The sequence below is a fragment of the Salvelinus namaycush genome, chromosome 37, assembly GCF_016432855.1.
Source record: "Salvelinus namaycush isolate Seneca chromosome 37, SaNama_1.0, whole genome shotgun sequence".
Classification (NCBI taxonomy): domain Eukaryota; kingdom Metazoa; phylum Chordata; class Actinopteri; order Salmoniformes; family Salmonidae; genus Salvelinus; species Salvelinus namaycush.
The window spans coordinates 10552987-10625075 of NC_052343.1; the positions used below are offsets into that span (position 1 = coordinate 10552987).

The window sequence follows — 72089 nt, forward strand, 5'->3', positions numbered from 1 at the left end:
TTGGACGATTTCCAAACGAGCCTCCATAACATCACCTATACTCTCTAAGCCAGTCGTTCTCACACCTCTGCTCGGGGACCCCCTGACGTATCACAATTTTGTCGCAGTTCTGAACTAGCTCACCTGAATCACCTAACCAAAGGGATTGATGTTTGTTGACAAGTTGAATCAGGTGTGCTAGCTCTAGAATAGATGAAATACATGGAACGACTGGTGGTCCCCGAGGAGAGGTTTGAGCACCACTGCTCTAAGCCCTCGCTATCAGCGTTAGGGGCGATTTCATTTCAGACACCCTTACAGTATGTCTCAATATCCTCCTATTGTCCCAGACGGCTGGTCATGCGTCATCTCCAAACCGTGTGGACTCCGTAAACGGGTGAAGCCAGCTACTAGATACTCCTGATTGGGAAGACATGGGATTGTTCTGGAGGAAAGAAGGGAAATGCTTGGGAACTCCACTTCCCAGCTTGAGAGGAGACAGAGAGGATAATGGCTCCCCGGGGACCAGCCAATGACCTCACTGAGTGCAAAATATGCGAAGGTCACAGAGTTCCTATTGGGCCGCTGCTAAATCTGACTGACACCGGGCAGCAATAACCCTTGACTTCAGATCTGCTCTGCACACACTAATAATAGATTAATAAATGTCAAGAAAATATGTCTGAACTTTAAAAATGTTTCACTTGGCAACATGGTCTCATCAGATTATGTGAGAATATGGATATTTAACCATTGAAATTATGTCACTTTCAGCTTCACAGGTGACATACTACAGTATGGTTAATACAGTATGTCAACATTCTAAAATAATTCTAATGACAATCTGTAGTTGTAGCCATTCTTTTCAAATGTTTTGGAGTCATCAATCTAATGATTGCTGATAAGGGATGGGTAAAAAAAAACGTTGATACTTTCCCATCTGGTACGTTGTACAGTATATGATAATTACCATAAATAAAACTATAATGATGATTGTGATTACCATTTCTGATTGCTATTAGTATCGTATTCCTCTCCAGATGCTTGTGTAATGGAAGTGAGATCAGCATAACCCCATCGGCACCAGAGGTCAAGTATGCGTTAGCTTTACTCATAGCTATAGGTCAGTTGGGATCACTTGAAGCATGACTGTATCTATATCCCCCCCCCCCCCCTCAACACTTACCAGTAGAGGTCAGCGTTCACATAGCATAGCATAGCATACCTCCCCACCATGAGCGAGTTGAGAGTCCTAGGCCATGCTGTTGTTTAAACCACTTGGAAACACCTTCACCGATCACTAACAATTCAATGGATTTTGATAGTTGCATTGGACCTGCCACTGACAGGGTGGTATGGTATGGCAACGCCCTGAGAGCAGATCAATGGTGGAGACTGGAGAGCTAGAATAATGTGCTAGGTCTTGCTAATGAAGTTCTACAAACACTTTGACACGTTGAGTGTTAGTCAGAGCTTTGAGTCAGTGACTAGTGGGAGAATCTAGCGCTCTGGGAATATGCCAGAAACCCCAGGAACCTAAAGAGAGAAGGAAGCCGTTAAATCATAAAACGTTGACTTCACTCTTCTGAATGATTTGTTTTATTGGAACAGCATGTTGTACTGGACGATCAGACGGATGCTGAAGTGATGGAATTGGCCCAATGCTGTTTCCAAGCTGCTGGAGTGAATGAGATTTGTGGGGGTCAGTAACAAATTGTGAAACAAGCCAAGGGTGAGGCAATCGCAAAAACACTAAGGCCTAATGGCACTGAAGGCATCATTCACAGATTGGAGTCTGAACCAACTCAATGCCTTCTTGCACCCATTCACATCTGAAGTATGAAGCCTTCCAGGGCTCACTAAGTGTGGGGGGCAACATGGTGGAGGGCATTTACAAATGTAGCTAGGAGGAAAGAGGCTTAGCGCTGTAGTAATGTGTATGGAACCCGCCAACCTGGGACTTTGGGTGTTAGTGTTTTATTTTTTAAATATTTTTTTTCACCTTTATTTAACCAGGTAGGCTAGTTGAGAACAAGTTCTCATTTACAACTGTGACCTGGCCAAGATAAAGCAAAGCAGTTCGACACACAACAACACAGAGTTACACAAGGAATAAACAAACATACAGTCAATAATATAGTAGAAAAAGTGTGTGCAGTGTGTGCAAATGAGGTAGGATACTAGGTTGTACTTGGTCCAGATCTAAATGGAGTTTTAGTGGGTGACCCTGAGCTGTTTGAGGTGTGGTCTGCCTGGTGCTAGGCCCTGCTCAGTACCACACGAGTCTGCAGCCGTGCAGCCAGCCTGGCTCTGTCGCCCTGTTCTGAGAACCTAGCAGGACCCTCACACTATCCACAGCTCCAAGCAGCACCATAGATGGTGATGTCACCCCTGCTGTCTATAATTGTTCAATCGATAGACAATGGCCACCTCACTATTACCGCCTTCATTTCTCTGTAGTACAGGGATATAAGCATGAATCAGAATTTGTGAGCTGAATTTTGATTTTCCATGCATTTTAGATGTTAATTATAGCTTCTGAAAAACGATATGAATTAAACTAAAACCAGGATCTCTAGCAGATAGGTAAGCTACAATGAATTTGAATAAAATAAAACATTAGAAGATTTCTTGGATTTATTAAGCGATCATTATCTTGGTGGCAGGTTTACAAAATCATAGTCATCATAGTCATCATAGTTATCATAGTTATCATAGTCATCATAGTTATCATAGTTATCATAGTTATCATAGTCATCATAGTTATCATAGTCATCATAGTCATCATAGTCATCATAGTTATCATAGTCATCATAGTTATCATAGTCATCATAGTCATAATAGTTGTCATAGTTATCATAGTCATCATAGTTATCATAGTTATCATAGTCATCATAGTTATCATAGTCATCATAGTCATAATAGTTGTCATAGTTATCATAGTCATCATAGTTATCATAGTTATCATAGTCATCATAGTCATCATAGTTATCATAGTTATCATAGTCATCATAGTCATAATAGTTGTCATAGTCATCATAGTTATCATAGTTATCATAGTTATCATAGTCATCATAGTCATCATAGTTATCATAGTCATCATAGTTATCATAGTCATCATAGTTATCATAGTTATCATAGTCATCATAGTCATCATAGTTATCATAGTTATCATAGTCATCATAGTTATCATAGTTATCATAGTCATCATATCCTAACAAGATATGAGATCAAATGTATTTACACAATGCAATCAAAAGTAATAAAACAAAGCTATGTTACATTTCATTACATTTTATCCAGAGCGACATTCATTCAGTATATTTGGCAGTTCATATTTACAGTATGATAGATATTACCTTAACTATGCAAGGTCATTCAGTAATAAACATTAGCTTTATTGTACAGTACTTACTCAAAAGAGAAAATATACAGCATATTCAACTGCAACCAACATCCCACAAAATGAAACAAGACCATTGCAATCCTACTCAACATAACAATGTACACTGAGTGTACAAAACATTAGGAACACTTGCTCTTTCCATGACATACCAGCTGAATCCAGGTGAAAGCTATGATTCCTTATTGACGTCACTTGTTAAATCCAATTCAATCAGTGTAGATGAAGGGGAGGAAACAGGTTAAAGAAGGATTTTTAAGCCTTGAGACAACTGAGACATGGATTGTGTATGTGTGCCATACAGAGGGTGAATGGGCAAGACAAAAGATTTAAGTGCCTTTGAACGGGGTATGGTAGTCGGTGCCAGGCGCACCTGATTTGAGTGTGTCGAGAACTGCAACACTGCTGGGTTTTTAACTCTCAACAGTTTCCCGTGTTTGTCAAGAATGGTCCACCACCCAAAGGACATCAAGACAACTTTACACAACTGTGGGAAGCATTGGAGTCAACATGGGCCAGAATCCCTATGGAACACTTTCGACACCTTGTAGAGTCCATGCCCCGACGAATTGAGGCTGTTCTGAGGGCAAAAGGAAAGTGTTCCTAATGTTTTGTACACTCAGTGTATGCTTAAAAATAACAGAAGCTTAAAAATACTGCATAAATAAGTTCATAAATAAGATAATAATGTAAAAAAGTCTAACTCTATATTTATAAGGCATAGATGACAAGATAGGTTTTGGATAAGTACTTGGTTTGAATTAACTGAGACCTCTTTTTACTTTAAAGATCTACCACTCAAATGCTGAGTGTGAAGAGACAACAGTTAGTGCCTCACAGCACCATATATCAAGTACATAGTTTTCACGTCCACATGTATTTTACTGACAACGGTCATAAATCTAAAGCTGAAATTCAAAGTAAAACAAGCAGCGACGAACATTTCCCTGCCACAGTCACCGGGACTGTCCCCACACAATGATTTCAACATGACAAGCCTTTAAATGCCAAACTTTATTGTGAGGAATATATAGGATTTTTTTTACAGTCAAGAAATTAATGCATTTAATTTGTATCTTAAATTATCTTGTCTTTAGGGTTTAGAAAAATTCTATATAAAGCATATGTATAGTGTAGCTAAATTATGTTCAAGTAAATATTTTACTACCAGTTGTTTTGTGAAGTAGGATTTGAAAAAGCTTGGTGTATAAACACTACAGTAGAGACCATGTGAAAAACAAGATGTATCATTTAGATAAAAATTATATTAAGTTGGATTCATTCAATTTTACACACTAAATATTGTATTTTATTGCTGTCGAATAATTAATTAAATTAAGTAATTAACAACCTCATTAATATTCAATTCACCTATGGACATTAAAGAAACATCATAATTATATCCATATAATAATTATGGTTGTGTATAAATTGTAGTCCCTCATAATCAGTTCTTAAATATGGATGACATGACAAATCAGGTTTGAAAAATCATAATAAATGTTTTTCACATTAAAACGTATCCAACTTGCCACGAATGAGAAAACAACTATCAGTAGACGCCCTTTATATTTCTCTCCCTATATTTATATTAATGTATTCATTTGGGATGTATTGGATTACTGTTTGTTGTATTAACAAACATACAAGTGTGAGCCTGCTTGTGCTTAATGCTTCATATTCCAAGGTTTAAAACAGATTACATATGTGTATATTTATGCATCCTGATTGAAAGTCTTTATGCTGTATTGTCAAAAACTTGTTGTCTTTCAGAAAAACTCAGGCCCTTTTGACAACGATCATGGACACTTCTTAAAGGGCATTATATATGATATTTTTGTGGAGATATACCTCAATGCTTTCTGACTAAAGCACAACATTAAAACTCAGCTAAGTAAGAGGCAGGTAATCAAGTAAAAAGAAAGAGCTCATGATGATAGCCAGGCCTCCGTTACACATAAGATTTTTAATCTAATGTTAAGCACAAACACATAATTCTTCTTCAGTCAAATACATTTAACTTGAAATATTCAGTTAGTATGGTCAGTTATACCCAAACACTAAATTGCCACGTCAATTTGTATGTAAGACAAAACTGACACCAAAAAAAACTGCAAAAGGATTTGACAAAAGCTTTTTTTTTTTGTACACTTCTTCTACGGATTAGACTTTGGGAACCCATCAGATCTACAGTCAGACCAAGGTCTTCATTTAATTTACCCGACCGTTAATCCCCAACGGGGGAAATTTGATTGCACCAGCCAATACATACAACACCAATAACTACACAATAAATACACACAGACTGAATTATTATTAATTTCATAGTGTTTTTTGTTTTGTTACACATCATCCTCTATGTCTATAACCACATTGTTCGGACGTATTGGGCCTCTCTAACTGACTGACAGGGATGAGTAGCAGCAGGTCTCTACCTAATGTCTCCAGCACTGTGCTATCCTGGCCTTGCGCTATCTGCCCTGTCACGGCTAAAGCCTCATTAAACACGCTCCAAATTGGTGCCATTTCCCCGGCTTAATCTGTAACATCTCTGACCCGGGGCTCCTAGTCACAGCAGAAAATCTGTGGATTACCCATCACCCCTCCACCATCCCCACCTGTGGGGGGGTTTTGACTCATATCACGGCGGCTCGAGCAACACACGAGGGGCAACAAGAGTAGTATTCACTGAGACACTCTCGCCACAGGGTACTAATGCCGCGAACAGAATGTCCAGAGAGTGAAACCACGTGTATTAACACCAGAAGAAGAGCTGAATAAACATCTAGCTTTCATACGCTGCTATTAGCCTTAATTTGAAAGGTAAACAGTAGAAGGTTCAAGCTCACCTAAGGAGTTTGTAGACACGGTGCTGCTCCCTTCGAAAGGCACGGTAGGAATGGGGAGAGCGATAGCGCCCAAGTTACAGCCTGCCTCCTCTCTATCTGCTAAAGTCATTTTCTCTCAAAGTGTAATTAATTTCCTTGCTCAGGCAGGCCTGCATACATGTGGCACAGCCAGCTGTAGTAGCGTAGTCTCTGAAGCTCTGGTGTGTGTACTACTGACCATGATACCGAAGCAATAAGCATTAGCCGTACATCAGGTGAACACATGCAGCTATTGGAATATCTTGATTGATCGAAAAAGGTTGGATTGTTTAATTTAGCTAATTCAATAGTCTAATGCTATTTGGTCTGTTAATTTGTAATTTGTAAATTCATGAGCCGCTTATAATTTCTGATTCTTGCGGTGAGATTTGAATTTATTGATCTGAATTTGGAATATAACGGTATAATGTTTTGTGTGTAGGCAAATCATTATTTGTTTAAAAAAATTGCACACAAAAATTCAAAAGTTGTACAGCAATTTGTTTTACAATATCAAAATTAGACTTAAGTCTGATTGTAGGCTTATCTGTGTTTTATCACCCCTTCCTGCTACTACATTTAAATAATCAATGATTGGATTCAGCTTTCATCCTATGTAATTGAATCTGTTAGATATATGTTAGATACAACCAACTATTGTAGAGCGAAACAAGTTACGTATATATCTGATTATGACAAGCTTAATACTTTTAATACTTCTGTCTCACTGAAATAGGACATAAGATAAGAGAAATACCTTCTCCTCTAGGTATTTTCATGCTTTATAAACTCCTACTGGTCATATTATACTCTATAGTATATAGTAGTATCATCATCGCCTCTGTAAAGATAATATAGGATCTTTATATTTAGCTATTATAGAAAAGCTAATGTTTATATATATATACATACAGTACCAGTCAAAAGTTTGGACACACAACACCAATAACACCTACTCATTCAAGGGTTTTTCTTTTATTTTTACCATTTTCAACATTGTAGAGCAATAGTGAAGACATCAAAACTAGGAAATAACACATAACACCAAAAAAGTGTTAAACAAATCAAAATATATTTTATATTTGAGATTGTTCCAAGTAGTCACCCTTTGCCTTGATGACAGCTTTGCATTCTCTCAACCAGCTTCATGAGATAGTTACCTGGAATACTTTTCCAACAGTCTTGAAAGAGTTCGCACATATGCTGAGCACTTGTTGACTGCTTTTACTCTGCGGTCCAACTCATCCCAAACCATCTCAATTGGGTTGAGGTCGGGTGATTGTGGAGGCCAGGTCATCTGATGCAGCACTCCGTCACTCTCCTTCTTGGTCAAATAGCTTGTACACAGCATGGAGGTGTGGTTTGGGTCATTGTCCTGTTGAAAAACAAATTAGACTCCCACTAAGTGCAAACCAGATGGGATGGCGTAACACTGCAGAATGTTGTGGTAGCCATGCTGGTTAAGTGTGCCTTGAATTCTAAATAAATCACCGACAGTGTCCCCAGAAAAGCACCTCCACACATCACACCTCCTCCTCCATGCTTCACAGTCCGAAACACACATGCGGAGATCATCCGTTCATCTACTCATCAGACCAAAGGACAGATTTCCACCGGTCTAATGTCCATTGCTCGTGTTTCTTCGCCCAAGCAATTCTCTTCTTATTATTGGTGTCCTTTAGTAGTGATTTCTTCAGAGCAATTAGACCATGAAGGCCTGAATCATGCAGTATCCTCTGAACAGTTGATGTTGAGATGTGTCTGTTACTTGAACTCTGTGAAGCATTTATTTGGTCTGCAATTTCTGTGGCTGGTAACTCTAATGAACTTATCCTTTGCCTCAGAGGTAACTCTGGGTCTTCCTTTCCTGTGGCGGTCCTCATGAGAGCCAGTTTCATCATAGCGCTTGATGATTTTTGAGACTGCACTTGAAAAAACTTTCAAAGTTCTTGAAATGTTCTAGATTGACTGACCTTGTCTTAAAGTAATGATGGACTGTGGTTTCTCTTTGCTTATTTGAGCTGTTCTTGCCATAATATGGACTTGGTCTTTTACCAAATAGGGCTATATTCTGTATACCACCCCTACCTTGTCACAACACAACTGATTGGCTCAAAAATGTACTTTCAACAAGACACACCTGTTAATTGAAATGCTTTCCAGGGGACTTCCTCATGAAGCTGGCATCAAGGCAAAGGTTGGCTACTTTGAAGAACCTCAAATATAAAGTATATTTTGATTTGTTTAACAGTTTTTTGGTTACTACTTGATTCCATGTGTTATTTCATTGTTTTTTTTTCTCTCAAATCTAAAATATATTTAGATTTGTTTAACAGTTTTTTGGTTAATACTTGATTCCATATGTGTTATTTCATTGTTTTTTTTCTCAAAAATAAAATATATTTAGATTTGTTTAACACTTTTTTGGTTACTACATGATTCCATATGTGTTATTTCATAGTTTTGATGTCTTAAGTATTATTCTACAATGTAGAAAATAGTAAAAATAAAGAAAAACCCTTGGATGAGTAGGTGTGTCCAAACTTCTGACTGGTACTGTATACCATATATATGTATATTCTGTGGTAAAACGTTTTTAAGGTGTATACCAACTACGCATACAGAGGTATACTAGAATGAGATGGCTTTGCAAAGGAAACAAAGCAACACGTGCTTCAACATAACTAACCTCACAACGATATCAACAAAGGTAAGACAATACATAACGAGCTATCCCTTGACACCAACACCCTATCTCATGTCTGTTCACATTTTTACATCCCATCTCGTATGAAATGGTACAACCCTATCACATAACACCATCATCATCTTAAACATTATGGACTATATTCTAAGAAGAAAGGGGCCACCAGGAGTCAGATAGCGAAAGTCGAAAAATAAATGGCCTTCTTTCCCGAGACACCAGTCATTTTAATAGTGCTGATTTATTGTGCCGTGCTTTTTGGAGGGCGATCATATGCATGTGGTCAGTGTACGCAGTCTGTGACCCAGCCTCCCTCTCACGTTACAGCCTATTTATAACGTTCCCTCTGCCGGCTCCCCTCGTACTGCAGTTCTTTGGAACCACCTTTCCCTCCACTCCACAGGTCTCCAGTCTCCTCTCTCTCCTGTCATCTGAGAATCTCTCCGGCAGCTTATCTAGGGTTCACTGTTTATCCTGCGCAGCCTGGCAACTGTCTGCATGCCCAGGATTATTACTGGAGCCCCCTTTCAACACACACACGGACATACACACAACTTTTTTATCGAACTCTTATCAAGGAGACAAATTTGGGGTGAGCTAAGAAAAGAGCACAAGTTGTGGATTTTGGATATTCTGTGTTTTGTTTGACCCCTTTTTTAGTTGGCTTACTTTTTTGTTACCTTTCATTTTTTGTCCCCCTCCTTATCTTTCTGGAGGGCTGTGTGTTTGCATGCGATGGATCACACGCTCTTTGGCTGCCTCCGCAGCCCCCATGCCACTGTGCAGGCCCTGCACCCTGCCTTCACCCAGTCTCCGCTGACTCTCCACGGACGCACGGATCACGTCTCCTACCCTGACCTGGCCTCTTCCACCGCCACCTCCTCCCCTTCGGCCTGCATCATCTCTGGCTATCCCGGTGATGAGGGCCTGTTCGGCGGGCATCACCACCATCACCGTGGGCATCACCCGGCACAGCAACAGCAGCATCACCCGCCTCAGCACCAGGCCGGCTGGCACATTCCACAGATGCCCTCTCCTGGCAATGCGAGCTCCCGGCACAATCTCTGCCACCCCCACCCCCACTCTCACTCGGCCCAGGACAGTGCCCTCGCACCCCCAGACCTAGGCACCCCTGGCAGGAACAGTCTCTGTGCCAGCACCCCCAACCTGGGCAGCAGCACCCCCACGGGGGCCAACTGTGTGCCTGCAGACTTTGGAAGACAGACACTGTCACCTGCTGAGGCAGAGAAGAGAAATGGCAAGAGGAAAAGTGACAGCTCAGGTAAGACGAGAGGAAAGATCGACTTTTGGGTTGACATTTATTTTTATTTGTCTTTTTTCTTCCTTATTTTGTGAGCTGCATGTAAAAATGGGTTGAGTATAATGTTGCACAACTTAAGTGGGAAACTAAAGCTACATATCTTTATCTTATTCATAAATTGTCATACAGTTGAAATACTAAACATTATTTAATACACTTGTAGAGCATTTATTCAAGATGGGTATAACTTAACTGTACCTTAATGGTGTGGTTTCAAGAACGCCATAATCACTCAGACTTCTAAGGCTTTCCATGGAGATTGATTGAGGGAAGTTCATGTTTCACTGATAGAAAATGTGGTATAATATTGTCTGAAGAGAGGTTTGTAGATGTTGGCTGACATGAACAGGGGCAATTACAGTATGTTGACTAAAGAGGAGAGCAGGCCAGACGATAACTCTGTGTTGGGCATTAGACTTCTGGCATGTTTTGGTCTAAATCCCATCTGTTTCATTTCAACACATTTTAGGGGGCAGAAAATGAGGCTCACTGTAAAATATTAATGTAATGGATTGTAAAAGACTACACCAGTGCTTCGAATGACACTAAACACCCAAGAAGATTTAGGCTTTTCTTACTGTGGAGTGCGCTTAGTTCCAGGATTATTGTTGATGCAGTAATTTTTATAAATTGCACTGACTAAAAGAGACTGGGAAGTTGAATCAATAAATATATTCAATTGAACAATTTGAGTTACAGTAGCATTATGTAAACCATTTGATATACAGTTTAATAGATTTGTTGCAATGTTAATAGTCTTTAAATAAAATATTTTATAAAAAAAACTTAACCTTCAAACCTCCAGAGAAACATACTCTCTATTTTCTACCAGTTTATTCAATGGTCCTAAAAAATGTATGAACTATCAACCAACCTTACACATTTTTACTGCTAATGTTTTCGTGCTCCGCTACTAAACATTTAAAATGAAGATGACTTTGTCAGTCACTATTGAGCAGTTATTAATATGCAACGTAAAAAAAGGTTTTGCCAGCATTACAAGAACACGTGCAATTATGGTCTAATTGCATTGATAAGGTTTGGAATAATGAGTTACTTACCTCAAGTACCTTTTATACACAGCAAGTGTAGAAATATCGACAAAATATAAGCAATACAAATATGGTAATTTATTACATTAAGTTAACTGGAACATGCATTTCTACATTATTTCATAGCCTAACAGTGCCTTTATAACTCTGAATATACCAGTATCTCTTTAATATATCAACTTTTTACTATTCAACCTTTCTAATCGATATTAAGCACTTTGTAAGTGTTAAAGTGTTTTTTAAAGGAAAGATTTTGTTGTCAACATATTAGTAGGGACTGATCAGTTTTCCATGGAAAGTGTATCCGTCGTTGTACCGGGTCACTGGAATGTCATCCTGCAGCACTGGGCCTAGACCTCTGTCTGTTTAAACACCCTCAGTGTGGGTCACCTGGCTGTGGTTCTGTACACACCACTTGAACACTTGGTTGATATTTTCCCTATGTGGTTAGTGCCCTGTTTCGCTTAACTCACACAGGATTACTGTTGGCCACTTCAGTCATGGATCCCTTCTTCGGACACATGACTCATTCTAACAGATGATGAAACATTTTCACAAAATCACAGGGACTTTAACTGCTTAAGTGTGCAATTAAATGTGTATTCTTTCTGTTTGAAATGAATGGGCAGCATAGAGACCAACGGCATATAAAATAGGTTTCTTTATAATTGTACAGAGGCTTATAACAATCCTATTTAAAAAAAGTAGTTACCAAAATAAGGACTCATGGTATTTGGATGTAGAGGAATATCAAAAAGATGCATAGAAATGATTAACACAACTGACTTATAGAATTGTTCAGACGTTGGGAATGTTATTTTGTATTATTATGCAAATCATTGTACGAGTAGCAGCACCACGCTGAAATTGCCAGAGAAACGACAGAAAGTTACTAAGCTAAGAGAGCGCAACTTCGAAGGCAGTCAATACTATTTATAATACTGCTCTTGTTTTGACCATACTAACCTCTCATATATTCACACATTTAGAACTACATCCTCTATTTCCTGTTCTCCTTGGTCAAATCATTTGGAAACTAACACTTGGCCACCAAGCTCCATTTCAATTCCCTAGTTCCAATGGTTATTGCAGCCTCATTACGTGGGCCTTGCATTCTCTTCACGCTAATACCAATCATGCTGATTATTGAGCGTAGTTAGCTTATCCAATCAGCTGTCCAAATAGCACCGTGTTGCCAATTCGATGAGATAGCCCTGATTTGGTTTCACCATCTGGATTGAAACCTGAGTAAAATCCGCCTGTGAAACTTTACATTGGATACGAAAACAATAATAAAACACTTGAAACCAGATTTCCATGCAAAACATTCTCCTGGTCAAGAAATACAAATCATTTAGTGTGATTTTTTTCCTGAAGGTGGCCTGCAGGGTATACACTGTCACATGACGAGTGGTCCGGCTGGTATTTGGGTGTCTGGTTTCTGTGAAACCTGCTAATTTTAAGGGTCCCACCTGGAGGGAATATGGCCGTGCCGTTTAGTGTAACCTGGGCTGGCCTCTTGGGGTATACTGGAGCTCTGAGTGAGCTAGGGGTCAACCTGGCAGATTTGAAAGTTTGGGAACACTTTAGCCTGCAGGTATAGTGCTTTATGCATTATGTTATGCACATGTACATAATGTCTTACAAAAAGGATTATAATGTTCTATATCACTATGGCTTTTACTATATCACTATGGTTTTTACTGACTCAAAAATTGCTGTTTTTTAGTCAGGATCATTATATAATTATGCGACATTGGTAGGGGGTCATCATACATGCTCATGTCAAGTCTCCTACTGTTTATTATAGCTGAATTATAATGCAGTATACATGTAGGCTTTAAGTAAAGTGTAACCAAAACTTATTTGGAAAGTGTTAATAGATTTTAAACATGAAGTAATAGTAATTGCTTGAATCCTATTTTGTTATAGTGGAGTGTATTTTTGAGTGCTGCTGTAGCAAGTGATGCTCAGGGACTAACTCAGGCATGGCTTTGCCATTTTCGTTATTGACGCTGAGGTTATTTTGGTAGAACTAGCATTACAATATTCTACGTCACAATGAAATTGTGTTTGCCCTAGATAAGAATCCTCAACAAAATCTACAAAATGATTGGCCAATGAACTGAAAATGTCACACCGAAAGGAGTGAAAAGTGTAATCATTTCATTTTTGCAGTCCCTCTGTCAGAAACGTCGGCATGGACACCAACACTATTTTTGAAAGGGTTCCCTGATCTGGCTTCAGACCATTTGGGAGCCCTAAAACTACCCAGTGTCTGGGCTCTGTATTTTCCTCCCATTATTCCCTTTTGTGTGGAGAGATGAAAGTTCCAGCAAGGACCTAATTGCTGTGGTGTAGTGGCTGTGTCGTAAAACCTTGGGACTCTTTTTAAATCGGCTTTGCGCTGGTCTCCAGCAGCTGGCCATGTTATTCTTTATTCTTACACAATGTCTGTGTTTACCAGAGAGTAAATACATCTAAGAGGTATGTTTGAATGAGGCCTGCTCTCTGGCACACCGACAGTTGGCCAACCTTGGTGAAATTACAGACATGTTGAGACATTTTCTATTCACCATACAATGATGCACAGAATTTCAGCTACTTTAGCACACAAGGAAAGTCTTATAATTTATGTGGGAATAACTGGATTATATATTTGCAGTGTATTCCTGTCATGGATGCCAGTTACGCACTATGACATATCACCATGTGCTTGGAATTTTCCTTTCCCTTTTCCCACAATATCAATGATGAATGGCTTTTTGCAAACAAAAGTTGTATAATTTCCCATTCTTCTATTTTTTCTATGAGGCAAAAAGAAGAGTAAGAAGAGTAAGAGAAAGAAAGCTTTTTTCTGTGAGAAAATATTTTGAAAGAGACACTTTTTCAGTAAGAACTTCTCGGAGTGTCTCCTGTGACGTGGCGAAGTGGTGTGCCTGGCCTGGCCCTGGCCTGTAAACTCCCAGCCTATTTACAGTTTGGATTTGGGACCGCCTGTTGGGATTAACACAGACTGCAGAACAGAACCGCAGATGAATTAGCATGCAATCGCTGTTGCCTTGAAGTGCAATGTGCAGCTGAAGCATATCCAAACGGACCAACCACAAAGTCTGGTCACAATAGGAACGTTTGGGAACCGAATTAGCAAAACATGTTCCTTCTGAGAAACAGTGAAAAATAAAAATTTAACAATATCTTCTCCTGAGGTTTAAACAAAATGGGAATGACAAGTAGATTTTTAATCCACATTGGTTGAACAAATAAATCCTTTAAGTCTCAATAAAACAATTTTCTCCCATCACTCCAGTTAATCACCAGGTGGTAGATTTGCATATCGTTGCAAAAAAAGGTACCTGCATTGCTTCATGTTTATCTGGGGAATCGTAACAGTTTGTCCTTATGTGTATGATGTCATAATCATAATCATAGGTCAAAACCAGACTGACATACGTTCTACTCTCCCTATAGTCCATCTCATAGTCTAGCCATTCCCAGTAAATTAAAAAGTTTGACAATATTGTTCAAAATTAAACAACACCAAATCTAAACGAGAGATTTGAAAAATACTCCTTTGCAAATTGTTGTGAGTTGGCAGCTTGTTAGTCATAAAGAGGAGACGCTTATAAAATGGAGGTAAATAAACTGAGGAAATATATTTTCACACATCCTGCAGAGCTGTTTCGTTCCATATTAAAACTACGAGGGTAGCAGCCGATTCCATTAACAGTAAGACAAATGAACTCCACATTCGAAAGAGTAGGAGCCAGCCCACTGTGTGTGAGAGCACAGCTGCCAGAAACAGGCACATGTGTAGACGCTTCTGGGTCCTCCCAGCCACTTACAGTGTGCATAAACAATGCCGCAACAATAAAAGGTGATTGGCAGCTCCCATTGTTTCTCACACCTGACTCCTTCCCTCCTCTGCCTGTATTTGTGTCTCTGGCTTGCACCTGCCATATAGTACTCATTTTATCATTATTTTCTTTGAGTATAAATCTCCCTGACTGGATAGAAAAAAATGAGTGCCGTGTTTGATTTCAGAGTCCCAAGACGGGAATTACAAGTCAGATGTGAGCAGCAAACCCAGGAAGGAGCGGACGGCGTTCACCAAGGAGCAAATCCGTGAGCTGGAGGCCGAGTTCGCCCATCACAACTATCTGACGAGACTGAGGCGCTATGAGATAGCAGTCAACCTCGATCTCACAGAGAGACAAGTATGTAATGTCACCACTCTAACCTCATTCTCCCACTTATCCTTTTGGGTTCAAACATATTGACCGCATAATGCATTAATGCCGGGTGGTGGGAAAAGACTGCCTCAGTCAGACCATACAGAGGTTTTCGGAACAACAGTGTTTCCCTAACTTTAGAACTTCTGGTTTGTGTGCTGTTGTGCTCCAGCTGTGACTGTGAAGAGGGACTATCATATTCCAGATATTTGGGTCTATTCTTTCAGTCAGTCTACAGTCACGTAATGGAGACAGGCACAAAAGCAGGAGGTGCTGTCTAGCAAGTCACTTCCTGTTTCCCCCAGCTAGGACAAATTAGTCTCAGAGCGTAGGCAGAGGGGCCGCTGTAAACACAGTCACATGAAATAAATAAATGAAGACAAATTGCGGGGAAGGAAACATCGTACATTGTTCTGTAACACCTATTTGGGGTGTCAGAGAGAAGCGATATGTCACATGTGGCATACATCTGGCTGTAGGTACCGTAGTTTGTTATATACAGTAGGGATTAAATGGATAGAACAGACTGGTTCCTGACAGTATATGTTTCTTACGTAACATCGGAGACTCAAAACCTTAAACCTTAAGTTTTCGATTTTCGACAAAGTGCTTCAATGTAATACCCAAATAAACTAAGATAAAAAATATTATGCCTACCATCTAAACATTCATGTAACATTAAATAATGGCCACACTTTACATTACATCACCCTTACCACAGTGAATACCATTGGGTTATTCCATGAAGTAATTATGTAATTACCCCATAACAGCCTAGTAATTATGTACAGTTTTGGAGTACTTATATTGCGCTTAGAACATTCAATATTTTTCTGATGTCAATTTCAAATTCATAACCAACTCTTAGAGAACCTGTTATTCCAGAGATTCAACATGATCCCTAAAGCATAACATGACTCGGACAGGCCTGTGTCTTACCTTCAGTAACATGGAAACGAATTTCTTGTAACAAATATGACTGCAAAACAACCCATACAAACCAATCATAATAATAACATTATAAGTAATTGAGTCATTAGCCAACTGATGATAGCATTAGTAGAAATAACATGTACTGTACAGTAGCCATGTGACAACAAACTCGGTGACATGTGCCTTGCCTTACTGCACTATCAATAACAGGAGTGAAAAGTGCAAGCTTGCAGATGTATTTTAAGGACGATCCACTTACAGTAATGACAGTAGGAAATCTGGGTGGCCAGGGTTGGAACTATACCCGTCAACCTGATATGGATTTTATAACTATGAAACTCAATGGGACTGGACTCATTGACACAATGACAAATGGGAAATTGGTCGCTGAACTAAAAATACCTTGATAGGTTATATATCACAAACATGTACAGTACCAGTCAAAAGTTTGGACACACCTACTCATTCAAGGGTTTTTCTTTATGTTTACTATTTTCTACATTGTAGAATAATAGTGAAGACATCAAAACTATGAAATAACACATGTGCAATCATGTAGTAACCAAAAAAGTGTTAAACAAATCTAAACATATTTTATATTTTAGATTCGTCAAAGTAGCCACCCTTTGCCTTGATGACAGCTTTGCACACTCTTGGCATTCTCTCAACCAGCTTCACCTGGAATTATTTTCAAATAGTCTTGAAGGAGTTCCCACATATGCTGAGCATTTGTTGGCTACTTTTCCTTCACTCTGCAGTCCAACTCATTAGTATTATTCTACTAATTTGAAAATAGTAAAAATAAATAAAAACCCTTGAATAAGTATGTGTGTCCAAACTTTTGACTGGTACTGTATATTAGGTAACATAGCAACAAAATAGCAACAAAATGCATGCAACCCCATTGAGCTATAGGCTGTATTCAGGTGGCAAAGGCTTTGAAGGCAAGCTTGTGCAGGTGTGCCACAGCTCACACGTGCCCTTCTGATGTGCTATCATATGGGCCGAAAAAATATCCATCACCACCACTGATGTGATCGTCAGCATGGCATGTATCGCTGAAGGTTTAAGACAAACGTGTGTAAAATCAAGTGACTTCCTGCCCATGTGACCCAGCTAGGCCCCACAGCATGACACCCACCAAAATAAACCATCCAAACGTAAGGAGAGAAAGAGAGACTCATCCAGAACCCAGTCAGTGTTGACTTTCACGTCTACTCGGACCCGATCCGCTACGTAAACCTTTTTAAGCAACAACCTAATCATCATTTTGGGAGACTTAAATACTGGAGGAGTTGTCGAGTCAGGGAAAAGAGGAAGCAGCGTCTTGATGCCAGGGAATGTGACAGTACATCAGCACATTATCACTGCTAGAGTATAGAAATAGCTGCCAAACCTTTACAGCAGCGCCTGTATCAAGTGTCAGGCTTACCATTTGATCAATATCCAGGTCTTTTAATAGTCTTTTAATAGGACTCTACTCAGTATTCGTAACAGTCTCCAGCTATGCAAAATGTACCCCCCCCCCCCCCCCCCTACCATTTTGCTGTTCTTTTTAGAATAACTCAACTTGTCTTTTGTGGTTGTTCCACAGGTAAAGGTGTGGTTCCAGAACAGGAGGATGAAGTGGAAACGAGTAAAAGGAGGTCAACAGGGGGCTGTAGCGAGGGAAAAGGAACCGGTGAACGTGAAAAAGGGGACATTGCTGCCATCCGAATTCTCCAGCTTAGCGGCTCTTCATCACTCCACAGACTCCCTGGCCAATGAGGACAGTCACGAAAGCGACCAGAGTTCTGAGCATGCTCACTTATGATGCACAGCAGCAGGCCACTCCTACGCAAAGTGGGTTCATCCTCACATCTCAGGAACGTCCTTAAAAGGACATGTTATCTGGTCGTCGTTAGCAAAGTTCAACGATGCTAAATAAATGTGTACAAATGTACAAAGAAATGACGTGTGTTACTTGATCTAAGAAGATACATGTTAGGACGTTGGTTAAACCAAACTAAGATCACCAATACGTTTCAAGAACTGCGAACCCAACGCAGGAATATGAGATATTGCAAAAGGTCAATGCACATTAAGCATACGTTACGAACGTGCCTCCACTCAACACTGCTCTTGGAAGCAGAAAATATTCTTTGAATATTAGGACAGATTCAGAATTGGCCGAATTGTTATGAACATTCCATGTTGTGTGTCTTACATTGAAAAAGGGGCAAGTTCATGCTTTTGATTTGCACTGTTGAACACTTGCCTCAATTGGTTTCCACTGTATGTCATAAAAATTGCGATGTAATCGAATTATTATCAAGTGTGCAGGAGAATCAAATTTGCTCAGCTAATATACAGTATACTCTGAACTTAATTATCTGTAATTTTCTTACCTTCGCTCTAGCAATAATTTCTAATACACACTATACCACTCACACAGTAATAAACATTTCTGATGTTTCTTAGTGATCATTTTCTTCTGCCTGACTGGTATTTGTAAACAAAACTTACTGAATATTGCACGAACAGAGGTTCTACTGAAATGCTTCTCAGATCTAATTCACGTTGGGTTGAATAACTTCACGATGCCTCCCATCCACAGGAATCCAGGGTAATGTAGGACTATGCTGTGAACTGACATGAATGAAACATTAGCCAACGTGTAGAGAGCTGTTGATGGGGTGCATGGCTAATTCACCTTTTCCTCAAGGCAGTGTCGGTACTTAGGACTTTTGCCAAAGCCCCACAGGAGAACCTGCGAAAGGATCATATTCTATTACAAAATCACAGAATAATTTCAAGACTTGATCTCCTTTTCACCACAATGTGAGTGTGCATTCTAATTTGGAGCTAGAACAATATTTTGGAGACTGTGAACTTTTTAGTGCAAGATAGCAATAAAGTGTAGTTTTGACCAAAAGCTAACTGTGTGGTAAACATGATGAAACAGTATGAATCAATTACAATCATACTGTACCTATTAAAGGCACAGTGCAGTCAAAATTCTGTTTTACTTTGTTTTGTATCATATTGTACAACAGCTGATGAAACTAACACTGTAAAAGTGTGAAGAAATTTGATCAGTGTTATTTCCTGATAGTTGCTGGTTGAAAATACAATCTACACAGACTTTCTAATCAGTAGGTTTACATGGGCAGGAGTTTAGGTTTGCCTGGTGACATCACCAGGCAGTACGTTGGTTAATAGACCAATAGCAAAGAGCATCCCAAACCTTTCCCAATAACAGCTATTTTTCAGTTTTCCCCTCCCCACTCAGACCACTCCCAGACAGTTCTAGCAAAAAACTACTTTTTTTAACTAAAAAGCTACTTAATTGTTACCCAGAAATGATTTGATATTTTGATTAAAAAAACAGCTGCATTGAACCTTTAAATTAAATGCGCAATCACCCATGCAATAATTTTTTTCCAATTAGGATTTCTAAAACTGATAACTGCTCCCAGTTTGTACACCAAATGTCACCCATCTCTCCATTATCTTCTTTATGCGCAGTTCATTATTTAATGCTCTCTGCCTTCTTTTCATGTCAGGTGATGCAACATTCTCCTTTTCGAAAATGCCTCTCCTCTCCAGCAAGAAAAACGTTTACATATTGTAACATAAATTAATAGGCTAATTACATTTCATGTGAACTAATAGGGCTTCACTATTCGATACCTAACAATTATCCATGACCTGCAAATCAATGGAACGTAAGAGTAAAGACAGACCACAGACAGAATGGTCTGACAATGTCAGCTGGTTTGTTCATAATATATATGAAAAACCACCAGACTTATTTGTTGTTATCTTTTCATTTATGTAATTGATACTATGGTAAGATGTAATGGCAGCTGAAGGCATTGTTATTCCTGAGACAAAACAACCAACCCCGCACCTGACCTATTGTCACGTTCGTCGTATGGTGGAAGAGAGGAGGAACAAGGCGCAGCGTGATATGAATACATCTTCTATTTATTTATGAAGATGAACACTAAACAAACTATACAAAATAACAAAACGACCGTGACGCTATCATACAAAAGTGCAAACACAGGCAACTAGACATAGACAATCACCCACGACATACCCAATGAATATGGCTGCCTAAATATGGTTCCAAATCAGAGACAATGATAAACAGCTGCCTCTAATTGAGAACCAATCTAGGCAGCCATAGACATACAAACACCTAGACTAGGTAAACGCCCCATAAACATAAAAAAACCCTAGACATGACAAAAAGACCTACATCCCCCATGTCACACCCTGACCTAACTAAAATAATAAATAAAACAAAGATAACTAATGCCAGGGCGTGACACCTATGATCCACTTACTGTATCCCGCCTCTGGAGAGTGCAATAAAACTCACAGTTCAAATGACGTTTGATGACTGCGCGAGTATCACCCGGTAGTTAAAATTCCCCAGACGATCGGTTTAGCATCACCTTGGGTAGAGGGATTGACAGATTGACGGCGCATACAATGGCGCAATTCATGGACGTAGTCTCATTGACCAAGGGAATTCGGTCCATGTTTTACATTGTCACACCGAACGAATCATCATTTGAAAATGTGGAGGATGTCCCGCCATATGTTCAACAGGTGAGTTCGTTGTTGAAAACGCTGGAGCGCTTTGATGTGTTTTGTGTTTTTTTGATAATCGATATTGTGCCGCTCATGCTAGGAGTGACACACTTGAAATGTCTAAACATAGCGAAATAAAGTCTGCACACTTAGTTTGAATGATATCATATATGCTACTGTATATTCATAAATCTTCACAAAGATGGTCACAAACAACTCACAAACCCTGTAGGAACTGTCAGGGAAGTGGTGCTATAGAGTGACAAAGTCGCTACACAGGTTTCTGCAGTAATCTCTTGATTCCATAGACCTATTGCATAACAATAGAAATTTAGTTGCTGTTAATGTTTATGTCATATATGGACTTGAGTTTTGGCTGTATGGTTCATATTTTCACATGATATGATATTAGTACATTTATTTTCAAATTCTCTAACAAATCCTTAGTTTTAGACAAACAATATGTGTTTGCCCATGAGTGTGGGGAGGTGTGCCCTTTTCAGTCCAATGGGGGAATGTCTGTTAAATATTGTTGAATTTTAGGACCACTTTTGGCTCAAGAGCACCCAGTGCAAAATAACAGAACGCACCAATACTTTTTAATGGGACATCTGGATGATAAAGGTTTAACAAAATCCTAAAATCAGCATGGTTGTTATTTGAGGGATAAAGCTCACATTTTAACAGGCTTCTATAAAGTCATATGAATAGAGAAAAAACAATTATCCAAACAGCAGGACTCCTCAGTGTGTTAATCCTGCTCCAAACAAACTGTAATGAAAGAACCTCATTTACTACAGTATTGTTACAGAGTTTAATATGATGTTTGCATGGGTGTGTCACTCTTGTTTCGGTGCTGGTTGTTGTTTGTGATGTAGTCATCACTCCGTGCACTAGTCTGTGTTTTGGTTGACTGTATGTACAGGTGTAGGATCTTAATTGATCACCATATTGCAGGAGAACTTTCATGCAATGCAGGAAATGTAAAACTGGCAGTGTGTATGAGGCTTAAAAAGGCTTCTGAAGTTTGTAATTTCCACTTTGAAATTTCATTCTTGATTTTCCCTTACAAAAAATGTATCAAACCCTACAAAAATGGCCATTAATTATAATCCACATTTCCTGTTTCTGCAGTATTATTTTCCTGTTGTAGCAAACTAGCTCACCTGTAACAGTCTTGCTTCCATCCCGTTCCTTGTCTCAATCTGGGCTCAAACTTGGGACCCTCTGATCACATTAACAAATGTCACCCACAAAGCATCATTACTTGTCCCTCTACAAAAGCCGCTGGTCTGTTGAACCCCAGTATAGCGTGATTATCATCATAGCACAGTATGTAAATATGTTTATAAATAAAAACACTGCATAAACATTGCTTGTCCGATTTAATTCATGCCATAGTTTAATTGATTATCCAGTTGCAATAAGATACATTCTACCTGTTACTTTAGGACAAAGTGGACATACTCTCATAAGAGTGTACAGGGTTTGTGTCTTCCCCCTCACAAACTCGTGGCTAACTTCACTCATCTACAACCTGATATAAATGGCCCCATTTGGGATAATACTAACATCTGTTCCACAAATGTCATTTGCCTTGCAAGATCTAAGACCAAAAACAGAGATTTATATACAACTCCCTTGACAATTTTCACAAGCCCAAAGTATGTTACAGCCTTCATAGGACTTGTTTTCATTTGTCCTGTTGTTTGGAGGAAAATGCCACACAGAGTAAACACAGTGATTGTGAAGGTCAAACACACACGTTAATTAAGAAGTATTTTTTAAATCCAAAACAACCCATTCCCTCGGCATCCGCTTTTTCACATGGCATGAGAACCTGAATTCCTTCCCAAATAAAGTGGAAAGCTGTCAAGAACACAGCCCTGACGAGGTAAAACAATACTCTAGACATGAGAAAAAGAGGGAATGTTCAAGCCAGAATCCAAAATGATAATCTCTCTCTCAGTCAGTGGGTTTGGAGAGAGAGTGCTTGTGCTCTGAGCCCATTTGTTAAATGCAGTCCGTCAAGTCCTCTGCCAGATGTTGGAGTGTAGCGTGTGATCGTCGGTCCCTCGTGGTCCTCCAACTCGCCCCAACACACACACACACACATCCTATTCCACCTCCAGGTCTACACCTCGCGATCCACATTGCACACACACTCCCTGGATGCAGTCATGTGACCAGATGAAGGTTTAGGTGACCAGGGCAGGTCAATCACAGGAGTGACATGGTCATTTGCTAATACTAGCCAACAGATCCAACACACTGTTCAAGTCAGAATTATGACATGATGGAAACCATTTTTGGTAACCTCTAGTAACTTCCTAGTACCTAGTACCTCTCATTCTGTTCTTGCATACTCCACACCTAGATAATACCTAATGCAGCAGATACTGTATGTAGCATACTTATATAATGGAATAGAATAGAATAACTTGATTAAAAAATGGCCCTAATCGGAGGAGGAAATATTAACTTGTGTTTATACAGCTATTTTTGTTCGTTTTCTGTTTTGTTACATGAACATACTATATACATATTAAAGACATGGTTCACTTGTTTACGTTACTTACTTATTATATATGGATGGATAATATTCAGACACATCAGGTATACATGTTTTCAGTCTGAACTGTCATGTGATTTAACGGGACCTATTGAAATGAAAGGTTCCTCCAAATATTATTTGTATGGGTTGTTCAAGTGTTTTCTTCTCCACTGGAAGCTGAAATAAATCCTCAGAGAGAGATGATATGTGACTATCCCTGTGTAGCTTCACCATAGAGCCATCAGGGAAACATCATGCATCACAAGACATGAAAGACCTTTTAACCACATGTCCTCTTGTTCGTTTTCCAAGTCAAACATGTGAGGTTACTGTAAGCGTTCAAGGAAACACAAGACATAAAAGTGGTGGAGTTTTCATTGTGCTTGGACTGTTGATTCGTATTTGTTCTCCTTTGCTTGTGACTACAGGCCACCCCGTTCTTTATGGGCTTGATGGTTGTAGAGCTGGTGGTGAGCCTGCTGAAGGATGGAACCCCATTGGCCTGCGTCAGTGACGTCGTCACCTCAGTGTCAGCTGGTATTATTTCCAGAATGCCCACGTGAGTAAACTATAACTTTCTGGTATGTTTCTAGAATTGCTATAGGGAAGCTTAAGCCTTGTGCTAAACTAAAAATAACGATCAATGGAGACTCTCCATAGAAGTAGCTTTTTAGTCCAGGACTTGGCTTAATTTGTTCTATAGAAAAGTAATTACAGCAGTTCGTCTCTTATGATAATGTATGGCTGTATATGTACCATTTATTTTTGTATACTGTAAGACACTCTAACTTTGCACCTGAAATGTATTGTGGAGAATCTGTGTGCTTATCTAAATACATTTGTCCTTTTTTCCCAGGCTATTTGCAAGAGGTTTTGAAATAACCACTTACATCTACGTGTGGGACAACTTGCGTCTACTGGAGCTACCCTGGGACTCTGCCTGGGCATGGTGGCTGGCTTTCCTAGCGGTGGACTTCAGCTACTACTGGGTCCATCGCTTTGCTCACGGTATGGCCATCAGTCTGGGTTAGCTCCTGACCTGGGTCAAATACATACAGTATGTCAAATACTTGAGGTGCACTTGATTTAGCTTGCCAGGTACAATGGAACCAATGAGAAGCAAGGGTCGACACTTTACTTGAAGAGGGTTATACGTAAGACATTCACAACAGTCATGACAGTCCCAGATTTGTTATGACTGGTTTCATAAAGGTGTTATGAATGCCTTATGTACACCCCCTTCAATTACAGTGTTACCGAAACAAGCTGGTCAAGATAAATGAAACGCACGTATTTAAAAGTATTGGGAAGTAGTTGTACTTGTATTTTTGTGTAAATATTTGTAACGATCGTCTGTGGTGGAAGAAGGATCGGACCAAGGTGCAGCGTGGTAAGTGTTCATGTCTTTTTTTTATTTATTTAAAAAAAAAATTATCCCCTTTTCTCCCCCAATTTTCGTGGTATCCAATCGCTAGTAATTAATATCTTGTCTCATCGCTACAACTCCCGTACGGGCTCGGGAGAGACGAAGGTCGAAAGCCATGCGTCCTCCGAAGCACAACCCAACCAAGCCGCACTGCTTCTTAACACAGCGCGCCTCCAACCCGGAAGCCAGCCGCACCAATGTGTCGGAGGAAACACCGTGCACCTGGCCCCCTTGGTTAGCGCGCACTGCGCCCGGCCCGCCACAGGAGTCGCTGGAGCGCGATGAGACAAGGATATCCCTACCGGCCAAACCCTCCCTAACCCGGACGACGCTAAGCCAATTGTGCGTCGCCCCACGGACCTCCCGGTCGCGGCCGGCTGCGACAGAGCCTGGGCGCGAACCCAGAGACTCTGGTGGCGCAGCTAGCACTGCGATGCAGTGCTCTAGACCACTGCGCCACCCGGGAGGCCGTGTTCATGTCTTTTTAATAAACAAACTGAACACTGGAACAAAACAATAAAATGATGTGAACAAAACGAAACAGTACCGTGTGGCAAACAAACACACACATGGAAACAAACACCCACAAACCAAAAGTGAAACCCAGGCTACCTAAGTATGATTCTCAATCAGGGACAACGATAGACAGCTGCCTCTGATTGAGAACCATACCAGGCCGAACTCAAAACCCCAACATAAAAAAACACACATAGACTGCCCACCCCAACTCACGCCCTGACCATACTAAATAAAGACAAAACAAAGGAAATGAAGGTCAGAACGTGACAGTCCCCCCCCCCCCCCCCCAAAGGTGCGGACTCCGGCCGCAAAACCTGAACCTATAGGGGAGGGCCTGGGTGGGCGTCTGTCCGCGGTGGCGGCTCTGGCGCGGGACGTGGACCCAACTTCACCACAGTTTTTGTCCGTCTCCTTAACCGCCCCCGTGGCCTCTTACTCTTGGCTCAATAGCAGCACGGTTCTGGAGCTGCACCAAAGAAGCCCTCTAATTCTTCTCCCCGTATAGGGCTGTCTGTAACATCCTGGGATCTCAGCTCACTTAAACTGCAGTTTGTACTGGACAATGATAATCTTAGCACCCAGAACAAGATCTCACATGTCCCACTGGTGTCACAAATGTCAAATCAACGTCTATTCCACAATGGTTGAATGTCATTTCAGTGAAATTACATGGAAACAACGTTGATTCAACCAGTGTTGAATGACAATGCAGAAATACCGTTTTTTTTTCTGACACACAACTTTCTTGGCAGCGGCAACATTGTGTTTGTGTGCTAAATTGTAGCTCTATTTATGTCAGAGGCACATCAAAGCCTGCTCCAGATCTTTCTCTAATTCAAATATGTCTGGCTTAAAGTCCAGACTGTCCCTGTGTTGACATTTGAGTCATGGGTAAATATAAACTGTGTTTTTGAAGGTGGGTGAGACACCTACCAACTGTATTGTATGATAGAAAATGACCCCTGCCAGTGCCAACCTGCCTGATTGAGTGGTCTGCCTGTCTATAAAACATGTAAACAAACCTCCCACGGAGGTTTATTATCCTCAATGGAAGGTCGTTAACCTTAGCTAAGCAGGTTTTTATTGTGGCATATGAAGGTAGATGACACTCTTCTCAGGCTAAGTGGATTGAAGCGATAGGCAGAATTGCGGCTGATATTTATGTAACCTATTTACCTTATTTGTATAGTCACCATGGCGATTGATCTCAATAGCATTTCACTAGTCCTGAATTAGAATTTGTACAGTATATTGTAATGAAGTGCTTGTGTATGTCATTCTCTCATTCTCTCCATTGTTTAAAACAATTATTCATACAATATTATATAGCTCTGGTTTATTTGGTCAGATTTTATTTTTGAAGTGTGGTATGATATTTATGTCTCGAAACTTTCCACTTACTTTCATTTCTTCCACTCCAGCTTTGACTTGCTTGTATGGAACTTAGTGGGGTCACAGTTAATTCTCTGGTGCCTGGCACTGCACTCAGTCAGGATAGAAGGACAGAAGCTTTTCCCCTTAGCTACCAGAGGGAGCTACCTCCCTCACCGCAGGACAGGCCAGACCCAGTCTTCATTCACTCTTCATTCTGGCCCGGTGAGGTCATCTTGGTTAACCAGTTGTTGACCTCCTGGCCTATTCCAGGGTAGAGTTTGACCAATGCAAAGTTCTCATTTCCATATTGGTTGTTGTCTGTGTAAGTGAATGTCTACAGTATATATGTCACGTTCTGACCTTAGTTCCTTTTTTATGTCTTTATTTGAGTTGGTTAGGGCGTGAGTTGGGGTGGGCATTCTATGTTGTTTTTCTATGTTTTGTTCTGTTATATTTCTATGTGTTTGGCCTAGTATGGTTCTCAATCAGAGGCAGGTGTCAGTCGTCTCTGATTGGGAGCCATATTTAGGTAGCCTGTTTTCTATTGTGTTTTGTGGGTGGTTGTTTCCTGTTTCAGTGTTTGCACCATACGGGACTGTTTCGGTTCTTTGTTCGTGTTTTGTTATTTTTGTTCTGTGTTCATTTTGATTTATTAAAAATCTATTATGGACACTTACCACGCTGCACATTGGTCCGATCCTTGCTACTCCTCCTCAGACGAAGAGGAAATTCGTTACAGAACCACCCACCAGAAAAGGACCAAGCAGCGTGGTAACCAGGAGCAGAGGGTTCTGGACTCCTGGACATGGGAGGAAATTTTGGACGGCAAAGGACCCTGGGCACAGCCGGGGGAGTATCGCCGTCCGAAAGAGGAGCTGGAGGCAGCTAGAGCGGAGCGGCGCCACTACGAGGAATTGGCGCGAGGTAACGGGCATGAGAGGCAGCCCCAGAATTCTTTTGGGGGTGGCACACGGGTAGATTGGCGGACTCAGGTAGGAGACCTGAGTCAACTCCCCGTGCTTACCGTGGCGAGAGAGTGACTGGGCAGGCACCGTGTTATGCGGGGGAGCGCACAATGTCCCCAGTGCGCACGCACGAGTGGTGCTAGCTCTGTGCTCGAGACCGCCAGTGTGCCTCCACAGTCCAGTGCATCCGGTGCCTCGGCCAAGCACTAACCCTCCTGCATGTCTCCCCAGCCTGGTGAGTCCTGTGCCTTCTCCCAGAGCCAGGCCTTCTGTGTGTCTCTCCAATCCAGTGATAATCCATGGCAAGAAGCCTCCAGTGATAATTCATGGCACGAAGCCTCCAGTGATAATCCATGGCATGAAGCCTCCGGTGAGGATCCATGGCATGAGGCCTCCAACGAAGGACGTCAGTCCGGAGCCTCCAGCAACGCCTCCTGTCCGGAGCAGCCAGAGTCTCCCTCCTGTCCGGAGCAGCCAGAGTCTCCCTCCTGTCCGGAGCAGCCAGAGTCTCCCTCCTGTCCGGAGCAGCCAGAGTCTCCCTCCTGTCCGGAGCAGCCAGAGTCTCCCTCCTGTCCGGAGCAGCCAGAGTCTCCCTCCTGTCCGGAGCAGCCAGAGTCTCCCTCCTGTCCGGAGCAGCCAGAGTCTCCCTCCTGTCCAGAGCAGCCAGAGTCTCCCGTCAGTCAGGAGCAGCCAGTCACTCCGACGCTGACGGAGTCGCCCTTCACTCCGGCGCTGCCGGAGTCTCCCGCCTGTCCGGCGCTGCCGGAGTCTCCCGTCTATTCGGGGCCTGCTGAAAGGGTCCCCAGTCCGAGGTCGGCGGCGAGGGTCGCCGCTCCAAAGGCGCCACATAAGTGGGCCAAGACTATGGTGGAGTGGGGTCCACGTCCCGCACCAGAGCCGCCACCGCGGTGAAATGCCCACCCAGACCCTCCCCTATAGGTTCAGGTTTTGCGGCCGGAGTCCGCACCTTTGGGGGAGAGGGGGTACTGTCACGTTCTGACCTTAGTTCCTTTTTTATGTCTTTATTTTAGTTGGTCAGGGCGTGAGTTGGGATGGGCATTCTATGTTGTTTTTCTATGTTTTGTTCTGTTATATTTCTATGTGTTTGGCCTAGTATGGTTCTCAATCAGAGGCAGGTGTCAGTCGTTGTCTCTGATTGGGAGCCATATTTAGGTAGCCTGTTTTCTATTGTGTTTTGTGGGTGGTTGTTTCCTGTTTCAGTGTTTGCACCATACGGGACTGTTTCGGTTGTTTGTTCGTGTTTTGTTATTTTTGTTCTGTGTTCATTTTGATTTATTAAAAATCTATTATGGACACTTACCACGCTGCACATTGGTCCGATCCTTGCTACTCCTCCTCAGACGAAGAGGAAATCCGTTACAATATAAGTATATAAGTGTTTAGTTGTAATAGTCATTAAAAGACACGGATACTTTAGCTCTTGTAAATACACAAGTATGAAAGCTAACAATGTGTACCTAAATGTAATTTCATGACTTTCCTCTATTTTATAATGTTCTGGTATGACACATCAAACAGTTTAAATCGTAAATGTCTGCATCAATTGAGCATGTGAAAATGTATCTGCAATTCTATTCTGTCAAAACATATGACCTATAAATCTCAATACTGTGTTAAAAGTGAAATTACAATAGAAAACTGTGAAGAGGGCAGAGTGAAATCCTCCATTGGGAAATGTGAATCCTAATTAGAAGAACTGTAAAATACGAATGTGGATTTGAACAGTTTTATGGCCATTTCATAGTTTCCCCTCATGTCACTTGAAAGGACAGTCTCATTATAATTGAATGGAAAGAGCTTTGAAAGTAAAAAGTCGGCCTCTCCTCGCTGATGCTGTCTTTATTGAGAAGACATTACTTGCCCTTGCTCTGGGCAGCCAGTTCGCTCTTGGGGATAGGGACCAGAGAACAAAATGGCCATAGTCTCCAGGCATTTAAGGTATAGAGGCCCTTTTAAAACTGCCTGTAGGCATTCTTTATGACAGAGTTAATACAGAGTAAAGTGGATGGCAAAGTAAAGCACAATTAACATGTAATATATTTTATTCAATCCCCTAGTCAATGCTTGGTTAAGGTTCAATGAGAGGCACTGTCACAGGGGAGCTACACTGGGGCGTCGTCGAAAACAGTAGGTTTTTAGCTGTTAAAACGCATACAGTAGTTTTTGCCGGCGTGAGCAGAGAGCAAGACACTTTCTCAACTGTTCTCGGGCATTGAATAATCCACAAATATAACCTTAGAACCATTCATAGTACTCCCAGTCCCAGTCTCACAACTATTTCCTCACTGTGCTCTGCCTTTCTGTTAGGTAGTTCTGCATTTCTTACCCTGTGTCATTTTCCAGTCACCATCTCTGTTTTCTCAATAAGTCTATGCTGGCATGTATCTCTGCCAGTAGTCCTACCAGTGCAATCTGTTATTACTCTAACCTTGTTCCAACAGCAAGGCCTCTCTCCTCATCAGTAGACTGGCAGACCATTGAAAATATATTATTTACGGATGCTTGCATCCTTTGTATGCTAACTCACTTGTAGAAATATCTTCTAAGGTAAGCTGCATAGGGAATCATGTACTGTACCATGTTTTGTTTTTCAGTTGACCTCTTCCAAAGTGATAACATTTGCTTATTATTGATTGTCTTTCACAGTCTTCTTTCCACCCGAGAAATGATACAGTCCAGAGGCAGTTATGTTCAGAAGGCAATATGCTTTTTGGTGGTACCGAGTTGAAATGGGACGTTTTTATGGAGGATGCGGCTGACTTGTTGGCAGTCCTGTTGATTCTGTTTATTCTCCTCTAACCTAAAGATATAGGATCTTAATTTGATCACTCTTTTGTTGCTGACAATTTTCTGAGATTTGTGTGATTTACATAAATTCACTGAAAACCCACACTAACACATGGTTATTTTAACAGTATTGCACTTTTCATATAGACTAATTTTGGCCAACTAATAGCCTAACCACCCATCAAGAAACATTATGGACTAAACATCCTGTTGCTGTGGGATTATTTTGCTGTGACAATATAGGTCAAATGAAAATCCTACATCTGTATAAATCACACTAATAGCTAGTATCATCCCAGAACACATCTATATCCAGCCAGCTTTCATAAACCACAGATCAGAACCACAGGTCTCCCTCGCATTGGTTCTACGTGAGATCATGGATGTAGAGGAGTTTCACCACACCAGCTTTCGTCTGGGTACTTCACCAGCTAAATTTATATCAAAATATGTCCCCATCGGAAGATCTGTTTGCTCTGTTCTCATCCAGTAGTAGCTACAGTAGTATTAACACATACTCATGTTACTGTACAGGGACAGTTGGTACAGTACTCCAAGTATGCTGTAAAAAAATGGACTGTGTCAACTCCGGATTAGCATGAAGACTAACTTGTTGTAATCCATGAAGGTATTTGGTTAATCTTAGCACACTGATTGAAGGTGGCACTGGATACACACAACTGGATACACAGCTCAAAAGCAGTTTAATTCCTATTTACCTGTCACATTAGTCGCCATTATAGTTTTCAGTTGACAGGGGGGATAATATATGGGGGTATATTTCTGCCAATATTACTGTAAATATAAAAAAATCTTCCCCCACAACAGTTCTTTCTCATCAAAAAAAGCCATGACTCATAGTCTACGCTGATGACAGCCTTCACCTGAGTGTCACGTTCCTGACCTGTTTTCTGTTAATTTTGTGTTTCTATGTTTAGGTCAGGTGTAATTAGCCTTATATGGTTCTCAATCAGGGACAGGTGTTTGACGTTTCCTCTGATTGAGAACCATATAAAGGTAGGCTGTTCACACTGTTTGTTTGTGGGTGATTGTCTTCTGTGTCTGTGTATGTTGCACCACACGGGACTGTTTCGGTTTGTTCGTTCGTTTGATGTAGTCTGTTCCTGTTCGTGAGTTCTTCGGTTATTTATGTAAGTTCCATGTTCAGGTCTGTCTACTTCGTTTTGTTATTTTGTAGTTTGTTGAAGTGTTTTCGGTTTTTGTTTCTACTTTCATAAACTTCATTATGTCCAATTATCACGCTGCGCTTTGGTCCAATCCCTACTCCTCCTCTTTGTCTGAAGAGGAGGAGGACAGCCGTTACACTGAGATAATGTTTTCCAGTGTGTTGCACCTGGGTGCCTGCGTTTCACTCTCTATAGCATCCTGTGGTGTGTGTGTGCATGCGTGTGTGTGCGAGTGTGTGTCTGGCCGGGCCGTCCTCTCTCTACAGTACCATAGCCTAGCCCTACGGACAGCAGCAGTTGTCAAGACAAACAGATCTGGTCATCGCTGCGCTGCACCGGGGCTGGGGTTGCTGGGGCTGGGGCCTCCCTGAGGAGGCTCTGCTGATCTGAATGTTATTGTTTTAAAATGAGCTCCTTTTGGCCGTGCGGCGGGGCGGGGGTTAACCTCCTGGTGGCCAGGGCTTCATAACTATTCTCTGTGACTGGAAGTTCCTGGCCTGGCGCAGGTTGGAGGGTTGGAGTGCGTACAAAATAACCAAATCCGGTCGGTCAGGATGTGGGCGCTCACCGTGCTACAAGAGACCCGGGCTGCTAGCACCTCTGGGACCCAGGGATAATATCAACAATGGCTAGCAGGCCACGAAGCTCAGCTCAGCTCACTGTCTGAGAGTGTGTGTGTGTGTGTGTGTGTGTGTGTGTGGGGGGGGGTATTTGTCTGTACAGTATGTGTGCTTAGAGGGGCTAGACTGGGCTAAGTAAGGAAATTCAGTCTTCCTGATGAGCTAAGTGACTGAGCTGAGCTAAGCGCTCTGTGGCCCAGGGGTCTACTGCCCTCATGTTTGGTCATTTGCGACTGTCCTCTGTCACTTTTGTTTTTGTAGGACAGACAAGTGTCCCTAATGATGTTGACAGGAAAGGTGAATCATGGTTTAGTGGGATACCTATCAAAACAGAGCTTGGACACGTTGGTGATCAGGTGTAAATAATGTACTGTATTACGTATACATTAAACATTTTCATTAATATGTCGTTTCTTTAACAAGATTAGTTTGGATTTAGATGAATAGACAAACTTATGTTGCAGTGGCACCAAGACATGAATTACAGGTTATGAATCGTATGTGCTTGACATAGAGTCACTCACAAGTCACTGTTGATTGGGAGAAAATGAAGTAAGAATTCCTCAGAATCCAGAATTATCTTTAAGTGGGCCTGACTTAGTGTGTGTGGGTGTGTGTGTGAGTGTGTGTGTGCGTGTGCGTGAGACTGGGGATTGAGGACAGCATGAAGTATTGCAGTGACAGGGGGGAGCTAGTCGGCTGTCCCAGGGTAGGGGTTATTGTGTTATAGTTGGCACTTCATGTAAGGACCTCCAATCCAAACACTGAAGGCCCTTTACAGGCCATTACGAACGTGATTGACAGGGCACCCAACCACTCGGAGGACTGCCGATCAAAGACAAAACGTTATGCCAAGGTCTGGTCACGGAGGGTGGCAATTCAAGCAGTCGATTATTATTGCTCTAAAATAGTCTGTGTTCTATTGATTTGGGACTTTAGGCTATAGATGTCCCACTATAGCTGTAGGTGACCTTATTATCTTGCTGTAGGTTCATAAACTAAAGGGGGATAAAATAAAAAATATATGTTTTATTGTCACATACTGGATAGGTGCAGTGAAATGTGTTGTTTTACAGGGTCAGCCATAGTAGTACGGCGCCCATGGAGCAAATTAGAGTTCAGTGCCTTTCTCAAGGGTACATCGACAGATTTGTCCCCTTTCAGGCTCAGTTATTTGAACCAGCGACCTTTCGTTTACTGGCCCAACGCTATTATTAATACATTACTTAGTAATCACCTGTTGTTGCATCTTTCTGGAATTACACAATGTTTACCTTGGATTACAGTACTCTGTGTTTATGACATATCTTACATAAGCACAGTCCCTGGAACTGTAGTTACAGGTTAAATATGGTCTTGTTTGATCAAAGTCCAACTCGCTCTCACCTAGAGTTGGGCAATATGGACTAAAATCCATATTGCGATAAATTGCCTGAACAATAAATAGAATGATACGTTTATAACAATGTGCACTGCATTTTTTTATTTTTTTTATTGTCATAAACAATCAATTGTCATAAACAACCATTAACAATCACCAATAGCAAACTTATTTCATTTCACATTTCTCTAGCCTAGGCTACTTATCGTTATGAACGATATCAGCAAAATCATTTGTGGTTTATCGTCCAAACTCTACTCTCACCTCAGTCCACACACCTGTGTGACCTGAAGTCATATGATGCACATTGCCACACATTAGTAGCACGTGTTCATTTGAGTACAGTGTAATGTCTGATCTTAACCCACTACCATTCAAACCAAATCTGCAGAGATTCTTCCCTGAAAAATACAGACCTGACCATGTTATTATTACTTCCATTGACACTCTCTGTTCCGTTTTGCATATTAGCGCGTCATTATCTACTTATCACTGATATTCAAAAAATTTGCAAAGCCCTACTTGAGACCTGTGGATGTGCAGTCCTCAGCGTTTCTGCTCTTGGTGGGAAAGGTTCTCTGTGGCATTCGTTCTCATCATTAAAGGAGTTCCCTCCTGAATAGGGCCTGCCAAACTATGCGATGTCCTGCTGAGCCGCAGGATGAGGAATGGCTTGCAACCAAGCCTAGCAGTTCATACTTCCTACTAGTGACACCCAGCATTAATCTTAGCCCGCTCCGGCCCCTCAAACCAAAAAAAGGGGGCTAGCAAAAATCGAACAATGGCTGGATTATAACTTCTTCTGTGTGTTTAACAGTTGATCTAGTTCCTCCATGGGCTCTGACAGGAAGAAGTGTAAAAGCACACGTAAACGACTGGAGTTATTACACATGTCGATTACTCTTTTTCTCTCTTTCTCATTCCTCTTCACCCTCCTGTTAGGTTTATGGTGGAACTACAGATTGAATTCTGTTCCGGAGAGTAGGGAAATTAAGCTTGAAATCCAGTCCAGTAATATCATTGAACTTTTCAACCAAAATTGTACTCTCACTGTTTTAACCATCTGTCCGCTCACACTAGTTGATAGCTTGTTGACGTTACAGAGGTGTCGAGTACTGGCAGGCAGTTTTTTTCTAAGCGGTGAGAGGGTTCTCCCTGTCTCCTAGGCTTTGGGAGTTCCTCATAGACAAGGCTTGCTGATTTTGATGGTTAGGCCGCAGCTTCTTGGACGTTTAATTTTAGGCGTTCGAAGACCGATCATGGCATTCTTTTCACAGACACCTACTGTACACACCTTCACACACTTTCTACACGGTGTGTTTGTTCAGGTGGCGTCTCTCGACCCTATGGGTTTTATGGCTCTCTGTTTCGATAGAATTCACAAGTTTATTAAACACTGATAGATCCATACAGTACCTTCAAGATGTCTCTTTAGAATGAACTCTCGTAATAGAACGAATGGAGAGCTAGCCCAGTGAGTATCCCGCTCATCGTACGCATGACTATATTTAGCAGGCAAAAATGTACCTCCTACATTTTCAAAACCCAGCTTTGTTGTCAACTTTAATTAGTTGAGTTGAATTAGTTGTTTGTGTTATCATTCAGGGCTACCACATGGGATTTTAATGGGCATTGAGTAACTTTCACTGCTTTTAATGAAAAGTATACGTTACTATAGATAGCCTATATGGGGGCTTTGTGGTCCAGACTTAGCAATGGTTCCTCTACTCCCATGTAGATGAAGCCAAAGCGTTTGAGGGGTGCCAAAGAGCACAGAGAAATGGGTGGTCCGGAAACAGGAGATCCAGTGAAACTTAACAAGCGTGTTTCTTTGGATGTTAAAATGAAGTGTAATAGTAATATTAATGTAGCACGTATCACAACACAGCAGAGGAATGTAAACTGCAGCACAGGGACATGGCTGGATGGTCAACATGTCACGGCTGTCGTAAGAACGGGACCAAGGCGCAGCGGATGTTGAGTTCCACATCTTTAATTCAAAGAGAAACTTAAACAAAACTAAATATATCAATAAACGAACAACTAAACGTGACTACGTAGTGCACATGCACAAACACAAAACAATATCCCACAAACACAGGTGGGAAAAATAGCTACTTAAATATGATCCCCAATTAGAGACAACGATTACCAGCTGCCTCTAATTGGGAACCATACAAAACACCAACATAGAAAATATAAACTAGAACACAACATAGAAATTATAAACTAGAATACCCCCTAGTCACGCCCTGACCTACTACACCATAGAGAAACAAGGGCTCTCTATGGTCAGGGCGTGACAGTACCCCCCCCAAAGGTGCGGACTCTGGCCGCAAAACCTGAACCCAAATGGGGGGGTTAGGGGGGGGGGTGACTAGTGTCGGTGGCGGCTCCGGTGCGGGTCGTAGCCTCCCCCAGACACCGGATCCGACCATGGCGCCGGGCTGAACGCCGTGCCTGGACTGGGCACCGGCGCAGAGGAAGGCTCCCGCCTCGGAGCTGGGCTGGTCGCCGTGCCCGGTCACCGGCGCTGAGGAAGGCTCCGGCCATGGAGCTGGACTGGACACCGTATCCCGGACTGGGCACCGGCACAGAGGAAGGCTCCTGCCCTGGAGCTGGACTGGACACCGTGCCTGGACTGGGCACCGGCGCAGAGGAAGGCTCCTGCCCTGGAGCGGAACTGAACACCATGCCTGGACTGGGCATCGGCACAGAGGAAGGCTCCTGCCATGGAGTGGGACTGGACGCCTTTCCTGGAAGCTCCGGAAGCTCTGGACTGGGAACCGTCGCCGGAAGCTCTGGACTGGGAACCTTCACCGGAAGCTCTGGACTGGGAACCTTCACCGGAAGCTCTGGACTGGGAACTGTCGCCGGAAGCTCTGGACTGGGAACTGTCGCCGGAAGCTCTGGACGGGGAACCGTCGCTGGAAGCTCTGGACTGGGAACCTTCACCGGAAGCTCTGGACTGGGAACCGTCGCCGGAAACTCTGGACTGGGAACCGTCGCCGGAAACTCTGGACTGTGAATGCGCACTGGAGGCCTAGTGCGTGGAGCCGGTACAGGTGGCACCGGACTGGTGACACGCACTTCCGGGCGAGTGCTGGGAGAAGGCACAGGACGTACCGGACTGGGAACACGCACTTCAGGACGAGTGTGCTGCAGCATTCTCATCGCTACCACCTCTCTCTGGAATCTTTCATCGAATTCCTCCTCCGACTCCCACACAGGCTCTGGCACTCTCCGCTGCTCGACCGCCATCTCCATGAAAAAGAGAATTCCAAAAGAATCTTGGGGTTTCTTTGGCAGCGTACTGATGACACGCTCCTCATGGCGAGTGCGAGGAACCGGCACAGGACATACCGGGCTGAGGAGGTGCACTAGAGATCTGGCACTCTCCTTGGGTCGACTGACCACTTCTCTATCGCCTGCTCCATGTGCTCTGGCTCTTCCCGCGGCTCAGCCGGCCACCCCTTGTGCCCCCCCCCCCCAAAAAAATCTTGGGGTTGTCCTTGGGCTTTCTGTGGACGCGAACCCTGGCGTCGTCGCTGTCCTCCATTATTACCTTCCGTCTGCCTCCAAGGAAGGGTCTCGCATCCAACCATCACTTCTTCCCATGTCCAAAACTCCTTTACCTCGTGGATACGCTGTTTGGTCCTCTTTTGGTGGGATATTCTGTCACGGCTGTCGTAAGAACGGGACCAAGGCGCAGCGGATGTTGAGTTCCACATATTTAATTCAAAGAGAAACTTTGATCTAGCAACCTTTCGGTTGCTAGCCTAGTGGTTAGAGCGTTGGGCCACCTGCCACCCCAACAGGGGTTTAAATAGTAAGTCTGTGGGTACCCTGCCAGGGATCAAAAGGGTGTGTGTGTGTGTGTGTGTGTGTGTGTTCCCACGACAGAGTTGAACTTCCTGTGGGCTGCCCACCAGGTCCACCACAGCTCAGAGTACTACAACCTTTCCACAGCCCTCAGACAATCCCTCACACAGCAGTTCTCATCATGGGTAAGAGCCCTACTCAACCACTGGAACATCTATGCTATTTTATTCTATTCTATTCTATTGTGAACAACATACTTTCGTGTGATGCTGGAGATGGCAAAGGTTGATGAAGAAAAACAGGTTTTATTGTCACACACCGGATAGATGCAGTGAAATGTGTTGTTTTACAGGATCAGCCATAGTGCAAATTAGGGTTAAGTGCCTTGCTCAAGGACACATCGACCGATTTTTCACCTTGACGGCTCGGGTATTCAAACCAGCGACCTGTCAGTTACTGGCCCAGCGCTCTAAACGCTGGGCTACCTGCCGCATTAGAAATGCAGATAAGTCCAACATTTGCTCCTTCACCACAATGTATGCTGTGTTATGCACGAAGTATGGTATACTGTTCTTTATCCATAGTCATTGAGTACGTTTACATGTACACTAATAATTTGATATTAAACTGATTAACTGATTATGGCAGTAGGCTGAGTTTGACATGACTCTGCTTGCCTTAATCGGCGTACGGTAATAAGTATACGCAATCTTTTGAATTATTAGGACATGTAAACACCTTAATCGTAGTTCCAGTGGTGTATTTGATATGCGCATGTGCTAGCACCAGCCAAGCGTGCCTCTCTCGTTAGCGCGAGTGAAGTGTATTCAGAACAACTGAAAGTATGCATCTTTGAAGTAGTTTCACATACAAACTTTATATGTCCGAAGTCAGAATCAAATAGGCTTCTCAAAAATAACATTGTCGATGTGGTAGAATGTTTATTTTGATTGGTGATTTCGGATGTGTCCATGTAAACAGGATTATTAGAGAAATAGTTTTTCTTGCAAAGCATCTAAACGATTAAATGGAACTATTATATTAATCTGACTATCCACAATGATCATCTCATTGTGTACTTTTAAGGATATTCATTGTGTCTGTCCTCAGGTGTTCTATCTCCCCATGGCGTTGGCAGTACCACCCTCTGTGTTCGCTGTTCACATCCAATTCAACCTGCTCTACCAGTTCTGGATCCACACTGAGGTAGATGCAGCCCACAGTACCACCCAGTCTCAGGTTACCATTATCTCTCCTCATTTCGGCCCGTTTGCTTATTTTCATGCCTAGTGAATGCGTCCCTGTTTAATGATGATTATTCATGTAGTCAATATTCTACAAGATTCATTATGCATATTTCCCAATTACTGTAATAGCTTAAACTGTAAAATAATTCAGAGATAAAGCTACTTTGGCTGAAAGTTATCTCACTCTAGTCCCTATACTATCTGCTGAAAGTTATCTCCCTCTAGTCCCTATACTAACTGCTGTTAAGTGGAGCTCAAGTCAAACCTGTGTTTAATAAAAAATAATGAGATTTGATGAAATATTCCAAACAGAAGCAAGACCAATCGTTCTCCTTTAAAGTGATTGGTAGTATCATTTTTACAATCCCCAATCGTTAGGGGAATGAATGGAGTTGGAATCACTTCCATCTTTTACTACACTATTAGTGAAAACAGTCATAAAATCACAATTTTCTGGGGGGTATAATTTATGATTTCTTTATAGACTTTTTTGATGTTGAATAATTTATTGGCACGCGATTCCCAGACCTGATCTGGGAATGAAAGTTTTTCATTCATGATTAAACTCTGGCTGTTGCCAGACCACTCATTACATGGAAATAATGAATCATTTAAAAATAATTTCCCAGACTGACTGTACGATCAGTGGTAGACTTTAACATCAAAATGTCTGTAAAAGTTGCACCCAAAGAAAAATCTGATTCTTCTGAAATATGTGCCTTATGGCATGATCTGTAAGGATTTTCTGTGTGTGTGTGTGTGTGTCTGCTTAATAGAGTGATTGAACAGCCATACGTGTTTGATTATGAATGACTGAGATATTGTTTTGGAATGCTTGTGCATGCATTCATTTGTTTGTCTGGAAGGAAGTGTGTGCGTTCATATTAGCTAGTAGCTACTATTACAAGCATGCGTGTATGCATGTGTGTGTGTTCAAGTGTATGTAAGAGCATTATCAACAGTGTCAACTGCGTTTTGGTCTTGGTACCGCTCTCCATCCTAGTGTTGCTTATACTTCCATTTTATAAATATTGTTTTTTCCATCTGGGAATTTGGCCACCTCACGATTTCTGTCATTAGACCTAACTCATCAAACAAGAAAATGCTTTAGTCTTATAAAAAAGGTTTCTAGCCAGATACATTTAGTTGCTACTGTATGTTAACCAAATTGCCAAACAAAGACCCAAGGAGTGCACTACCAGTTAAAACATACATTTGCGAGAAACCTCTATTAAAATAGTTTTTTAATCCAGGACTAGGTTTAATCTACGTCCGGAAAACCAACCCAAATTGTGGCAGCTAGGCTATACATTTTTGTATTATTTTTTGTTTAATGTATGTACATTCTCTGTCTTTCAGGTGATCAGAGATATGGGACCTCTGGAGTGGGTCCTAAACACCCCCAGTCACCACAGAGTTCACCACGGTAAGAAAGAAAGCCTCTTCTTCTCTCTCAAACACACATATTCTTACCATATTTGACGTGAGCTGATCAGTGCAGTGGCAAAAAAGGAAAATGATGTGTTGCATTTCATTGGCAGGGCGAAATGAGTATTGCATTGATAAGAATTACGGGGGAGCTCTGATAATATGGGACAGAATATTCGGTAAGTAAAGGTTCACAGGGTGAGTGCTTGTAGTAATATGGCATTGTCGTTATAACTACATTCTCTTACTTTGATTTATCAGGTACCTTTGCTCCAGAGGGCGATAAAGTTGTCTACGGTCTCGTACACAAAATAAACACATATGAAATCCTCCAGATTCAGGTTAGTCCCAAGAGAAAATACGAAATACAAGATCATTGTCTTATTTGCTGTATTTTATTTTGCACACTGTAATATATAAACTACTAGACTATAAATGCATATACAAGCTATCAAAGAGCAAATTGTCACAGTGTTTAGACTGAGCTAACACTGCATGCAAACTGTCTGATTGTCTCTGTATTACATCAGTGGAATCAAACCATTTGTAGAGCAGTTACTCTCAATCACTTTGTACGAGTAAATGTTACCACTGGAACAGCCATGCTGTAACCATAACATTATTACGCAACCTTAAACAAACCGCCCAGCAGAGGTGAAAGAATCCAATAAAATGAAATACTAGAAGTTGTGTTTGATTATTTTCACTGCCCTTACCACTGGCAACTTAGTGCATGAGCAATCCCTTCCAAATGGAGGACCATTCTCCACACAGTATTAACTAACGCACAGATTAGCATTGACAACCATGAATATGTAGTATATCAGGGCTTTTATAGTAAAACTGCTTATGTAATATAATGTGACTGTAATGTGATGGTATATCTTTTATATTTTTCCTTTAGTTCCATTACTATAAATACTTGTGGAGGAGGTTCAACAGATACAAGAAAATCTTCAATAAATTGGGAGTCCTCTGGAAAGGACCAAGTTGGAAACCTGGCAAACCAAGGCTGGGTGATCACGCAGAGGTACCCAAGGTACTGCCACATTCAAAATGAAAACACGTTTTGTCATTAGAGGGGGAGAGGAAACGAGAGAGCGATAGATGAGAGAGTAAGACGTGGGGAATCATGGAGAGAAGAGAGTGTGAAGAGGGAGTTGAAGACAGTGTTCTAGCATTTTTGGTGTATCTACATTCCCAAAAGGGACACATTTGACACTTTCATACTTCATTAACTATCACTATGACGTAAAGAAAAACACTATCCTTACTATCCAAGTGACTCACAGTGTTCTCACATGAAAGATTCACATTTTACACAGCCTTTACATGGAAACACCACACCAAATACATATTTTTTTTATTTAACATTTTTGTATTTAACCTTTATTTAACTAGGCAAGTCAGTTAAGAACAAATTCTTATTGACAATGACGGCCTAGGAACAGTGGGTTAACTGCCTTGTTCAGGGGCAGAACAACATATTTTTACCTTGTCAGCTCAGGGATTTGATCTGGCCCAACGCTCTAACCACTAGGCTACCTGCCACCCCAAAAGGGGGGAACACAATAAGCAAATTTTCACTTTAAATAGTAAGTCTGTGGGTACCCTGCTAGGGATCAAAAGGGTGTGTGTGTGTGTGTGTGTGTGTGTGTGTGTGTGTGTGTGTGTGTGTGTGTGTGTGTGTGTGTGTGTGTGTGTGTGTGTGTGTGTGTGTGTGTGTGTGTGTGTGTGTGTTACTATAGTGCCCATCAGGAGCCCCGGCGGTTGACTTTGAAATAGCGCTGATGGTTGCACGTATTTAGGCCCTTCACACTTAAAAAAAACTCCACCCCTCGACTTTATGATTAAATTGGCCCCTAAACTCTTGCATGGTGATTCTAAACATGTGGAGGGTGCTGGAATTTGACTGAAATATCTTGAAAGGCTTGCCATTGTAGGCCTAGACGGGTGCGTTGATATTTTCTAAGGAGAGAGTGAGAGAGAAAGAGAGAGAGTGAGAGAGAGAGTCAGGGTCGAATGTGTTGGCTTTTGAGGCTAAGCAGAGCTGTGGGCTGGAACACCTACAAGGGAAGTAATGTGAAGGAAATCTCACCCAAGACCCCCTGCAAGGTACCAATTCAACATGTAGTTCTCTACAATTTGGTGTTTTAAACAAAGTTTAAGGTACAAACAGTATAGATGTTCTGTAGTGAATAATTTCAAAGTATCTTATTATCTGCGTATAGATAAGCCATGATAATATGGCCCATTAAAAAATCGCAACATTCAGGAATGATGTTATATTGTCTCATCTTTTTGTATAGCTGTATTATATTGCCGTTTTAATATTTTTTTATTATGTCATTGACAGGTTACTGGAGAAGAGCTGCCATACAATCCCAGTTGGCCTCTGGCTCTGAAAGTCTATGTGTGCATACACGGTCTAATGTTGTTGGGTGTTTACCAGGATCTGTTTGAGTCAAGGCTGGTATGTATTGTCAATCCCAAGAGTTACCAGTCATAGATAATCAACTGGGATTGAGAAAACATGGGCTCTATCTTATTTTAGCCATTTGAAATAATGTCATTTTCATTTTCTTCGAAGGAACGAAGTCACAAACATTCTGTTTATTTTAGCTTATGACATTCTTAATTGGGTTGTTTTTCTACAGTATTTACCCAGAAAAATAGTGACTCGGCTACCATCAAGTCAGAATGACTCACTGTCAGTCCTCTTTAAAATAACCTTTGTCTATTATTTTCCACTCTCAGAGCCAAAATCCCCCCCCTCCTCTTTCAAAAAAATGAAAGTCAGGTTTCCTCAGTAGTTATCTTTGGACTGCTTTTTTCCCCTGGCATAGTTTTGGTTAGCCAAAATGTGCTGTCCCACCCAGCCCTTCAAACTGAGACAAAATGGCCTGTCTTCATGTGATTCCTACCTCCATGGTGTTCCCTTAGTTGTGGTCCTCCCTCCACATAGGCCCACAGTCAAAGAGTTCCCTCTTATTGGCCACCAGCGCATGAAACAGCAGCATAGCAGCTGGTGGTCTAACAGTGAACACAAACGCCTTAATTGCCAAGTCAACCATTTCCCAAACATTTCCCAACCTAAATAGCCTTTAGGATGCTGTAATCAGGATTTCCAGGGAAAATAACAAAGTTAGTAACAATGTCCATGTATGTATGTATACCTCCATGTTCACTAGGCACGTATTTACCGTGACTATTGATGATGCAGTGTAGCACAACTCAGGATCTTAGTGTTAATTCAAAGATATTAAAACATTTCAAACAAATTAAGTTAGCCTTTAATTACATCATGGATATAGATGCACGGCCCTCGTGTCGCTACAAGATGCACGGCCCTCGTGTCGCTACAAGATGCACAGCCATCGTGTCGCTACAAGATGCACGGCCCTCGTGTCGCTACAAGATGCACGGCCCTCGTGTCGCTACAAGATGCACGGCCCTCGTGTCGCTACAAGATGCACGGCCCTCGTGTCGCTACAAGATGCACGGCCCTCGTGTCGCTACAAGATGCACGGCCCTCGTGTCGCTACAAGATGCACGGCCCTCGTGTCGCTACAAGATGCACGGCCCTCGTGTCGCTACAAGATGCACGGCCCTCGTGTCGCTACAAGATGCACGGCCCTCGTGTCGCTACAAGATGCACGGCCCTCGTGTCGCTACAAGATGCACGGCCCTCGTGTCGCTACAAGATGCACGGCCATCGTGTCGCTACAAGATGCACGGCCCTCGTGTCGCTACAAGATGCACGGCCCTCGTGTCGCTACAAGATGCACGGCCCTCGTGTCGCTACAAGATGCACGGCCCTCGTGTCGCTACAAGATGCACGGCCCTCGTGTCGCTACAAGTTTATTTCAGGTTGGGTAATTTTACGATGAGAACAGACAGGTAAATTGACCAACCTATCTCTTGTCCTGAAAATAATAATGGTAGTGATGATAACCATAATAATAACAAGTTAATCTCCAGGTCTCTGGGGATATAGAAACAATAACATTATCAGTCCAGTGCTGGAGTCACTGAAGCACCAACAGATGGTGAATTTCATTTATTTTCACTCACTGTTATTGTTGAAATATGATATGGGACAAAATCAAAAATGTGCGCACTGAGCCGGCATGAAAATCCAATCATTTAAGTTGTGTCTAGTGTCCATTCCCCCAGGGTAGAGATAGCCAAAGTAAAGATCATGTAACCTAACTGACCTGCATTGTCTCCTGGGTAACAGTACCAGTGGGTGCAAGACAGCATAATAACCTAATAAAGTGTAATAAATAAATAAAATACAATTACCAAATAATACAATTCTGAATAGATTGGTAATTAGCTTACAATAACTGTGTAGTTACTGTATTACTGCCAATTTAGACCTCGCCTTAAGCGTTACTGACTCTAGTGATGGTTAAGTTTACTGTGTGTCTTTGGAATCCATGTAATGGAATTGGTTTAGTATAGTTGATTCATAACCTCTTATTTGCCTCAATTGAATACATATAGTAGCGCCCTGCCTATCCTTTCCCACGTGTGGGTTAGGGGAATATGGGGTATAACGATTATAGGGCCTGTACCATATAAACATGAAGAAATACTACTTTATTGCTTCCTGTTGATATGTTGATGCCATATATGGCCTGTTGGGAATGTACATTGTTGTCTATGCACTGCATGGAAGGAGACCAGTGAGGTTTGCATGTCAGGGCCTCTGGGTGGAGTGTTGAAGATCCAACCCCTGCTCTGGCAGACCAATCTAGTCCCTTAGGAGAAGCTAGTCTTACAGCTGTCTTTTAGGTTAGGAACTTTTCACCACTCATGTATCCATCCACAGGTTGGGGTTGTGTGCGAACAAAACACAAACAGCTCACCAAGGTCAATGTCAATGTGTACAGTATAGGACTAGTGTTCTTCATAGTGTTTGCTTTGGCTTGATGTGTAGCGGTACTGAGAGCTATGTACCACAACGTCTTCCACTCTGGTCAAGTCCCTTAGCGGGACTCAACAGACATGGCCAGAGGTAATATCCCTATTATATTGAGCGTGAGAAAGGGAAAGGGGATACCTAGTCAGTTGCACAACTGAATGCCTTCAACCGAAACGTGTCTTCCGCATTCCACCCAACCCTTCTGAATCAGAGAGGTGCTGGGGCTGCTTTAATTGTGTGAGTCACAGTTACTGGCAAGACTCTACACTACACTGTGTAGAGGACCTATATGTAATATAATAGCTTACATTGTATAGATGTGTAGTCTGGGCTATTAAAAGGGACATGGTTCATGACTTCACTCGTAGTCAAATCTCCTGTGCCCATAATTCACCATACAGATGCAGGATCTTAATTTGAGCCAGTTTGCTTCAACAGAAAAAGAATCCTACAAGCAAGAGGAAATGTGAATTATTATGTTGATTATAATTTATGGACATTTTTGTAGGGGTCGATACATTTTTGTAAGAAAAAATCAAGTCTGAAATTTCAACGAGGAAAGACAAACATCAGAAGCATTTTTAAACCTGAAATACACTTTAAGTTTTATATTTCTTGCATTGCATGAAAGTTCTCCTGCAACAGGGTTTTCAAATTAAGATCCTACATCTGTACTTGATGTTTATGTATTTTTCCCATAACCTTTTCTCATGATAAGCATTATTTGTGTGTCTATGTTATAGATGCTATCCCAGCTGACTGTTCTGATGATGACTGGCTACATTCTACTCAGTCTAACCTCCATTGGCTTCATCATTGACCAACGGTACTGTACTGTCACATATCACTGTTACTGTAATGTTATCCATCACTGTAAATAGCTTGGAATTTGCACACACAGATTGGTCCACTTCAAGGTTATGTGGGCCAACCCAATCTAACAATTTAGAAAATTGACATGGAAAACACTTCAATAATGAATGATCAATAGATTCTCTCTTATCTATTGGATTTCAATACCATGACTGAAATGACTTGAATCAATTGAGTCGAAATGCCACTTCAACCAGTTCCTTATTGGCGGTTGTTACGTTCTTTCCCTATGCAGGCCAACGGCATCCATGTTGGAGTTGCTGCGCTGTGTTCTGATGATGATGCTGCTGCGATATGGCTACATGACGGCACCAGCACCACTGGTTGTCCCCATTGAGGTAGGAGACTGACCATGCTGCTACCACAAAACATTTTAGAAACCCCTTTTGGAGAATGATACGATGTGCTAATCTAACATTTATGCCCTCGTCTGAGGGCATAGAGGTGTGATAACGGTATCCTACTGTAATGGAAAGCTAGAGATATAAGTAGGCATTTATCTACACCATTTCATTGTCCCAAACATTTTACTTGAAAATACAGTACGTGACAAGGAGACCGAAACATACTTTCAGAGGTAACAATTAGTGTAATACAACCCTATTAACCAATCAATAAGAATGTTGTTTTTAACGACGACCATGTCAAAGAGTGTCAGAAAATAGTGCACCTAGCAGAATGCCCTCCAGGCGATGGTGGGATGGGTGGGGCGTGGTGTGTGGGGGGAGTTGCCACTTTGATGATAAGCGGAGTCGACAGCCAGTCTTTAGGGGCCATTAGGTCTAGTTAGAGCATTGGCCCTTCCTGTAGCCAGCCATGCTCTGTGGATAAAGATGCACTGTGTTTAGGTGTAACAATAGGCCAAAACAGTAGTGTTTGTGTGTCCCTGTATGTGTCCAGTGTGCCTCATTGTGTTTGTGCGTTTGTTTGTGTGTGTGTGTGAGAGAGAGAGAGAGAGAGAGAGAGAGAGAGAGAGAGAGAGAGAGAGAGAGAGAGAGAGAGAGAGAGAGAGAGAGAGAGAGAGAGAGAGAGAGAGAGAGAGAGAGAGAGAGAGAGAGAGAGAGAGAGAGAGAGAGAGAGAGAGAGAGAGAGAGAGAGAGAGAGAGAGAGAGAGAGAGAGAGAGAGAGAGAGAGAGAGAGAGAGAGAGAGAGAGAGAGAGAGACTACAGTGCGTGTGAACCGTCACTGGCCCCACATTTACCTGTGATGTATGACACTTGCGGCGGAGTTCTAGATCATGGCTGACCTTTCATTACTGGCCCTTCTCTCTCTCTCTCTCTCTCACGCTCTCACACTTTCTCTCACTCACACTCCCTTGTCCCCTGCCATCCCAGGCAGTGCGAACTGCAACACTTCTGGAACCAATTAGTCTAGTCTGCCGCTAACCAAAGCTGGCTGATGAGATTCGCACGTGAGCGCTGCGGCTGTATCGCTACTTTTATTGCGTGACTCCACATCTGCACACTCAGGTGTTCAAAAAGGAGACTGGAGTTTTTTCCCAGACCCTTTTTTTTCAAGATGATAAAAACAAATAAAAAAACTTGAAAAACCTTTTCATTGTGATTTATTCACTACATGCTACATGGCAGTATTTTCTCCATGACATCTTTGTTTTATGTACTCTTTCTGCGAATGAGTCATTAGGTCCTCTTCGATGTCTCAGTATTTCAGTTGGAGCGTAATAAATGTCGCCTATGCAAGTGGTGCCCATTGAAAAGCATTACGATTTTCATGAAACGTTTCCTGACTTTGTACCTTGTTCCCCGTTACTACAAGTGAGGCAGCAAAGAAACCGAGGCACAGTAATGATATATTGTCCTGACGTGTGAGGTGAACGGCCAACTCAGTTGCTGGCGGGAGGCGTTTTGAAGTCGCGCCGATCAATTAATGCTGGGGACTGAAAGTAATCACTCATTCGATTCCACTATTAAAAAATAACTACAAAAAAATAGGTTGAGTTGAAGCACTTAAAGCCCACTGGCGTGATATACAGCACCCTTAAAGCTCACTGTGGTATTTATAGTGGCTCTGGAGATTTCCCTTGTAAAGCTGCAGGCTTGACCTGTAAGCGGAGGATGGGGTACCTCTCACCCTCCCTTCCCCACCCACACTCACTGTCTGAGTGGCACACATGGAGCCAGGTTGTATTAGGTAGATTGGTGGTGTGTGGGCGGGCGTAAAGTGTGTGTGTGTGTGAGAGAGAATATATGTGTGTGTGTGTGTGTGTGTGTGTGTGTGTGTGTATATACACTACCGTTCAAAAGTTTGGGGTCACTTAGAAATGTCCTTGTTTTTGAAAGAAAAGCAAAAGAAATGTGTCCATTTAAATAACATCAAATTGATCAAAAATACAGTGTAGACATTGTTAATGCTGTAAATGACTAAATGACTGCAAGGCAATCTTTGTTGCAGGGGAGCTTACTCCCCCCCCCCAAAAAGAAACAGAAACACAGACATGCAAACACACATACTCACTTTCTAATCTAATCAATGTAATAACATATACAGTGAGCTCCAAAAATATTGGGACAGTGACAATTTTTTACATTATTTTGACTCTGTACTCCAGCACTTTGGAATTGAGAATGTTAGAGATGCACAAATTCATACCCCGAAGACATGCTAACCTCTCACCATTACAATAACAGGGGAGATTAGCATTTCTGGAGGGGTATATTTGTGCTCTGTAACTTTCTCCTTATGTTGTTCTTGGGAATTCGTCACAGATGTTTTGTCATTGACTCATGAGGAGGTAGATGAGGAAAAAGAGGATGACGAGGAGTAAAGGAGGACCACAAACCCCAGTACTAAATCAAATCAAATGTTATTTGTCACATGCGCCGAATACAACAGGTGCAGACCATACAGTGAAATGTTTACTACAAGTTCTTAACCAACAATGCAGTTTTAAGAAAAATAAGTGTTAGGTAAAAAATAGATAAGTAAGAAATAGTCTGCGTAGCCATTTGATTCACTGTTCAGGAGTCTTATGGCTTGGGGGTAGAAGCTGTTAAGAAGCCTTTTGGACCTAGACTTGGCGCTCTGGTACCGCTTGCCATGCGGTAGCAGAGAGAACAGTCTATGACTAGGGTGGCTGGAGTCTTTGTCAATTTCTAGGGCCTTCCTCTGACACTGCCTGGTATAGAGGTCCTGGATGGCAGGAATCTTGGCCCCAGTGATGTACTGGGCCGTACGCACTACCTTCTGTAGTGCCTTGCGGTTGGAGGCCGAGAAGTTGCCATACCAGACAGTAATGCAACCAATCAAGATGCTCTCAATGGTGCAGCTGTAGAACTTTCTGAGGACCCATGCCAAATAATTTCAGTCTCCTGAGGGGGAATAGGCTTTGTCGTTCCCTCTTCACAACTGTCTTGGTGTGTGTGGACCATGCTAGTTTGTTGGTGATATGGACACCAAGCAACCTGCTCCATTACAGTCCCGTTGATGAGAATGGGGGCGTGCTCGGTCCTCCTTTTCCTGTAGTCCACAATCATCTTCTTTGTCTTGATCACGTTGAGGGAGAGGTTGTTATCATGGCACAACACGGCCAGGTCTCTGACCTCCTCCCTATAGGAGGATGTCCATTGTCGGTTGTCGTGTCTGTGACTATCATTAATGTGATGACATGCTATTTTATCAAATTGATAACTAACATTTAATTGATTAAGTGATTTAATTAAATCATGCAACAATGAACTCATTAATAACCTGGGGCACCACGGAGAAGTTTATTTTAGGAGTTCCGTCTTCCGAATTAACTCTTAGAGATCTAAAAATCTCTTACATTTCAGTCATCAATCAGTCGTGAATTATTCTTTACCTTCTATCAGTCTCATCTGAACTTCGTAAAATACTTGGTTATCTGCACAAACCCTAGTTTCCATAATGAATCAGAAATATACAAATTGGCTTAATTATTTATTTACTAACTAAATAATCACAGAAATACATCACAAACAAACAGTAGATATTGGTTACTAGCAATGACAGAAAAGTCCCTAGTGGGCTAAGCCGATATGACGGCTTGGTAGTCAAAGGAAAGGGGTGGGGACTGAGAGAGCAGGAAAGACAAAATGGATTCACTACACACAGTCTATAATTATATTCATTGAAATGCTAATCCTTTGCACGTGAACGTCCGCTCATTCGAGAATAATTGCAATGTATATATATTTACGCCCGTATGTCGTTGTTGTCTTCTCTGTTGGAATCCTCGATCGTCCTGTAGGGTTCATCAGAGTCTCTGGTTAACTTTCCCAGAAGTCACAATGTCTTTCGTGGTTGTAAGTGGTTAGGATGGATACTTCAGAGTATCATTCAGAAATGTTGTCATGGAATAGATGCTTCGGCGGTTGTCGGTATTCTTGTTCTAGATTTACGTAACTTCTAGCTCGACTAGTAATTATACGTCTAAGATTTGCTCTTATTCTGTAGTGATCGATAGTCTCAGAGTTTATTTCCAGCCGTGTAGCCAATGCTCCACGTGGTATGGTCTTGTCCTTTGGTAGAGTTGTAGTGCCAACTATTTAAACATGTCGTGTCAGCTGCATGTTTTCTAGTCTGGTGTGAATTTCTTCAGGAGTGGGTTTTATACTCTGTCGAAGAAGGGGTGGTTCTATGACGCCTAATGTGATGTCTGGGCTCATGGGGGTGTGGCCACTGACTAGTTAATCTTTATATGAAAATCCATACTCTCATTTAGAAGGTTAATATTTCATTACATCTTTTCACAAATAGTTTCATGTTTAATCACATACGTTTCACAATATTTTAGAAATGGGAAATGTACACTTTAAGAGATACCATTTTGTGTGTTTCCTGTCCTTCATGAGATCACCAAAGTAAACATATTCGTCATAACTGTCCCTTAAGTGTCCATGAACCATTCCCACATTCTCAAAAATAGAATGTGTTGTTACCTACCCTTACCACTGAAAATGTCAGTGAAGACACTTGCCAGTTAGTCAGCGCATGCTCGGAGTGCATGTCCTGGTAATCCGTCTGGCCCTGTGGCCTTATGTGTTAAGCTCGTCTGAAGGATGAGACCAAGGTGCAGCGTAGTACGTGTTCATGATATTTTATTAAATCAGAACACTAAACAAAACAACAAAAGAACAACGAACGTCACGTTCCGCTACGCAGAGCTAACAAAAAACAACATCCCACAACCTAATGTGGCAAAATAAGCTGCCTAAGTATGATTCCCAATCAGAGACAACGAAAGACAGCTGTCCCTGATTGAGAACCATACCCGGCCAAAACATAGAAACACAAAAACTAGAAATAAAGAACATAGAATTCCCACCCAAATCACACCCTGACCAAACCAAATAGAGACATAAAAAGGCTCTCTAAGGTCAGGGCGTGACATTATGAATGTTGACCTTTTTAAAGGTCTTACTCACATCGACTACGGAGAGCGTGATCACACAGTCGTCCGGAACAGCTGATGCTCTCATGCGTGCTTCAGTGTTGCTTGCCAATAATTTAGCTTGTCTGGTAGGCTCGTGTCACTGGGCAGCTCGCGGCTGTGCTTCCCTTTGTAGTCTGTAATAGTTTGCAAGCCCTGCCACATCCGACGATCGGAGCCGGTGTAGTACGATTCAATCTTAGTCCTGTATTGACGCTTTGCGTTTTTTTAGGTTCGTCTGAGGGCATAGCAGGATTTCTTATAAGCATCCAGGTTAGAGTTCCGCTCCTTGAAAGCGGCAGCTCTTCCATTTAGCTCAGTAAATGTTGCTGTAATCCATGGCTTCTGGTTGGGGTATGTACGTACGGTCACTGTGGGGATGACGTCATCAATTGTTTTGATGAAGCCAGTGACTGATGTGGTATACTCCTCAATGCCATCGGAAGAATTGTAACCTTTATTCAACTAGGCAAGTCAGTTAAGAACAAATTCTTATTTACAATGACGGCCTACCCCAAACTCAGACGACGCTGGGCCAATTGTGCGCCGCCCTATGGGACTCCCAATCACGGCCGGTTGTGATACAACCTGGAATCGAACCAGGTTCTGTAATGATGCCTCTAGCACTCTAGAATCCCGGAACATATGCCAGTGTATGCTGGCAAACCAGTCCTGTAGCTTAGCATCTGCGTCATCTGACCGCTTCCTTATTGACCGAGTCACTGGTGATTCCTGCTTTATTTTTTGCTTGTAAGCAGGAATCAGGACGATAGAATTATGGTCAGATTTGCTAAATGGAGGGCGGGGGAGAGCTTCGTATGTACGGATCTCTATGTGTGGAGTAAAGGTGGTCTAGAGTTATTTTTCCTCTGGTTGCACATTTAACATGCTGGTAGAAATGAGGTAAAACTGATTTAAATGTCCATGCATTAAAGTCCCCGGCAACTATTAGCCACTAGCCAGGATGTTTGAATGTGATCATGCTCCAGGTTCCTACAGTACGCTGACAGAGTAGAGGATGAGAGGGAGGAGAAGACAGAGGTGGAGGTGGAGCGAAACTAGGGAAGGAGGGAGGGAAGGATTGTTCTTTCTCTCTCTTACAAGCCCCTGGGGTTCCATCCATCTTCGCCCTTCTCTGTGGAATCCCATTGAACTGATTTACAGAACGTCCGCTGAGACTCTAGTTCTAGGGCTTTGCCTTGGCCTGATTGCTCCATCAAAGCACACCAGGCTTGATTTTGCAAGGCAGAAATCTCCCCCTCTCTCTCTCTCTTTCTCGCTCCTTTGTTTTTTCATCCCTTGTTTCTGGACCCGCTCCCGTCGCGCCGCGGCTGCCAACTTTCCGCCCTCGCTCTCCGGAGTGGGCCGCCTCACCGCTGGAGCCACCCAGAGCATTATGGGTATTAGTAAGATCGAGACTTTCATGGCTGAGGCTTACAATGTGTATCCCAAATGGTATCCTATTCCCTATAAAGTGCACTACTTTTGACCAGAGCCCTATGGTCTTATGCTCAAAAGTAGTGCACTATAAAGGAAACAGGGTGCCATTTGAGACATGGCCCTAAACTTCCATGGCTGAGGCTTTAGAATGTGCCAAGCCTATGGCTTCTGCAGTAATGACAGTGTAATAGTGTGTAGACACACACAGCCAGGAGGTCGGGATGGTGAATTATCCTTCACTTTCGCTGACCCCAGAACAGTAGAAAGGGGAAAGGCCTCATGGACCGTATAGGTTTGTAGTGACCTTGGATCTGTCCTCTGACATCCTTGGAGAAAATAGTGCTGACAATAAGAGTGGAAAGAGTAGACTGAGACACGGAAGGAGTCCCTTTGTGACTTAATCATGACTATTTTGCTACATTACTACTGCACAAGCAATATGTGTGTTATGTGGGTGTCTGCGCATGCGTGCATACGTGCATTTGTGTGTGTGTCCGTTTATCTGTATTTCTGTATGTGTGTGTTGGGTAGTGTTTCCCATGGCTCTCGTACAGTTGTTAAGCCCCAGACAGAGTAGCCTCTCTGGAGAGACATTAACCTGCTCAGCATCTCTCTGTTGACTGGGTTCAAAGACAGGAGTCAAGTGTGTCTGCTTATAGTGAAGAGGGAGGAACTAGACCCAGCAGGAGAGGAGCGTGTGTGTGTTTGCTACATATATGTACATGTACCTACCTTCGAGCATGTGTGTGTATTTGAGTGCATGTACAGTACATTCGGAAAGTATTCAGACTCCCTTGAGTTTTTCCACATTTTGTTAAGTTACAGCCTTATTCTATAATAGACTAATAATTCCCCCCCCCCTCATCAATCTACACACAATTCCACGTAATGACAAAGCAAAAACAGGTTTTTAGATATTTTAGCAAATTTTATAAAAAAATTAAACTGAAACATAATATTTACATAACTATTCAGACCATTTACTAAGTACTTTGTTGAAGCACCTTTGGCAGCGATTACAGCCTTTGTAACGCTTGTCGTAATCCTCCTCGTCTGAGGAGGAGCAAGGATCGGACCAAAGCGCAGCGTGGTTTGAATACATACTTTAATTATTTAAACAAAGACGAAAAATACTTGACAAAATACAAAACAATAAACGACGTGAACAAACGAACGAAAACAGTACCGTGTGGCGAACAAACACAGACACGGCAACAATCACCCACAAACAAACAGTGAAAACAGTCAACCTTAATATGGTTCCCAATCAGAGACAATGACAAACACCTGCCTCTGATTGAGAACCATATTAGGCCAAACAATAAACCCAACATAGAAACACATAACATAGAATGCCCACCCAGCTCACGTCCTGACCAACTAAACAAGACTGAACAAAGGAAATAAGGTCAGGAACGTGACAGCCTTGAGTATTCTTTGGTATGATGCTACAAGTTTGGCACACCTGTACAGTATTGGCTACCAAGTCTATTTGCATCCCCCCCTCTTTTACAACACTTCTACTCTCTGTTGTTATCATCTATGCATAGTCACTTTAATAACTCTACCTACATGTACACATTACCTCAACTAACCGGTGCCCCCGCACATTGACTCTGTACCGGTACCCCCTGTATGTAGTCTCGCTATTGTTATTTTACTGCAGTTCTTTAATTACTTGTTACTTTTAGTAAGCATTACGCTGTTGTATTCGGCGCATGTGACTAATACAATTTGATTCAATTTTTGATTTGGGGAGTTTCTCCCATTCTTCTCTGCGGAACCTCTCAATCTCTGTCAGGTTGGATGGGGAGCGTCGCTGCACAGTTATTTTCAGGTCTCTCCAGAGATGTTCGATCCGGTTCAAGCCAGGGCTCTTGCTTGGCCACTCAAGGACATTCAGAGATTTGTCCCGAAGCCACTCCTGCGTTGTCTTGGCTGTGTGCTTAGGGCTGTTGTCCTGTTGGAAGGTGAACCTTCGCACCAGTCTGAGAACCTGCTCCAGAGCACTCAGGACTTCGTCATGGATCTCTCTGTACTTTGTTCCGTTCATCTTTCCCTTGATCCTGACTAGTCTTCCAGTCACTGCCGCTGAAAAACATCACCAAAGCATGATGCTGCCACCCCCATGCTTCACCGTAGGGATGGTACCAGGTTTCCTCCAAACGTGACGCTTGGCATTCAGGACAAAGAGTTCAATCTTGGTTTCATCAGACCAGAGAATCTTGTTTCTCATGGTCTGAGAGTCTTTAGGTGCCTTTTGGCAAACTCCAAGTGGGCTTTCATGTGTCTTTTAGTAAGGAGTGGCTTCCGTCTGGCCACTCTACTATAAAGGCCTGATTGGTGGAGCGTGGCAGAGACGGTTGTCCTTCTGCAAGGTTCTCCCATCTTCACAGAGGAACTCTGGAGCTATATCAGAGTGATCATCGGGTCTTTGGTCACATCCCTGACCAAGACCCATCTCCCCTGATTGCTCAGGAAGAGTCTTGGTGGTTCCAAACTTCTTCCATTTAAGAATGATGGAGGCCACTGTGGGGACCTTCAATGCAGCATAAATGTTTTGGTACACTTCCCCAGATCTGTGCCTCGACACAATCCTGTCTCGGAGCTCTACGGACAATTCCTTCAACCTCATGGCTTGGTTTTTGCTCTGACATGCACTGTCAACAACGGGACCTTATATAGACAGGTGTGTACCTTTCCAAATCATGTCCAATCAATTTAATTTGCCACAGGTGGACTCAAATCAAGTTGTCGAAACATCTCAAGGATGATCAATGGAAACAGGATGCACCTGAGCTCAATTTCGAGTCTCATAGCAAAAGGTCTGAAAACTTATGTAAATAAAGTATTTCTGTTTTTTATATTTAATACATTTTCGCTTTGTCATTATGGGGTATTGTGTGTAGATTGATGAGGGAAAAATGTGTTTTAATACAGTTTAGAATAAGGCTTTAACGTTTTGGGAAAAAGTCAAGGGGTCTGAATACTTTCTGAATGCACTGCATGCATGCATGCATGCATACATACCTACACATGCGTGTGTGTGCACTCGTGTGTATCCCTGCCTGCGATTGAGGGAGTATGTGTTTGTGTCTAAGAATCTCCTAGCCCTGTTATGCAGATGTTTGAGTATTGCATCTCTCTCTCTCTCTCCCTCCCTCACTCTCCTAATGTGTACTGTAGGCAGGCAGGCTAGCCATATGGATGGGAGGGGAGCTCTGGAAACATCTCATTACAAGTCATATATCACACTCCTGACAGCACCCATTCTGCGCTGTTTTCATTTCAATCATGAGTGCAGCTGCATGGGAGAACTCAGGGCGCCACCATGTTAACCCCCTACTGCCCACGACTGCCACAGGTACCCCAATGTAGGGAGGTTGGGAGTCAAAGGTATGAGAGGAAAGGCTACCCTCTCACCTGGTGGTGGCTTTCTTGACTATTCAATATATCACTTTATTTATCACATGATGGCAGAATAGTCAATGCAGTCTCGACAATACTGTAGAAGTGTATCCTCCTTGCTCAGAAACGTAGAACAGTATGTTCCGTATCTTGATTTGGACCCAAGAAAACAGAAACTACTCAGAAATGAAGATCTACCACATGCATTTATATTTGTCCTGCTCTGAGCCCATTTGTTTGACTCATTGGTGCTCTAACGAACTACCCTCTCTTGAAATCAAAACAAAGTGAGTGAGAGTGGATTTGTTGAGATTCCTACTTGGTGAACCAGTGTTCTCTGTTCGTAGTGCTTATTTGCAGACGATCAAACCCCCGCTTCCGCATGTAATCTATCCCACATGCAGTATTTTCCCAGAGAAGTCTATTAAAATGTAGCTTAGTACGGCCAACAGAGAGATGGGAGTAGAACCAACACAGCACCCCCGGTCGATCCAACAGACAGCTCGGCCTGTTATGTGATTTGTGGGGTACTCCTGAGGCCTTGCTTCACTTTCGATCCCAACCCATCTCCAGGATGGGTACAGCTCACATCACAACGTCATGTCTCTGTAAAGTGCTGCAGTGTAAAAAGGTATGTCCGCCCTAGACGTTGAGGCTTTGGTCTCAGGCCCAGGTTGCCTCCTTCTCCTTCTTTTCTCTTTTCTTCAATCCCCCCTCCTCCCTCCCTCCCTCCGTCCTCTCCTTCCCTCCCTCCGTCCTCTCCTTCCCTCAGTGGGGAACCTGTTGCCAGGACAGGTAGTGAGGGGCGGAAAAGCGGGGGGACATTCCAGGCCCTGTTGTGCTCTCTCACTCCCTCCCACTCTCCCTCTCGGAGGAAAACAGCTGTGGCGTCCAGAGGAAACGCTGCTTTTTTCCCATCAGGCCGTTGCCTGTGATGGACAGGGGCCTGGTTTGGCTTGCTCTGCGAGGTAGGATGCAGTTTATGGGCCAGATCACAGAGGGAAAGGGGGTCGGGGGAGGAGGGACAGGCGCCACAGGACAGCTTTTGGCAGAATTTTCTGGCATATTCCCCCGTGGCGTTCGACTTCTTCACCCCAACATGAGAGCATCATGGGAGATGACTTTGCCCTACTCCTTAACCTTTGCCGTTCCTTATGTGTCCCGTGCTAATATGTCTGGCTCACAGTTCTGTGTCTTCTTTCAATCATGTATGAAGTGAAAGATGATGCTGTGTTATTCTTCTCCTTTATCAATTGTGGGGTGGATATAATATTGATCCTTCCTTACTATCCTATGTATCTAGATCTGTCAGTCTGACCATCATGTCCAGTGCACATGAATGAATGCATACAATGGTACACCAAAAATGAGGGTAAGAGAATGAAGCAAATCAAATCTACTTTGAAGCAATCCAGAGTATTTTGGAAACATACGTAAAAAAAAATTACGTTTGTTTGTGGTAAGTGCTCACGAACAGCATCTAGTCCCAACAAGATATAGGTGTAAAATTAGTCAGTCAGTACTCACAGACACCTAATAAAGTAAAGAACACATTGGCCTAACGCCTCTCCCTCTCTCTCTGTAGGCCTTTGTCTCCATCTCCCTGCTGTACTGGGGCCTGCAGACATTCAGCCAATTGATTGCAGTCAAGAAGAAGACAACATGAGCTTGTCAGGTCCCATTGGCTTACTGTACCTGGCTCCATCAAATGTTTGAAGGACTTTAGCCATGACTTTATGTAGCCACACTTTCCCACATATTAACCAACATACAAGCTTCTATGAATCAAATATTATATATAATGTGCATATCTTGCCTCATAATAATATTTGTTTATGTTTTTAATCGGACAAGCATAGTATGTATGAATGGCCATAGGCACTATACCTTTATGACCATGCTTAGTGTTTCTACGCTTCTTATGGAAGGTAGCTTTTCTGATTTTGTTCAAATTGTACTGTTATGTGGTGCTATTCAGTGATTGATTGATTACAATCAATGTAATACATTCCTGTTTAGTGAGCCATTGAGAATATTATGAATGACTTTTAAAACTGTATTCACCTACACCTTTACCTGTACAACAAATACCTCCTAAAACTGCAGGGTAACTTTTCCTAGGATCCCTTTTTTCATGAAATGTAACACTTCTTAACTCTATATTTTTCAGTTCCATTTTTGACTAAACAGTTTTCTGTTACCAGTCTCACTCATCATTTTAGCTGGTCTGTAGGCCAGCAGTACAGCATTTCTGCAGCAGTACAGCATTAGACACATTTCTGGGGAAAAATCCTGTATTAGATATTCATGTATTTTATATAACTGAAACTGTGATTAATTCGTATTAGGGCATCTGAATAAGTAACACTATAGTAGAAGCCTTCTCTACTTCACTACCATGGGCTGGAAAATAGTTTCAGGATTCTGCACCAGGTGGCACTATTGTTGCCTTAAGACTGCATTCATTTTATAGATAAGGTGAGACGCTGATCTTGGGTCAGTTTTGTATTTTCCCAAATAATAGTTAAGGTATGAATTGGAGGAGGAAGATCTGTACCTGGTGTTGCCTAATACAGGTAACTGACACAATAATAGAAACGCTTGAGTAAACAAGGGATTCAAAGTGTATTGAAAACAGGTGCTTCCACACAGGTGTGGTTCCTGAGTTAATTACGCAATTAACATCCCATCATGCTTAGGGTCTTGTATAAAAAAGCTGGGCTAACCATTATTTTGGCTTCCATGCCTATGCCCCCATAGCATGACAATGCCTCCATCCACAGGGCAAGAGTTGTGGGGGCGATACCAGAGAGAGTGTTTTCCACCACCATCAACAAAACACCAAATGATGGCATTTCTCATGGAAGAATGGTGTCGCATCCCTCCAACAGAGTTCCAGAATCTATGCCAAGGTGCATTGAAGCTGTTCTGGCTCGTGGTGGCCCAACGCCCGATTATGTTTCCTTTATTTTGGTAGTTACCTGTACATCACACTGTGGGCAGCTGGCCTGGTCATAGAATTAAAAAATAAATAAAAAATAAAATAAAAAATGTTGGTAGCCTACCCAATAGAAGCCTAGTCAAACTGCAGAAACACGTGAGTAGACTCGTAGGCCTACAGTACATATCTCTGGTGCCTGTTATTCAATGTCCAATGAGCTGTTCACTTACTTACCATCGGGCATACGGTATCGGAGTATGAGATCTGATACCTACAGGCTCAGAGACAGTTTCTACCTACAAGCCATCAGACTGCTGAACACTTGAACTGGACTGGCCACCTGCTCTGATTCTCCTCACCTTAGCACACATACACCCACACAGACATACACTTTTGTGTACAAAACATTTAAAAAACACCTGCTCTTTCCATGGCATAGACTGACCAGGTGAATCCAGATGAAAGCTATGATCCCTTATTGATGTCACTAAATCCACTTCAATCAGAGTAGATGAAGGGGAGGAAACAGGTTCAAGAAAGATATTTTAGCCTTGAGACAATTGAGACATGGATTGTGTATGTGTGCCATTCAGAGGGTGAATGGGCAAGACAAAATATTTAAGTGCCTTTGAACCGGCTATGGTTGTAGGTGCCAAAAACTGCAACGCTGCTGGGGTTTTCATGCTCAACAGTTTCCCGTATCAAGAATGGTCCACCACCCAAAGGACATCCAGCCAACTTGACACAACTGTGGGAAGCATTGGAGTCAACATGGATCAGCATCCCTGTCAAACACTTTTGAGACCTTGTGGGTTGGGGTGGGGGCAATTCAATATTACGAAGGTGTTCCTAATGTTTGGTACAGTATATTCAGTGTACATATATCCACACAGACACACACATATACATTCATGCTATACACACATCACAACCGCTGCTACCAGACTCTTACTATGACTGCTGAATACTGCACAATTTAAACACTTTCCCCCCAATCCCCACTTCTCCAAAACACGTGTAAATATTGGACTATACGTTGTGCCTTCCTGTATTATACTTATGCAAAAAAATAAAATCTACTGAGACATTTACTGTATGTATTCTTATATTTTATTATTTCTTGTTGCGTTCGTATCCCGTACATACGACTAATGACACTTGAAACAATGTCTCTGGTTGGTATAGAAGTGTATCAGAGCCACTAGAATCAGCAGCTGAGCCCTGGTCCTCTGATGCTACTGTTTGTTTTGTTGTTGTGTGAAAACACTGTGAATTATTCCAAAACATACAGGATAGTAAACCGTCAGACGGCTTCTGTCTCACATATTCCCTCAGCACTGTTTGATATTGCACTGTTGCTTTTCAAAATGCCAGTATTTTACACAGCATATGCCAAATAAAGCTAAATAAAAGATGTGTTCAACTCAGTCAGTAGTATTTACTGCAGGTTGTTTTGGTGTATGAAAGGATATCACATGCACTGTTATTTGGAGATACACAGTTAATAGGCAAGCCTACTCCTTTTTACCTCCAAGGACTTTATTTGTTATGTACATTTTAGCTCTGTGTTTGGTTGGTCCTGTCACTTGACCTGGATTTTAACCTTTATTTTAAGCCTTTTACAGAAATGATATTTACACAAAAAAATGAAGCAATTGTCATAGGATGGTGCTGGACCATCTGATCCAGGTCATGTGACATGATCAACCAAAACACAGGGCCCTTGACTTATGTTCAGAGGTAAACTGGCTCTGGCAGCCAAAACAGCCAAATACTACATCTAAATGTGAATTGATTTTCATTGAGATACGGTTCTAGAAACATAAAGCCCTGTACTTTCATATCAAATCAAAATAATTTAAAAAATGCAAAATATACAGTTTAACACTGTTTTAACAGTATTTTTCAGTTACAAAACTTTTTTGACATCCTTCCATTACACACAGGTGTTCAGAGACGCTAGATATCTCTTAAGAACAGCTGGTCGTCTCTGCTTTCGTAAACAAGCGCTGTAATGTGGACATTTGGCCATGTGGGGACCTAACCATATAAAGGTGTGCAATAATTTAACATTTTGTGGAGAGCTGGGGAGCCAGGGGAGCCAGGCCCACCCAATCAGATTTAGCAACAAAAAAACATTATCATATTTTTTTAATGCTCTACTTGTCAGTGTTCCAAATGGGACATTATTTTTCGTTTTACCTAAACATGCAGGTCAGGGTAGGGGACGAGGTTAAGGATAGGGTTTAGGGTAAGGTCGTCCCAAGGATCTCTCTTAGCATCTACCGTTTGAACAGATTTTACCCACAATGCATTTCGCTTTGGAACATGCCATTAGCCTAATGTTCCCCAATTACCATCTTCCCACAAAGCCGGCTTGCCTGTCACAATCTCTGACCAGAAAACATGAAGGACCTCTCTCTATAATTAAGTGGAAAAACAATTAAGCATTAACATTACTTTAGCTTAACTATGTGCGTTTTAATTAATAAACATGATCCGTTTTGGTAGCAACATTAGATCATAAAATGCATGAACAGGAAGGGTAACCTATTTGTACTGGGGGACGTGCAGAATGTTGTTTGGTAACAATCCTATTGCCGGCGTTCCGACCACAAACATTCATTTCTTCTCTTTTCACAGGGGATCAACAATATGCAACTTCGGGATAATATCGGACATTATACAATAAGTAAATGCCTTTCTCATATCCAATGAACAGTTGTAATAAATGGCTCATTTATCAGCAATCATCAGTTGAAACAACAACATCAGTTGAAACAAAACCAGAAGAGTTCTGGCCTGAGGGTCGCAGTAAGTAGGCCTACATTTTTCCCTACAGGTCAGAACGCTTGGCTGCCAAAATTTTATTTTATTTTTCAAATTCTTTCAATTTAGTCTTATTTATTTTTTTTTTTTTTTTTTGTACCTTTATTTAACCAGGTAAAACCCATTGAGGTTAAAAACCTATTTTGCGAGGGTGACCTGGCAAGAAGACAAAACAGGCAAATAGCAGCGTGTACATAAAACATTACAGAAAAATACAGAATACACACAAAAGACAAAGTGTCACAAGTTAAAGATACAATGGAAGATTAGAAACAACTGCAGTTATCACAAACAGTGTTGTCAATCAGAGTCTTAAAAACAGGCAAAGACACTAACTCCCCTAACTTTAAACTTCTGAAGCATGTTCCAGAACTGGGGTTGGATATGGCTCGACAACGTACCTCAATCCAGGGATGGAAGATGTCGCTGTACTGCTGCTTATCCCAGTTGACAAATTTAGATGATTTAAATACTGTTCGTTTTTAATTCAACTGCATTTTTCATCCTCATGCTAGGTAGCAGAAGCCACAGCAGCCATTTTGGAATGTCATGTAGAACGGTGCGTTAAACAACAAAGGATAGTCAGCAAAGCAGGCAGCAGAAATGTAACCATCCGAGATATCAAAAGGATAGTTTTAAGGCTATATGGTGTTTTGTTTACATTTACAAACATTTACAAAAATTTTACTAAACCCATGAAGCATTTCTAAGTTATATTCTTCAAGAATCAATTGGTACATATAATTAATTTAAGAGTCCAAAAGTAGTATAACCGGTGTCAGTGTGCTGGCTTACCATGTAGAGCTTCCTCCCTGAACTTGAACCAGGGTCCTCTAACTCGCCAACACACATGACCACCCGCTTGACAACGTACGAGTCGTTTCAGCTATACAAAAGCTCGCTGTGGAGTGATGTTACGATACGCTATTAACTCTGTTGCAGTAGCGTAACCATTAAATGAGTAGGGCACAAGCTCTGTGACACCGATCAATGTCTCTTTTAGATAGAAATTAAGCTACAACCATAGGCTTCAGAATCCCATTTGACAGGATTACTGCTCCAACTCACTCCACCTATCATCACTTCATGATTGAGACGAGCCAAAGCATACCGTCTCATTTCTAAGAATTTCTCACCTTTCGGAGGCTCTATTGGGAAATAAAGGCATACAAATGCCAGACTCAATGTTTGAATATAATGTGTCAATAGAAGAAGTGTTGCAATTCGTTCTATGTCATGTACAGAGCGTGTAGGCTACATACATTTGCGAGGCTGGTGGTTATGCTGCTTCTAGATGTGTACTGTTTGTCTTTAAATGTCAATTAAGCGTGTTTTCTGTGTATCGGTCTATCATGTATATCTGAAATAGAATCCTAACTATAGGTAGTAGAATTGGGCTTGTTGCATCTCTACACAAAGCTTTGTTAGTTATACGGGTGTGGGAGAATTCTCCCCCTGGGTTTACCCTAATGAAAAAGGAAAGACAATAAGAATAAGCTCTCACCCTTGTGCCAAAGGAAACACAATGCAATTAGGAACAGTCATTTTCGCCTACAAACATAATGACACCTCAATGAAACCTCTGTATATGTTTTCCTCCACTTCCACTTGTTCTGTCTGCGACTTAATTCTTCATTAGACGGACTGAACTAAATCGTAAATGAATGCAATAAGATTCAGACCGCATGACTGCATGAATGTCCACTTTACTGTATGGCACACCGTGTGCATCTGTTCCCTAGTCCAAGAATACTATGTATCAAGTAGTGACATCACACATTAAGGATGCCCATTGGTGTCAAACCTATTACACGACACCACTATTTGTGAGATTTCCTGTATGAGATGTTACACAGTAATTGTATTGTACCTGAATTGTTTTGTTTTGCCCTCTTCAATAGCTGCAGTGAGAGACAGCATGTTATACCTGTAGCTGATTTCAACACATCAATGTTTTGTGTTACGACAGCGTCATTTTGTCAGTTGTCACACGTTTATGATCGAAATTTACAAAAGCCTTTTCTCTGACTAAAGAAAACATTGTTTCCTCTCCATCTCAGTCTAAAACGATCCAAACAGCTCCACGATAACATCCAACAAATGAAGGTCTTCCACAGGCCCCCGTTTATCACTCGCAAACAGAATTAGTGGGTGAGTAAAGCATCTCTGCATCTCCCGCGGGGAACACCAAACCTTCAACACAAGATCTCAGCTGTGACTTGACCTGCGTCAGTAGCAAACAATATTCTGCTAAAGCCATTTTCTAACTCAGATATGTTGTTCTAACCAGGGTAGCCTAGTGGTTAGAGCGTTGGACAAGTAACCGAAAGGTTGCAAGATTGAATCCCCGAGCTGAACACGGCAGAACACGGCAGTTAACCCACTGTTCCTAGGCCGTCATTGAAAATAATAATTTGTTCTTAACTGACTTGCCTAGTTAAATAAATATAAAAGCAACGTCAGCACAAGAACTGTTTGTCAGGATCTTCATGAAATGAGTTTCCATGGTTGAGCAGCTGCACTAAAGTCTAAGATCACCTTCTTGTGAATTTATAACAGACAGACATCAATAAGAATATGCATAGACACGAATGCTATTTACTGTCATAGTGTCTTCCAAGACTGAAAGCTTCTTCGTCAGGAAGCTTGATTCAATCTCTGGTCTATTCTTGTCTTAAACGTCCACCACTGAATAATAATAATTCTGAGTAAACGCCTATAGTATGGACAAGAATGGCACAGTGGATTGTAATATACACTATATAAACAAAAGTATGTGGACACCCCTTCAAATGAGTGGATCTGGCTATTTCAGCCACACTCATTGCTGACAGGTGTATAAAATCGAGCACACAGCCGTGTAATCTCCATAGACAAACATAGGCAGTAGAATGGCAGTAGAATGGCCCTTACTGAAGAGCTCAGTGACTTTTAACGTGCCACCTTTCCACCTTTCCACCTTTCCAACAAGTCAAATAATTGCCCTGCTAGAGCTGCCCTGGTCAACTGTAAGTGCCGTTAATGTGAAGTGGAAATGTCTAGGAGCAACAACGGCTCAGCCGCGAAGTGGTAGCCCACACAAGCTCACAGAATGGGACCGCCAAGTGCTGAAGCGCGTAGCGTGTAAAAATCGTCTGTCCTCGGTTGCAACACTCACTACCGAGTTTCAAACTGTCTCTGGAAGCAACGTCAGCACAATAACTGTTTGTCAGGATCTTCATGAAATGAGTTTCCATGGTTGAGCAGCTGCACTAAAGTCTAAGATCACCATGCACAATGCCAAGCGTCGGCTGGAGTGGTGTAAAACACGCTGCCATTGGACTCTGGAGCAGTGGAAACACATTCTCTGGAGTAATGAATCACGCTTCACCATCTGGCAGTCCGACATTTAGCGGATGCTAGGAGAATGCTACCTGCCTGAATGCATAGTGCCAACTGTAAGGTTAGGTGGAGGAAGAATAATGGTCTAGGGCTATTTTTCATGTTTCGGGCTAGTCCCATTAGTTCCAGTGAATGGAAAGCTTAATGCTACATCATACAATGACATTCTAGATGATTCTGTGCTTCCAACTTTGTGGCAACAGTTTGGGGAAAGCCCTTTCCTGTTCCAGCATGACAATTCCCCCGTGCACAAATCAAGGTCCATACAGAAATGGTTTGTCGAGATCGGTGTGGAAGAACTTGACTGGCCTGCACAGAGCCCTGACCTCAACCCCATTGAACACATTTAGGATGAATTGGAACGCCAACTGCGTACTCCCAACAGCAATGCCCGACCTCACTAATGCTCGTGTGGCTGACTGGAAGCAAGTCCCTGCAGCAATGTTCCAACATGTAGTGGAAAGCCTTCCCAGAAGACTGGAGGCTGTTATAGCAGCAAAGGGGGGACCAACTCCATATTAATGCCCTTGACTTTGGAATGAGATGTTCGACGAGCAGGTGTCCACACACTTTTGGTCATGTAGTGTTCTGTAGCTTAATCTCCCCTCCATTGCTTCCCTGCTCTCAGCATTAGGAGATGAATTACAGACACTGCATTTTCTTCCTACATCACTGACTCTGTATGAAGATAACATTATGCCAGTGTGATATCATCAAAGCACTTGTGTGAGTCTAAGAGTGTTCCGCTCAGTCGACCAACACTAACTCACGTTAGCAGTCAGCTGAAACACACTGTGGCATTCCCCTGTGCAATGCATTTCAGTATCTCTCACCTCTGACATGTCAGTAATTGCAACCTGGACGTAAATACGAGAGGATATGCTGTCTGAAATAGCCGTAACACCTTTCCAACATCGATAGCCATATAGTAAGAAACTAAAACAACGTTTGGGGATATGATATAATTATAGATATCTAATAGATGTGTTATTTTTCTGGGGTTTTCTTCTTCTACGGCACCAGCCAACAGATGGACAGAGCAAATGTGATTTTTCTTCTCCCACTGCCATAAAATGTTCTAGTGACTCATGTTATGGTTATAGCCTTGTGCTACCAACTGTCAGCATGGCACTGGAAGGAGTAGTACACATACCACACACACACACACACACCACACACACACACACACACACACACACACACACACACACACACACACACACACACACACACACACACACACACACACACACATTCGATAGGACACATCGATCAGACAAAGCTCCACTACCCCATCCCATCCATCTTCAATCTCTCCAAACCATAACGCTGTCTTGTCTTGTGCTCTTGTGCCCTGTCTTATACTGTAGAATTGAGTGATGGATGGACAGATGGAGAAGTTGAGAGAATATAGAGGCCCATTTGTAACGAGTGATGACATGAGGACAGTGTGGAGGAGGTCTGTGGAGAACAACTGTCAATCCCTTCAAAGTTCATGCTCCCATGCACCTCTCTGTGGGCATTTACACAGTGTGAGGCCCAACTGTCCAATAGGTAACTATCAAAACAGACCGCCAGCCACTAGGGACCCGTATTGTAGTTGCTGGAGTATACTGGGGATGGCACTTATGTAATATCCTATTATTATACACAGCCAGCCAGCCATACTAGATCGCCAATCAGCGGTCTACTCACATGAATATGTTTAATGACCGGTATACGCCCACACCATTCTGTTTGTTGGAGTACACCTACACCATTCCAACAGAGAAAAGCTTATTTTTAACATATTTAATGAAAAATAATTAGAAAGGGAAACTATTTCACTCATATTGTAATTAATTACAGGTCATATTTCATAGAAATCTGGAAACACTGAACAGTTACTTTATATATACCTTATATAATGTGTTTACAGTATACGGCTTATATACAGTTGAAGTCAGAAGTTTACATACAGCTTAGCCAAATACATTTAAACTCAGTTTTTCACAATTCCTGACATGTAATCCTAGTAAAAATCCCATGTCTTAGGTCAGTTAGGATCACAACTTTACTTTAAGAATGTGAAATGTCAGAATAATTGTAGAGAGAATGATTTATTTCAGATTTTATTTCTTTCATCACATTCCCAGTGGGTCAGAAGTTTACATACACTCAATTTGTATTTTGTAGCATTGCCTTTAAATAGTTGAACTTGGGTCGAATGTTTCGGGTAGCCTTCCACAAGCTTCCCACAATAAGTTGGGTGAATGTTGGCCCATTCCTCCTGACAGAGCTGGTGTAACTGAGTCAGGTTTGTAGGCCTCTTTGCTCGCACCCGTTTTTTCAGTTCTGCCCACAAAGTTTCTATAGGATTGAGGTCAGGGCTTTGTGATGGCCACTCCAATACCTTGACTTTGTTGTCTTTAAGCCATTTTGCCACAACTTTGGAAGTATGCTTGGGGTCATTGTCAATTTGGAAGACCCATTTGCGACCAAGCTTTAACTTTCTGACTGATGTCATGAGATGTTGCTTCAATATATCCAAATAATTTTCCTGCCTCATGATGCCATCTATTTTGTGAAGAGCAGCAGTCCCTCCTGCAGCAAAGCAACCCCACAACATGATGCTGCCACCCCCGTGCTTCACGGTTGGGATGGTGTTCTTCAGCCTGCAAGCCTCCCCCTTTTCCTCCAAACATAACAATGATCATTATGGCCAAACAGTTCTATTTTTGTTTAATCTGAACAGAGGACATTTCTCCAAAAAGTACGATCTTTGTCCCCATGTGCAGTTGCAAACCGTAGTCTGGCTTTTTTATGGCGGTTTTGGAGCACTGGCTTCTTCCTTGCTGAGCGGCCTTTCAGGTTATGTTGATATAGGAATTGTTTTACTGTGGATATAGATACTTTTGTACCTGTTTCCTCCAGCATATGCACAAGGTCCTTTGCTGTTGTTCTGGGATTGATTTGCACTTTTTGCACCAAAGTACGTTAATCTCTAGGAGACAGAATGCGTCTCCTTCCTGAGCGGTATTACATTTACATTTAAGTCATTTAGCAGACGCTCTTATCCAGAGCGACTTACAAATTGGTGCATTCACCTTATGATATCCAGTGGAACAGCCACTTTACAATAGTGCATCTAAATCTTTTAAGGGGGGGGGGGGGGGAGGGGGGTTAGAAGGATTACTTTATCCTATCCTAGGTATTCCTTAAAGAGGTGGGGTTTCAGGTGTCTCCGGAAGGTGGTGATTGACTCCGCTGACCTGGCGTCGTGAGGGAGTTTGTTCCACCATTGGGGTGCCAGAGCAGCGAACAGTTTTGACTGGGCTGAGCGGGAACTGTACTTCCTCAGAGGTAGGGAGGCGAGCAGGCCAGAGGTGGATGAACGCAGTGCCCTTGTTTGGGTGTAGGGCCTGATCAGAGCCTGAAGGTATGGAGGTGCCGTTCCCCTCACAGCTCCGTAGGCAAGCACCATGGTCTTGTAGCGGATGCGAGCTTCAACTGGAAGCCAGTGGAGAGAGCGGAGGAGCGGGGTGACGTGAGAGAACTTGGGAAGGTTGAACACCAGACGGGCTGCGGCGTTCTGGATGAGTTGTAGGGGTTTAGTGGCACAGGCAGGGAGCCCAGCCAACAGCGAGTTGCAGTAATCCAGACGGGAGATGACAAGTGCCTGGATTAGGACCTGCGCCGCTTCCTGTGTGAGGCAGGGTCGTACTCTGCGAATGTTGTAGAGCATGAACCTACAGGAACGGGCCACCGCCTTGATGTTAGTTGAGAACGACAGGGTGTTGTCCAGGATCACGCCAAGGTTCTTAGCGCTCTGGGAGGAGGACACAATGGAGTTGTCAACCGTGATGGCGAGATCATGGAACGGGCAGTCCTTCCCCGGGAGGAAGAGCAGCTCCGTCTTGCCGAGGTTCAGCTTGAGGTGGTGATCCGTCATCCACACTGATATGTCTGCCAGACATGCAGAGATGCGATTCGCCACCTGGTTATCAGAAGGGGGAAAGGAGAAGATTAATTGTGTGTCGTCTGCATAGCAATGATAGGAGAGACCATGTGAGGTTATGACAGAGCCAAGTGACTTGGTGTATAGCGAGAATAGGAGAGGGCCTAGAACAGAGCCCTGGGGGACACCAGTGGTGAGAGCACGTGGTGAGGAGACAGATTCTCGCCACGCCACCTGGTAGGAGCGACCTGTCAGGTAGGACGCAATCCAAGCGTGGGCCGCGCCGGGGATGCCCAACTCGGAGAGGGTGGAGAGGAGGATCTGATGGTTCACAGTATCAAAGGCAGCCGATAGGTCTAGAAGGATGAGAGCAGAGGAGAGAGAGTTAGCTTTAGCAGTGCGGAGCGCCTCCGTGACACAGAGAAGAGCAGTCTCAGTTGAATGACTAGTCTTGAAACCTGACTGATTTGGATCAAGAAGGTCATTCTGAGAGAGATAGCAGGAGAGCTGGCCAAGGACGGCACGTTCAAGAGTTTTGGAGAGAAAAGAAAGAAGGGATACTGGTCTGTAGTTGTTGACATCGGAGGGATCGAGTGTAGGTTTTTTCAGAAGGGGTGCAACTCTCGCTCTCTTGAAGACGGAAGGGACGTAGCCAGCGGTCAAGGATGAGTTGATGAGCGAGGTGAGGTAAGGGAGAAGGTCTCCGGAAATGGTCTGGAGAAGAGAGGAGGGGATAGGGTCAAGCGGGCAGGTTGTTGGGCGGCCGGCCGTCACAAGACGCGAGATTTCATCTGGGGAGAAAGGGGAGAAAGAGGTCAAAGCACAGGGTAGGGCAGTGTGAGCAGAACCAGCGGTGTCGTTTAACTTAGCAAACGAGGATCGGATGTCGTCAACCTTCTTTTCAAAATGGTTGACGAAGTCATCCGCAGAGAGGGAGGAGGGGGGGGAGGGGGAGGAGGATTCAGGAGGGAGGAGAAGGTGGCAAAGAGCTTCCTAGGGTTAGAGGCAGATGCTTGGAATTTAGAGTGGTAGAAAGTGGCTTTAGCAGCAGAGACAGAAGAGGAAAATGTAGAGAGTAGGGAGTGAAAGGATGCCAGGTCCGCAGGGAGGCGAGTTTTCCTCCATTTCCGCTCGGCTGCCCAGAGCCCTGTTCTGTGAGCTCGCAATGAGTCGTCGAGCCACGGAGCAGGAGGGGAGGACCGAGCCGGCCTGGAGGATAGGGGACATAGAGAGTCAAAGGATGCAGAAAGGGAGGAGAGGAGGGTTGAGGAGGCAGAATCAGGAGATAGGTTGGAGAAGGTTTGAGCAGAGGGAAGAGATGATAGGATGGAAGAGGAGAGAGTAGCGGGGGAGAGAGAGCGAAGGTTGGGACGGCGCGATACCATCCGAGTAGGGGCAGAGTGGGAAGTGTTGGATGAGAGCGAGAGGGAAAAGGATACAAGGTAGTGGTCGGAGACTTGGAGGGGAGTTGCAATGAGATTAGTGGAAGAACAGCATCTAGTAAAGATGAGGTCAAGCGTATTGCCTGCCTTGTGAGTAGGGGGGGAAGGTGAGAGGGTGAGGTCAAAAGAGGAGAGGAGTGGAAAGAGGGAGGCAGAGAGGAATGAGTCAAAGGTAGACGTGGGGAGGTTAAAGTCCCAGAACTGTGAGAGGTGAGCCATCCTCAGGGAAGGAACTTATCAAGGCGTCAAGCTCATTGATGAACTCTCCAAGGGAACCTGGAGGGCGATAAATGATAAGGATGTTAAGCTTGAAAGGGCTGGTAACTGTGACAGCATGGAATTCAAAGGAGGCGATAGACAGATGGGTCAGGGGAGAAAGAGAGAATGTCCACTTGGGAGAGATGAGGATCCCAGTGCCACCACCCCGCTGACCAGAAGCTCTCGGGGTGTGCGAGAACACGTGGGCAGACGAGGAGAGAGCAGTAGGAGTAGCAGTGTTATCTGTGGTAATCCATGTTTCCGTCAGTGCCAAGAAGTTGAGGGACTGGAGGGAAGCATAGGCTGAGATGAACTCTGCCTTGTTGGCCGCAGATCGGCAGTTCCAGAGGCTGCCGGAGACCTGGAACTCCACGTGGGTCGTACGCGCTGGGACCACCAGGTTAGGGTGGCAGCGGCCACGCGGTGTGAAGCGTTTGTATGGTCTGTGCAGAGAGGAGAGAACAGGGATAGACAGACACATAGTTGACAGGCTACAGAAGAGGCTACGCTAATGCAAAGGAGATTGGAATGACAAGTGGACTACACGTCTCGAATGTTCAGAAAGTTAAGCTTACGTTGCAAAAATCTTATTGACTAAAATTATTAAAATGATGCTGTACTGCTGGCTGGTGAAGTAGGCTAGCTAGCAGTGGCTGCGTTGTTGACTTTGTTTGAAAGTGTTGCTGGCTAGGTAGCCTCGATAACTGGCTAGGTAACCTCGATAACTGGCTAGATAATTACTCTAAACTACACAATTATCTTAGATACAAAGACAGCAAAGGCAACTATGTAGCTAGCTAACACTACACTAATCAAATCGTTCCGTTGTACTGT

The 72089-nt window shown here is 42.6% G+C and overlaps 2 protein-coding genes across 2 annotated transcripts; both read left to right on the forward strand.

Annotated features, from left to right (window-relative positions):
• The first annotated feature begins 9688 nt into the window (after nucleotides 1-9688).
• LOC120031700 (homeobox protein MOX-2-like) lies at nucleotides 9689-18679 on the forward strand. Its single transcript, XM_038977499.1, has 3 exons — nucleotides 9689-10235; nucleotides 15371-15543; nucleotides 18086-18679. The coding sequence occupies exons 1-3, from the start codon at nucleotides 9689-9691 to the stop codon at nucleotides 18302-18304; spliced, it is 939 nt and encodes a 312-aa protein (XP_038833427.1). The 3' UTR covers nucleotides 18305-18679.
• Nucleotides 18680-20861: 2182 nt separating this feature from the next.
• Nucleotides 20862-58667, forward strand: agmo (alkylglycerol monooxygenase). Its single transcript, XM_038976577.1, has 13 exons — nucleotides 20862-21093; nucleotides 24058-24188; nucleotides 24486-24637; nucleotides 37813-37916; nucleotides 38842-38937; nucleotides 40338-40404; nucleotides 40520-40585; nucleotides 40668-40747; nucleotides 41311-41445; nucleotides 42763-42879; nucleotides 46080-46162; nucleotides 46445-46547; nucleotides 58053-58667. Exons 1-13 carry the CDS (start codon nucleotides 20974-20976, stop codon nucleotides 58131-58133), a joined length of 1335 nt encoding a protein of 444 aa, XP_038832505.1. The 5' UTR covers nucleotides 20862-20973; the 3' UTR covers nucleotides 58134-58667.
• Nucleotides 58668-72089: the final 13422 nt, after the last annotated feature.

Coding starts and splice junctions, on each gene's coding strand:
- LOC120031700 (XM_038977499.1), top strand. CDS start 9,689: ATGGATCACACGCTCTTTGGCTGCCTCCGCAGCCCCCATGCCACTGTG. Junction 10,236..15,370: donor GAGGAAAAGTGACAGCTCAG/GTAAGACGAGAG, acceptor GTTTGATTTCAG/AGTCCCAAGACGGGAATTAC. Junction 15,544..18,085: donor TCGATCTCACAGAGAGACAA/GTATGTAATGTC, acceptor GTTGTTCCACAG/GTAAAGGTGTGGTTCCAGAA.
- agmo (XM_038976577.1), top strand. CDS start 20,974: ATGGCGCAATTCATGGACGTAGTCTCATTGACCAAGGGAATTCGGTCC. Junction 21,094..24,057: donor TCCCGCCATATGTTCAACAG/GTGAGTTCGTTG, acceptor TTGTGACTACAG/GCCACCCCGTTCTTTATGGG. Junction 24,189..24,485: donor ATTATTTCCAGAATGCCCAC/GTGAGTAAACTA, acceptor CTTTTTTCCCAG/GCTATTTGCAAGAGGTTTTG.